The following is a 72089-nucleotide window of genomic DNA, read 5'->3' as shown; positions in this document are numbered from 1 at the left end:
CATTTTTGAAACATCCCTTGGGCTCTCCAGCTCCATTTCCATTTCATCTTTCTTGAATGCCTTCCACCACCATTTGTCTACTGAGATCTTATCATATTCAAATGACTGCTCATCTTATTCATCTTTGATTACATCTTTCCCAATCACCTTGGTCAGAAGCAGTTTCTCTTTTTCAGCATTCAGATAGTTTATTTTGAACCGTGTATATGCTGTTATTCTCATATTGCTTTGGATAGTAATCTGTCTAATCTCTTCTACTATATTTCAATCATCTTGAACATAAGGAATTGTAAGAGTCAGGATAGGTTAGGCTATGGTACGTCACCAACAATGACAAAAATTCAGTGGGTGCAAATGCAAATGTATAATTCTATCAGCTCTGAACTTGGCTTCCACAGCATCATCCTCTGCCATGTGGAAAGCGGCTAGTTACAATAGCAAAGGGAATAGGAAGGTAAGCTGAACACTCGTGTCAAAGCTTCTACCAGAAGTGGCACATAGCACACGTTATATCTGTTCTCAACTTATGTGCAAACAAAGTAATTGGTCAAGGGTAACTTCAAGAAGGGCTTCCTTGGTAGCTCAGCCGGTAAAGAATCCACCTGCAATGCAGGAGAGACCCTGGTTCAATCCCTGGGTCTGGAAGATCCCCTGGAGAAGGCAACTCACTCCAGTATTCTTGCCTGGAGAATTCCATGGATGGAGGAGCCTGGTGGGCTACAGTCCACGGAGTCACAAGAGTCAGACACAACTTAGCAACTAGACGACAACAACAGTAACTTCAAGAGGAGGATGGATGTAGAAGGTACAGGCGCACACAGAGGAGGAAATGAAGTGTGAATTTCATCGCAACATTTTTGATGTTCGAACAATATTTCCTGCGAGATTTCTCCAAGCCAGAAGGATGGATGTACTCTGTTTAAGCTGTGTACTTTGACTTTTCGAACTATGTTTTTGATTTGACTAATGTCCTTCCACTACAGATGACACAAAGAAAGTGCCGGACCGCCAGCAGTGAGAAGCTTCCGGGATCTGTTGGAACCTGGGGGCTGAATGGTGCTCCAAGCCTAAATTATTTGAAGCACAGCTGTCAGGCATGACGGGATGGTCACTGGTGGTAGTATGAACATTACCTAGCTCTCAGCAAAAGACGTTTAATGCAGGGGATGTGGACTACAGCAGGAATCATGGGAAGCAGAGTTTTCTTGCTTTTCTCAGCAGATTAGGGGGAGGGTCTCAAGCATTTTGACCCTAAGAATGCCCTCGAGTGCACCCCCAGTGGTACAGGCTATCACCTGCTTACCTCCACAATTTGCAATGACCCCCAAAGAGCCAATATATTTAGAACTATAGGCGTCAAGGAGAGAAAAGAGGGCTGATCCAAGGAAATATTGATGAAAATCAGACTGTAAAGCACAGTCTTAGGAAAAGGGAATGGTATTTAAGTTATTTAAAATAGCCCATTTGGACAATTCATTTATATGGAAGGTCCAAGAAAATTAAGACATTCCAAAGTTTCTGGATGCAAAATTTCATTCCAGGGAAAATCACATTGTGAGATGTAGGAGGAATGGAACCACTGCTTCTGGCTTAAATTCTGTCCTGCTGGTCTGACAGGAGTAGATGTAGAGGGTCCTGGGGAAGCAGGTTAGAACAAGGAGCTGAGCTGGAAGGTTCCATCTTGCTTTTGCAGTGCTAAGCTCTGCCGCTGCTGCTGCTGCTAACTCGCTTCAGTCGTGTCCAACTCTATGCGACCCCATAGACGGCAGCCCATCAGGCTCCACCGTCCCTGGGATTCTCCAAGCAAGAACACTGGAGTGGGTTGCCATTTCCTTCTCCAATGTACTAAGCTCTATGATATACCAATAGGAGCATGATTTATAGCCCCCAAATCAGGTACTCTGTGGTCGGGTAAATTTTCACTTTCTGATCTAAACCAGTGGCTGCCAGCGTTCGAGTATGGATCCTGCCCCAAGAAAAAGAAGGTGAGCTAGTTATGTAGGATGGGGCTGAGCAGCCCGAGTTTGAAGAAGGCATTGTCTCTTCAGCTCTTCAGAGGTGGGCGTGGAAGGAAGCAGGTTGAACGCTGTTTCCTACTGGTCTTGAGGGCTTCCTCTGTTTCTATTAACAGTCCAGGAGAGCACTTGGTGATGGCAGAAATGCTCTGTATCCGTGCTGCCTGGACAGGAGCCACTAGCCACACACGTGGCTACTGAGCACTTGGTGTGTGGTTAAAGAGACTTAGAACATGAACGTCTGATCTCACTTAATTTTCATTAACTTAAATTTAAATAGCTCCATGTGGCAAGTGGCGACCATACTGGCTAGCACCATTCTACAATCAGAGAGTCTGCTGAGCCTGTCTACTCTTTCAAATACTCAAAAGCCACTCAAATGGCCCCCATTCTATTATACAAACTCACATTCTCAGAGCAAATAACTGAACACCAGCAAGCAAACAGCAGTGTCTTAGCAGCTCTCTAGATTATCAAAAGGGGCGGGGGGGTGGAAATTCTGCTTCTGGGCAGACATCTGACTGTGTAACCATAGCAGAGAGACAATTTAGTTCAGAATTATGTGCCACCCTGACTCTACCTGGCAGGTGCCTTCTGTGCTGGCTTTTCTATCTGCAAACTTGAGAAAGATGACAGGGTTTTAAATGATTAACTCCTCTGGGCCACATTACTTAATTATACAGTACATCCAGGGATAGGCGTGTGGGTCTTTTATGGTAAATGATATGACGGGCTTAAAAACTCATTAATATGTCATTAACCAAGCAGACATTTACTAATTAAACAATTAGCCCCTCTGTTCTTTTCCTTTGTTCCTCCTAGAGATGCTTGGTTACCCAGATCCCCAATTTAGCAGAAGGTCCCCCCTTCTTTTCCCAGAGAAAATCACTCATAAAGCAAACTCTTAAGACTAAATGATTTCACCAGATTTTTTCCCCAAGTTGGCCACAAAAAGAAAATCAAAGCTGATTTCCATAGTATAAATTAAAAGTGAGTATTTGTCTAGCTTAAATAAATCATCCTGATCTGTAAACCAATTTTAGATACACGGGATGTAGCATCTACCAGAGCTGGCACAACAGTGAATCTAATACAACCACACGTCCCAGTTAAACAAATACAACCAGACAAGAAGAGCGGCTTAAAATGTGTTCTTATGAATCATCACGTAACATCAACACCCCAAAAATGTGCAATGTTCTTAACTTTTTCCTCTCTGGAGGTTTTAAACATCCATTACGCTTTCTGATAATTTTAGCTTAATCATATTTGCTGTGCTGAAGCTATGCTAAACTGCAGTACAAGGGGGATTCTCTATTATATGAAAGTAAAATATAGCAAATATCTTCCAAAACAGGATTCTGTGTATTTTTAAAAGTAACTGTAAAGTAGTTTAAAATTCAGTTACCAATATCTAAGACCATTCGAGAGCGTTGTCACACACACATATTGCTTTCAGGTCATTTTAGTTATACGTTTTATGGTTCCATTCTACAGTCTGGATAAGTTTTATAAATATCCTGCTGACCAAAAGTGTTGAACATCAGAAGAGAAGCAAAATCTGGGTCATAATTGGGATGGTCCCGGTGATGACTAAAATAAATACAGAGGAAACGGTAGGGCTCAGATGGGAGAAACCTCTAAAGCTGGAACATTTGCTCAGAGCTTTTTGACTTTGTCTTGCCTTTCTGGTTTTCCTGTTGGCTTCTTTTGATGCCTTCTAAGTACATAATGGAGCTAAGTGAATACTAATGCCGTCCGTATACCACGCAAGTGCTCAGTCGCGTCTGACTCTTTGCAACCCCATGGACCATAGCCCACCAGGCTCCTCTGTCCATGGGATTCTCCAGGCAAGAATACTGGAGTGGCTGCTATTTCCTCCTCCAGGGGATCTTCCAAACCCAGGGACCGAACCTGAGTCTCCTGTGCCTCCTGCATTACAAGCAGATTCTTTACCTGCTGAGCCACTGGGGAAGCTGAGTGAGCACTAACACAATATGCTTTATTATACTAACAGCAGAATTTCTAGATAAAAATCTCACGGGGTCTAGTCTATGGAGGATATAACACTGATTCTGTGCTCCATGAAGGGTTGTGGAATGGGTCTTGAAAGTGAAAGTCATTTAATCGTGTCCAACTCTTTGTGACCCCATGGACTATAGCCCACCAGGCTCCTCTGTCCATGGAATTCTCCAGGCCAGAATACTGGAGAGAGTAGCCGTTTCCCTCTCCAGTGGATCTTCTTGACCCAGGAAACGAACCGAGGTCTCCTGCACTGCAGGCAGATTCTTCACTGTCTGAGCCACCAGGGAAGCCCAGAATGGGTCTCAGTCACCCCTGAGAACTCACCCGGGGCACCGGTAGTATGGAGCCTGGTCTAAGGAGACCACACTGCTTCTCAAACTCTGTCTCAGGCCAGAGGCAGCTTTATAGTGAAGCTGATGAAGATGAAGCTTCAGGTCCACTCACTGACACACATTCTCGTAAGTACTGTGCGTGAATGCTAAGCTGCAGACAGGAGCCATTCTTTACAAATATTTCTCGTGAATTGCCTGAAGTGTCATCAAAACACAGAGGCAGGAATCGCCAATGATTCAGTTACTTCCTGGGATTTCTTCTCCCATTCCACATAAACATTAACTTTCCTAATAATCTGTGCTTGTAATTTTGAATACCTTTAAAAAAAAAAGAAAGAAAGAAAACTTCCTGGGACTTGCCTTGCAGTCCAATGGTTAAAACTTGACCCTCCAAAGCCAGGGCTGTGAGTTCTATCCCTGGTTAGGAAGCTAAGACCCCACATGCCTCATGGCCACAAAACGAGAACAGAAAAACAGAAGCAATACTGTAACAAATCAATAAAGACTTGAAAATGGTCCACATCAAAAATAAATAAACATTTAAAGAAATTAATAAATAAAACTTCCTCAAATGATGTAACCTTCAGGATGCACAAAATCAGAATTTCCTCTTGAGCTCACCAACCTGTTCACTGCTGATATTAAATTCTATTGCTAGAATCTATTTTGGAGAAGGCAATGGCACCCCACTCCAGTACTCTTGCCTGGAAAATCCCATGGACGGAGGAGCCTGGTGGGCTGCAGTCCATGGGGTCGCGAAGAGTCAGACATGACTGAGTGACTTCACTTTTCACTTTTCACTTTCATGCACTGGAGAAGGAAATGGCAACCCACTCCAGTGTTCTTGCCTGGAGAATCCCAGGGACGGGGGAGCTTGGTGGGCTGCCGTCTATGGGGTCGCACAGAGTCGGACACGACTGAAGTGACTTAGCAGCAGCAGCAGAATCGATTTTAAGATGCTATCTGATGTAGCACCCAGTTGTGTAATGTTCATTAAATATGTGAGTGTTTAAAGGTATTCTGCAAAGAACATCGTGATTTTCATGGCTTTCTGCCAACAGAAAAAAAACCAAAAAACTCTGGTTCCGTGTAGGAACTCCTGGGCTGGGGATATGATCTGTTTTCCTCACTTCTTTGTCACCGTAGCTGTGGGGTCTTGGAAAACCCAGAATCTCTAGACCCTACTGTGTTCGTCTGTGAAGAGATGGAGTGGAGGGTGAACTAGAACCTTGGTGCTCAAAGAGCAGCTGGAGCAGGAAAATTAGAGACACTCACTCTCAGGTCTCAGCTCAGACCTCCTGAAATAGGATCCATCTTAACAAGATCACCAGGAAATGCATATTCACATGAAAGCTGAAAAAATACAGCATCAGTATCGTCATCTTTAAAGTGGTTCCCAGGTCTAAAATTTTAGTTTTAAACTAGATAGAAGGGTTGTGCTTTTGCTGTTTAGTCACTAAGTCATGTCCAACTCTTTGCAACCCCATGGACTGTAACCTATCCGGCTCCTCTCTCTGTAGCATTCTCCAGACCAGAATACTGGAGAGGGTAGCTGTTTCCTTCTCCAGGGCATCTTCCTGACCCAGGGATCAAACCTGCATCTCCTGCTTAGCAGGCAAATTCTTTAATGCTATGCCACCAGGGCTTCCCAGATAGAAGGATACATGGAGATAAACTCAAATTTTAATTTTTATGGAAAAAAAAGCAAAATCGTTGTTTAATTTTACCTTCCCATTACTGTCCTCTCATCCCCAGGACTGCCGAATTCCCCATTTATCCTCAAGCCCAATCACATTTTGCTTAATACCAATATTGCTTAACTCCTCTAATTTCTTGAGAAAAAAAATCACTGGTGATTTTCGGTTTTGCTTAACTGTGATGATCTTTTATGGGCACAGTTCAAAGACTTTGAAGACTCAAGAAATAAATCAAATGAAAATTATATACTGTCTTTAGTTCACAGTGATTTTCTCTAAAAACCAAAATATGGATTATAATTCATACACATGTCCTCATATTCTTTAAAACTGCTTCTCCCTCTCTCAATAATAATAATAACAATAGCTCCACACTTTGGTGAGAAATTACATTAAAAGGTTCTCATATTAAACCAAGTAAAGGACTTTGGGACACAGAATGTTTGAAAGTATGATTCAAGTTTTCTGGAAATGGAGATAAAGCTGCCCAGTGACAAGCCTATTTTTAATTCTAATTTCACTCCATAAGGTCACAGGGGTGTATTTGGGTTCAAGAGCTTTGTTAAGCATATGGACTATAAGTTCATGTGAAATTTTTCAAAAGAAAATGTAAGCCTGCAAAAGATTGTATTCCTTGTTTATGCAAATTAACGGGTATTTATCTGCATAGGTCGCTCTTCTTACATTACATGCAAATAGGCTTAGAGATAACTTAAGAGTCCTCATTGGCGTATACTTTGAAAAGCTTTGATCCCTAAGGAGGAAAATGGACTTCATCAATAAACTTGGTTCTGACTTGCACTAGTCATGGATTTAGAGAACGGCAAACTCAGATTCCAGTAAGTACCTGTAAAACAGGAGAAAAGGCATTCGACATTTCAACACTGGAAAACATTTGCGTGAGAAACTTTTTCATAAAGAGAAGATCAATCCTCCCTTCACTGACTGAAGACAAAATTAATTACCACAGTTGGCAGGAGATAAATGGTTCTAATGTACAGAATTGTGTAATTACTGCAGCTGCAGAGCTGGAAACCAGCTCCTAACTTTGAACCTCAACCTCGACTTGACATTTCTCCCCGTATTCTGTTCTACCACCAGCAAGCATGTTGAAAGTTCATTCGTCCTGTCTCCATAATTACATGTTGGGCTTCAGAAGTAATCATTGGCTCCATGGCCTACATGAAATCTTATCATCCTCTGGTTTGCAGAAGGCATGCTGTATCATCTTTTGAAGTGTTGAAATCTCCAGAGAGAAAAAATTTATTAGGGGAAAGTTACTGTTATGGCAACAGCACTAATTCTGTCACAACATGTTAAATTAAGCTCCTTCCTAAGGACTGGAGTCAGAGCCAAGTTCAGAAATGGACACCCATTCTGTATCGATTTCTTAAATGTCACTTCAGGCTTACATAAAGCCAAGGTAAACATCACAATGTATGTCAACACTCTAACACTGACTGCAGAACAACGCTGGCTGGGAAAGAAGAGGTTAAGAACCTAAGAAATACCGTGGGCAAGTCTTTTTTTTCTTCCCCCTCCTTTGTAAACTGCAAAGGAGGTGGGTTGTCAGTTAGGCTGTGTGGAGATTTTGGTTCTGCCTTTGAAGCCAAGAGGAAAGTTTTTAATCTCATCTTTAATTTTAATCCTTTAAAATATGTAAGTGATTTAGAAACATACAAGTCAAATTTGGCAGAAGACCCTACTGGTAGAAGTAAAGCCGTTTCTTTCAACTTTGCAATAAGGGAGTTCAAAGCTGCCCACAACTATCTAGATACCTCAGTCACAGGCTGCAGTCTACTGATTGTAGACGATCCCCTTATCAAGAACGTTTGTCTTTTCTTTGGCCGCAAAATATCGTATATTAATGCGTATATGTGGAATCTAAATGGTATGCCGCTGCTGCTGCTAAGTCGCTTCAGTCATGTCCGACTCTGGGCGACCACATAGACGGCAGCCCACCAGGCTCCCCCGTCCTATAGATGCTTTTATTTGTAAAACAGAAATAAAGACATAGACAGAGAACAAATATATGAACATCAAGGGGGAGAAAAAGGGCTGCAATGCCAGATTAGTGTTTCTTTTGAATGTGATAATGTGTAATTGTAGAAATAGCTCAGCTTTGCAAGATTTAAGGAGAATTTCTCAGTAGTGTGTGAGATGCCATGGTCACCTTCTCTCAGATCTGCAGTACACAAGAAGGGGAACCAATGCACCAAGGGCTGTGAGAATTTTATGACGAGTGGAAAGAAATGGAGAAGCCGCCCCGCACGACTGGATGAGCCAGTTGAGAGCCTAACACTCACAGCGCGGTGTGAGTTCCTTAAGCTGATTCATGTTGATGTATGGCAAAACCAATACAATATTGTAAAGTAATTAGCCTCCAATTAAAATGAATAAATTTAAATTAAAAAAATAAATAAATACAAAAACTTTTAAAACCACAGCAGCAGCCAAATCTCCACTGTTGTTGGATCTGGCATTTGCTGGTGGAATAATACACAGACCTTCATAGCCTAACCTTCTCTTCCCCTAGAAAGGACTGATTTCTCAAGATACTATCAATAGATTTCTGTGACGTGTTGGTTAAAACTGATTTCTAGTTAATAGTGTTTCCAGCAGCAGCAGCAGCAGCAGGGAGTCTGTTACACTTTCTCAGCTTAAGGTTAGAGCCCCGAAAGGCAAAGCCCCACTGGGTGAAGACAAGCAGGTTCTTCACCCTCAGTCAATGACTTACGGACCAACCCAGAGTCTGGAAAACTCTGTGCTTCTTCTAGGTGTCAAGACTGCTCACAAGTAGAGTCAGTATGGGTGCCTATACAACTTCAGAACTCCAGCGATGTGTGGTTGACAGACACAACTCCAGACTGCCCTGGGACTGAGAATGGAGACGCTCACAAACTTTTTTTAGCAAAGAATGAAAATGCTGGATACTATTCAGCATAATGCACATATAAATAGGTTTGAGAATTTCTTATGAAACTGCAAGGGTTTCATGAAACTCCAGAAGTTCTAGATTTCAAGTGAAGAGATGGTGAGTTTAATCATCATGTGGACCAAACAGAAAAATACAAAAACCAGAAGTGGCTCGCTCTGCACTTAGAGAATGTAAAGCCTTGATTAAAAAAAAAAAAAAAAAACCTAACTGAAGACATAAGGCAAATAAACCCTTTTTCACAGAAGAGAAAAATGGGGACCATCATGATAATAAAGAAACAGGCAAGAACCGGACTTCATGTGACAATAAAGTTGCCAGCATAGAAGGGAACTAGTTTGCTTCAACATGGGATCTGGCTGTGGTGAGCCAAAGTAGAAAATATTTAAGTAAGTCCATTGTGTGATACTAACTTTTGCCCCTCATGCTTACACTGATCATTGCCTGAATCACACCTGTTTTGTGACACCCTCACTGTCTGCCTTTAGAGAACTGTTTTGCCTGGACCAGCTCATCTTACATATCACCTTACACATGGTCAACGCTCAGCGTCTAATAAAAAGTAAAAGATAGTCTCCCACATCACATAAACGACCGGAGGCGGAGCTGGAACTCAAAACATGATCGCCTTGAACCAACCTACAGCAACATGTGATAACTCAGTTTAATTTTCTGAAACTCAAACCCTTTTAGAAATTCACTCAGTGTAAAACAGAGCACCTATAGGCCTGGTATGCCTTCTTATGACAGCTTTCTGTAACTGCTCCTGCTTCTCTGTCGTTGACACTGGAGTTTCAAATATTTAACTGCAACAGCCAGATCTTGGGGGTATAAGCACATAACAGTAGGAGGAAGAACTTGCTGTATACATTTCTTTGATGCTGTTTTTCAATATGAAAGTCTTTAGGAAAATTTGGGTCAAGGGATTTGAATAACGGAGCAATAGAAACAAAATACAGGATCAGGATCACAGAGGGTTGAATTCGGCTGATGAAGCTGATGAAGCTGATGATTTATCAGGCAGGCTGCACGCCAACATGCTCAGTCATTCAGTCATGTCTAACTCTTCATGACCCCACAGACCATAGCCCACCAGGCTCCTCTGTCCATGGGATTCCCCAGGCAAAAATATAGGAGTGGGTTGCCATTTTCTCCTCCAGGAGATCTTCCCTACCAAGGGGTCGAACCCATGTCTCCTGCATCTCCTGCATTGGCAGGCAGATTCTGGACTGCTGAGCCGCTTGGGAAGTCCATCAGGCGGCTTGATGGGTGGCAATCAGAATGAAAAGTGGGGTGTTTCTAATTCATTCATCATTCAGCAACTAGTACAATGGAAGAAAGACAGAGAAAGAAGAGAAGGAGGAGGAGGAAAGAGAAAAAGGAAGGAAAGAAGATGAAGGAAAAGAGGAGGAGTCAAGAAATGCAGTGCTTGACGAGTATTTATAAGTTTGTGTAGAGGCTGCACACTGATTTTAGAACTATATCAGGGTGCCCTGAGTGCTTGCAGAGCCCTTTCTCAAGTGTATAATGTAAATGAAGAGATGAGCTTACACTATATAAAGTTATTAGAAAGTAATACAAGGGAGTATAAGGTCAATTGCTAAGAAGTTTTACAAAACATAAAAATAGAGCAACCTAAATTAGGTAGGTTAAAAAAAAAAAGCTATATGGATGAAGTGAAATTTGAACCAAGCTTAGAAGATTAATATCAAGCAGAAAAACCACTTAAACAGGCTTGAGAAACTATATTTAGACTGGTCTGACTAAAGTGGGAGAGTTCTGTTGGAGAGGCAGGGGAACAAGTTACATATGCAGGATGAAGAAAGATTACGGGCAAATTCATTTAAGGTGTACTTCATGTAACATGATGTTAATAACTCGAGTAGGCTTTTGAGCAGAAAAATAAATTACAAAACAGCAGGAGAAGAGTAGTGTGGTTTTAAAAGCACCAAATTCTGAGTCAGGGGACCTGGATGCTGTTTCTAATTCAGTCACTTACTGGTGGTGACTCGGCTGATCCATTTATAAGCTTCACCTTGGCAGTAATGATGATAACAAATATACTTTGCATATCTTACAAAGATTAAACGGCATAAGTAATAAATAAGTTAAGCACGTAAGTTCTATATTTATTTACATAGAAGCTCTATATCGGTTTAAAGAAGTATCCCTTTTTTGTGTTTGCTGGTGGCATTTACATAACATCTTATTACATGTAACTTTTTATTGCAATATAATTGACAAGTGACACTGTGTAAGTTTTATGTTATACAGCGTGTGTTGATTTGTTACACTCACATGCTACAATACGATTACCACCTTAGCATTAGCTAACACCTCCACGTGTATTCTTAACATTCTTGCAGAACTCTTCAAGTCAGTTTTAGCCTGGCAGCAGTAACCAGAATGAACTGGTGGTGTAGGGGAGAGCCTGAAGTCAATTAGCTAAGAAATGAAAGCAGAAATCCAATTATGAGATGCGGGAGCAGCCACGTGAGCAAAATCCAAGGATTGGGCATAGCGGCCTAGAGAGGGATGGGAGCGCTGAGTGAAGAGACGTAGTGTCGAGGAAGAGCAACGAGATGCTATTCGTATCAGGGACCTGATGTTTTCTGTCTTTCTCCTTCAGGTCCTGAGTTGTGGCTTCTGTTCTCCTGCTCATGGCCTTGTGGCTACAACGTCTTCAGGTATTACACCCATTTCTTGGCAGGAGGCAAGAGGAAGGTCAAGGGTGAAGAGGCATGAGCTCAGCCTGTCTTCTTACAGAGGGAGAGACAAAGCTTCTCTGAAAGACTCACCCTTTAAACTTTCACTTATATTTTTATCCAAACCTGTACTGCTGGGCCAACCCTGGCTGGAATGTGACTCGTGAGAAAGAAACTGTGGATAAAAGCTGGGTGAAGCAATCATAGTGTTTGTCCAGAGCCTGTCCTCAGGGACTGCTGAGATATTAAACAAAATGCTTTATCTAAAAGGCTTGTCCTGTGGTCTATAGGACACTATAGTAGCTGCTCAAAAATAATGTCAGGTCCTAATACAATACCGTCACACCAAAATATCTCAGTGCTTACCAAGTAGAAGGCAGCTGCTACATTCTGGAGAGAAACCATTGAACAAAATAAAACTTCTGAAGGATTTCTGCTCTAGACCTGCAAGAGATGGTGGTTTGAAACCCAAGCAGAAATGTGTCAGATGTGACTCAAGAGAGTCAGGGAAGGAAATCATGATTTTATAGTGAAAATCACAGAGTTTAGTGTTGAACTATGAGAGCATTATTATAGAAATAGAAAACTAGGACTGGACTTTAAAAATAGTAAGACAAAAAGGAGTCGCCACAGTTGTGAGGAGCAAACTTTAATGATGTAGTTATGGAAGCCAAGAAAAGAATGAGTTTTAGTGAAGAGTTACAAGCACCAAATTCTACAGAGAAGTCAAGGAGCAGGAGGCTAATGTGGACCTCCGCTAAGATGAGGGCTGACCGTGAAAGCAGAAAGTAAGAGGGTTTCGAACAAAGTCTCAGGTAAAAGCAATAAGGAATCATGGGGAAGAAACAGAAGAACTTCCAAGAAGTAGCAAGTGCCACAGGGTACCTGCAAGCCTGTCCATCAAGGCTGCATCTTCTTAAGTGTGAAAGTGTTTGCTTTTTCAGTCATATCCAACTCTTTGCAACCCCAAGGACTGTAATCTGCCAGGCTCCTCTGTCCATGGGACTTTCTAGGCAAAAATACTGGAGTGTGTTGCCATGCCCTCCTCCAGGGGATATTCCTAACCCAGAAATCAGCCTGGGTCTCCTGCATTCCAGGTGGACTCTTTACCATCTGAGCCACCAAGCTATTGTGTCTTCTTGGGAATAGAATTAAAGCCAGATCCTCTTCTGGAAATCTTTTCTTTTCTTCCCCTAGGAATTTAAAGAGAGGTGTGAATAAAGTCATTTCAGGAGTGACTGTCGATTGGGGATTGAATTGAAGGCTTATTTAAAATTAAAAGACTTTAGGTATCTAGACTGATGGGTAGGACCACGAAAGGGAGAGGTCCAGAGCATTCAGGTGGTAGAAGATGATGCAGTTGAGGAAGTGAGAAGACGGGGCAGAATAGAAGGGGAGTTAGGAGGGTGAGAGGTACCGAGAAGTGGGTCGCATGGAGGAAAAGAGGAGGAGAAATACAGGGGACACAGGCGTGCTTACCAGGAGCCCACCAACTTCAAGAGTTCAGAGATGTGGCTATGCGCAAGGCAGCGATGACGTGCAGCTCTGTAGTGTGACAGGGTGTGTGCAGAGAAAGCGTGGTGCTGAACATGTGACAATTACGGGTTTGTGAGGCTTACTTTACGCGGGTCAGCAGGAATGCCAGGAGAAGGACAGGGAGGATGAGGAGCTCAGTGACTGTAAGCATGAGGTCTAGACTAGACCCAAGTCTGACTCCCAGCTATGCCACTCAACCACTGCTTATCTTTGGGCCAGTTACGTGATCCACATAAGCTTCACTCTCCTCCACTCTAGCACAGAAGCAATAATAGCAGACAACTCTTAAAGTGATGAGACAGTTCAATGAGTAAGGCATGCAAAATACCAAAACAGAGCAGTTAATTGCTCAGAGAATGTTAGGAATTTCCTCAGGAATATAAAAATCAAATGTGGGGAGCCCTACAGGGTGGCAGTGATGCCTCAGAAAGTCAGTACAAAGGCATGTGAGGGATCTTGAAAGATAAGGAATGGGAGGAACCAGGCAGTGTCAGGGAAGGATCTCTGAAAATACTAGGACTCTATTGCAAAGAGCAGAAACACGTATCTGTTAAGGCAGGAAAGCAAAGGAAGAAATGAAAAGGAAAATAGGCCTAAGACAAAGGGAATTTCCCCAGTTTCAATCAGACACTTCTTAAGTCACAAAAACAGGGTGGGAAGAATACAAAGCAGGTGGGGAAATGCACAAGGAGATGAGCATGAAAATTTTAGCTGTCATGGGCCCTGGGAAGGATTAAAAGTTTCTATCTCCTCTCTCCATTAAGACCAATCAAGTGACTCCACTTAAAAGAAAAAAAAGCATCTGTTTCTCAAATACCCAGGGCCTGAGTGTTTGTGTTCTGTCATCCCAAGAAAACATAAAGTCAGAAGCGAAGATCACACAGGACATCACCGCATGTGTGCTCCTCGAGGCCAAATAAGCTTTCACAAGAGACACTGGGCCTTGTAACCAGCAAAACACTACACAGAGCATTTTATGCGGCTCCTTTTTTTCCCCATCATTATTTTTCCATTACCACACTCAGGCCTCAAAATATGTTTAATCAGTCATGGTTCAAAATTAATGAGATATTTGGTCTTGACCTGCTAATGGTATAGATTATGTTTTCCACTCAAAAAATATTGCTTACTGTATTATGCAAGTGGAAGTATTCTGCTGAAATGCAGAACAGGGGAGAATATCCTGCTATGGAGTTTATAAACATATGAAGAATCTATCTTGACTATCCCCTGTACGGACATCCACCCACCTTCGCTGTACACTCACCTGTTTCTATTTTGTTTGAGGGGCTTCCCAGGTGATGCAGTGGTAAAGAACTGGCCTGCCAAGCAAGAGACATGGGTCTGATCTCTGGGTCAGGAAGGTCCCTTGGAGAAGGAAATGACAGCCATCCAGTATTTTTGCCCGGAAAACCCCATGGAGAGAGGAGCCTGGCTGGCTACAGTCCATAGGGTTACAAAGAGCTGGACATGACCTAGTGACTAAGCAACAGCAACGATTTTGTGTGAAGGTCTTCCACCCCACTTTTATCTGCTGCTCCACTTGTAGATTTTCCTGACCTGCAGAACTTTTAGTGTTCTGTTTATTCACTGCCATCCAACAGCAAGAGTTGCCACGAGTTTCATGCTGCCTCATGGTGGTGTCTGTGAGATGACGCTGGAAGATTTGGGGGAGGAAATCTACCTTTAGGCCACATCATTTGCATGAGTACCTAATACCATTGCAGTAAGTGGAAATCACAGCCTTCCAACACAAAAACCAGCTAGTAAAACATTGCCATCAGCAAACTCTTGAGACTTAAACTGACTGCACAAGATAGAAGAGAATGAAAGGGCAAGTCACCGAAACGCTGGGGCTTCCATCTTTTCCGAGATCCTGTATGTTCATGGATCTCTCCATACTTTTCTCTGTTACATTTTATAAAAATCACTTTCAGGTTTATGAAAAATGTGAGCAGTTTTTTAAAAAATGAGTTCCATGGAAGAAAGAACAGCAACTAAGGTTTTTGTGATTAATTTGATTAGACTTCCAGTAGGAAGTATTTAGTTTATCTGCACATAGAAAATGAATATTAAAATATTCATACCCCAAGGCTACCAGAAAAAAAAAAAGTAGCTAACAGCTGTTGGTCTAAAATGTGGTTTTATTATACAGAGATTGGAATAAGCTTGTAATTGTGAGTTAAAGCTAGAGCGGTTTTAAAAAATGTTGACTAGCTTTTCTAACCCCAACATTTAATATCAGTTTTCTGTTAAGAAATAAAGTGTTTACACCATTTCCCTCAATGAGCTTTCAAGTGGTATCAGTAATAGCAGACTTACTCCTGCTCACCTCAAAGGGATATGAGCAGTAGATCTTTCCCGTGAATTCCTTAATGATTTATTTTTCCTAACGCAGGTTCAAAGGTCTTATACCGAATCCATATTCCAAACTATGAAAGCCCCCCCTTTAATATTTCTTTTAGATCAAAAGACACAGTTAATACCAGAAAACAAGGCTTTAAAAAATTATTTTGATTGATAACACAGATGACACATGTTTTACACACATGTATTAAACACAGATGACACATGTTTTACCTACACGCATTGTTTTTTGGATGGGATACAGCTATAATGAAGAAAGTATTTTTTAATAGAGCTACAATATCAGGTTAACAAAATGAGGTATGATAAGTAAAATAATTTCCTTATTTCAAAATTACTGAAATTAGACAAACATTTGTAATTGCTTTCTAATGGGAAAAAATAAGATAATCTCTTTTCCTATTGTTTGGTCAACGATCCACTGAGAGTTGAGACGTTATTATTTGAAGCAGTTTAAGAAATGTAACCCCTATACACACGCACACAGGCACACACACTTAACATATAAGCAAATTATACAGAACAGGAGAGCAAATCATAAAACTGATTCCCCTTCTGGCCCTTCTCTTATCGCTCCTCCATTATAAGCTGTTAAGAAGCTGAAAATATTGTTATGTGAGAAAAAAGAGATAAAATATTATTGAACAAAGTGCATCATGACTGAGAAGTTTTTGCATTAATATGACACATTTTATTAAGAATTCGAAGTATTTTAAAAATATTTTCTGAGATTAAGTGTTATTATCCTTCCTTAAAGACCAAGAAAATGAGACATAAAAATGATGTACTAGATCCAAGATGAACAATAGCTAAGTAGTACAAAAAAACAAACAAAAATGATGAGAAACTCTTTGCCCCTTCTTTGCTGTGATATGAACTTTCCAGTAAAGTGTGTGTATCTTAGTACAATAGGCCACATTCCCAGGCCATTTTTTCCTTTTTCTACACACACTTTTTCTGCCTAAGATGCATCCAGAAAACAAAAGGGAAAGCCACCTCCTGACCTTCCCTTGGCCTCTACCTCGTGGGGCAGACAAGGATGAGAAGGAAGAGCCAGCCACTCAGAGACCCTGCAGCTCTTCCTGGAGCTTCAGCCAGCACTTTTTGATGCCAGCTGTACATGCAATTGAAAGGGAGAATGGAAAAAATTATCTGTGTACTATTTTCTAATAATCGGGATCATGATTTTAAAATCACTTTGACAGTAAAACTGTATTTTTTGAGTATGGTTTTCTCTGAGTATTAGCCCAGTAGTGATAGGATTGCTGAGTCATATGAGTCATATGGGTAGTTCTGTTTTTAAACAAAAAGGAACAAAATTGGGTCATCTGTAGAGATGTGGATGGACCTAAAGAGTGTCACACAGTAAATCAGAAAGAGAAAATAAAGAGTGAAGTAAATCAGAAAGAGAAAAAAAAATCGCATTTAAACACATACATGTGGAATCTAGAAAAGTGGTATAGATGATTCTATTTGCAAAGTGGAAATAGAGAGAAACACAGATGTAGAGAATGAATGTACGGACACCAAGGGGGAGAGGGGAAGTGAGAGGCAGTGGGAGACAGGGATGGACGCATATACACGACTGATGCCATGTGTAAGTAGATAACTCACGGGAACGTGCTATGCGGCACAGGGAGGTCTACTGTGATGACCTGAATGAAAAGGAGGTCCGAAAGAGAGGGGTAAATGTACAGGCACGATCCACTTTGCTCTACAGCAGAAACTCACACAACATTGTAAAGCAAATATACGCCAAAAAAAAATTAATTAAAAAAAATACAGTAGCTGAATTTCAGGAGGAGCAAAAGAGAAGAGGGTCGTCTTCATTACTCTTTTCACGTGACACCTTCTAAAACCGCCCCCTGCAGTGCGCATGCGCTGTTGCCTGAATGGAGCCGTGTCTTCAACAGTGTAGAAGGTCTTAACTCCGCTCAGAATCAGAAGGAGTGAGAAGTCGCACTTCAAACTTCTAAGGGAGTTATCTAAAAGACTCTGATTTATGTTTATCCTCTGAATCTCCCCCACTTGTATTAATCGAACACCTGTCTTTGAAGACAGAGCTCCACTGCACAGACATCCTCCACTCTTTTAATTGAGCCCCTTTGGGGGAAAGTATCGTTTAAATATAACAATATATTCAGTACCCTAAAATAATTTGATCTATAATAAATTCTTAAGCAAGGGAGGAAGACCAGCCTGGGGACCCTGGGAGGGGAAGATTGCCAGGTACTAAGTCAGAGCTTCACAAGAAGTGGTGGAAGCTCCTTCCCGGGAGACTTTTAAAAATAGAATAGACAGCCCTCTGCATACAGCGGTGTAGGAGGCCCCGTTATACTTTGTTATTAAGGAACTTCACTACAGGTTTCCTTAGGCTTGATTTAAAAAAAAAAAAAAAAAGTGGGAGCAGGGAAGCGAACGCCATCAAATGCAAGGAAAATCCAGTTTAATAAAGGTCTTCAATAGAAGACGAAGTCTGTTCCTTCTCATATGAATTCTCAGATTTTCCATATTTAATTTTAAGGATAAAATCTTAAAGGGATTTAAATTCTATTATCTGTTTGATTGCACTGCTTCACATTTTTATCCATTATTTTGTTCAGCGTATCAGGCTGTTTTCAGAGCTTCAATACTACTGGGTCAAGAAGAAATTGAAAGTTGTTTGGATATTTACTTTTTCATCCTCCTTTAACTCCATAATTCCCTATGTAACTGAAGATATATGTATATATATATAGAAGCATACCTATACATAAATGGTTTAATAATAGCTTTTCAAGGAAAGTTAAAAACATTTCAAGTATATATAATTATTTTAATGAATAAACTATGGAACATATTGCTCACAAATTCCACATGACTTTCTTCTTCAATCATGATTCATGACATCATTAATACATCCATTTGAGGCAGATCTTTTTCACATTAATAAATAATAATAAGGGTTTTTTTCCCAACTCTATTACCCACATTTACCCAGGGCGCAGAGAGACAAGTCGCTTATTGTTATCTCCAGCCAGGTCTTGGGCCATTTTTCACCTTTAGATTTGGAAGCATGTATCTGAGACCTTCCAAAGACAACTGAAAGACAATAGGCTTCCCTGGTGGTTCAGTGGTTAAAGCGTCTGCCTGGAATGTGGGAGACCTGGGTTCGATCCCTGGGTCGGGACGATCCCCTGGAGAAGGAAATGGCAACCCACTCTAGTACTCTTACCTGGAGAATCCCATGGATGGAGGAGCCTGGTAGGCTACAGCCCATGGGGTCACAAAGAGTCGGACACGACTGAGCAACTTCACTAAAGACAACTGAGATTTCTTCTGCATTCCTGATTAAAGGAAATGGCAACCCACTCTAGTACTCTTACCTGGAGAATCCCATGGATGGGGAAGCCTGGTAGGCTACAGCCCATGGGGTCACAAAGAGTTGGACACGACTGAGCAACTTCACTAAAGACAACTGAGATTTCTTCTGCATTCCTGATTAAACTCATCAGTTATTTCTTAATTGAATTACATATTAAATAGCATTTAAATAAGCTTTCCTTGAAAGTAAGCTGGGTATTTTGGACAGATGCTGCTGCTAAGTCGCTTCAGTCGTGTCCGACTCTGTGCGACCCCACAGATGGCAGCCTACCAGGCTCCCCTGTCAATGGGATTCTCCAGGCAAGAACACTGGAGTGGGTTGCCATTTCCTTCTCCAATGCATGAAAGTGAAATGTGAAAGTGAAGTCATTCAGTCGTGTCCGACTCTTAGCGACCCCATGGACTGCAGCCTACCAGGCTCCTCTGCCCATGGGAGTTTCCAGGCAAGAGTACTGGAGTGAGGTGCCATTGCCTTCTCCAATTTTGGACAGATAATGTTAGCTAAAAAATAGTACTCACATGATAGATATCCCAATAACTCCTGTATGCGTGTGTTCAGTTCCAAGTCGTGTCCGACTCTTCGCGGTCCCATGGACTGCAGCAGGCCAGGCCTCCCTGTCCCTCACCTTCTCCCGGTGTTTGACCAAGTTTACATCCATTGAATCCATGATGCCATCCCACCATCTCATCCTCTGCCACCCTCTTCTCCTACTGCTTCAATCTTTCCCAACATCAGGATCTTTTCCAGTGAGTCAGCTCTTCCCATCAGGTAGCCAAAGTATCGGAGCTTCAGCTTCAGCATCAGTCCTTCCAATGAGTATTCAGGGTTGATTTCCTTTGGGATGGACTGATCTGATCTCCTTTCTGTCCAGGGGACCCTCAGGAGTCTTCTCCAGCACCACAGTTCAAAAGTATCAATTCTTCAGCGCTTTTCATCCTTCACAGTTCAACTCTCACATCCATACATGACTAATGGAAAGACTACAGCCTTGACCACATGAACCTTTGTTGGCAAAGTGATGTCTTTGCTTTTTAAGACACTGTCTAGGTTTATCATAACTTTTCTTCCAAGGAGCAAGTGTTTTTTGTTTTGTTTTGTTTTTAATTTCATGGCTGTAGTCACCATCTACAGTGATTTTGGAGCTCAAGAAAATAGCATCTGGCACTGTTCCCACTTTTTCCCCTTCTATTTGCCATAAAGTGATGGTATTGGATGCCATCTTCTTGTTTTTCTTTTTTTAATATTAAGCTTTAAGCTGGCTCTTTCACACTTCTCTTTCACCCTCATCAAGAGGCTCTTTAGTTCCTCTTCACTTTCTGCTATTAGACTAGTATCATCTGAATATCTGAGGTTCTTGATATTTGTTGCAGTAATCTTGATTCCAGCTTGCAATTCATCCAGCCTGGATTCCGCATGATGTGCTCTCCATATAAGTTAAATAAACAGGGTGACAATAAACAGCCTTTGTTCAGTTTTGAACCAGTCAGTTGTTCCATCCATATAAGGTCCTAACTATTGTTTCTTGACCCGCATACAGATTTCTCAGGAGACAGGTAAGACAGTCTGGTATTCCCATCTCTTTAAGAGTTTCCCATAGCTCGTTACGATCCACACAGTCAAAGGCTTTAGCATAGACAATGAACAACTTCTACAAAGTTCGATAAACTGTTGTAAAGGATTCAGAAAAGTCACTGTTTTCATAAGTTTCTACACATATAAAGTATTTGTTTTTTAAAATGCAGCTATAGCACTCTGGAATGCAAAAGTAGGAAGTCAAGAGATAAATGGAGTAACAGGCAAATTTGGCCTTGGAGTACAAAACGAAGCAGGTCAAAGGCTAATAGCTTTGCCAAAAGAACGCACTGGTCATAGCAAACACCCTCTTCCAACAACACAAGAGAAGACTCTACACATGGACATCACCAGATGGTCAACACCAAAATCAGATTGATTATATTCTTTGCAGCCAAAGATGGAGAAGCTCTATACAGTCAGCAAAAACAAGACCAGGAGCTGACTGTGGCTCAGATCATGAGCTCCTTATTGCCAAAGAAAGTAGGGAAAACCACTAGACCATTCAGGTATGACCTAAATCAAATCCCTTGTGATTATACAGTGGAAGTGACAAATAGATTCAAGGGACTAGATCTGATAGAGTGCCTGAAGAACTATGGACAGAGGTTTGTGACATTGTACAAGAGGCAGGGATCAAGATCATCCACAAGAAAAAGAAAGGCAAAATGGTTGTCTGAGGAGGCCTTACAAATAGCTGAGAAAAGAAGAGAAGCTAAAGGCAAAGGAGAAAAGGAAAGATATAAGCATCTGAATACAGAGTTCCAAAGAATAGCAAGGAGAGATAAGAAAGCCTTCCTCAGTGATCGATGCAAAGAAATAGCAGAAAACAATAGAACGGGAAAGACTAGAGTTCTCTTCAAGAAACTTAGAGATACCAAGGGAACATTTCATGCAAAGTTGGCACAATAAAGGACAGAAATGGTATGGACCTAACAGAAGCAACAGATATTAAGAAGAGGTGGCAAGAATACACAGAAGAATTATACAAAAAAGATATTCATGACACAGATAACCATGATGGTGTGATCATTCACCTAGAGCCAGACATCCTGGAATGTGAAATCAAGTGGGCCTTAGGAAGCATCACTACAAACTAGTGGAGGAGATGGGATTCCAGTTGAGCTATTTTAAATCCTAAAACATGATGGTGTGGAAGTACTGCACTCAATATGACAGCAAATTTGGAAAACTCAGCAGTGGCCACAGGACTGGAAAAGGTCAGTTTTCATTCTAATCCCAAACAAAGGCAATGCCAAAGAATGTTCAAACTACTGCACAATTGCACTCATCTCATCCGCTAGCAAAATAATGCTCAAAATTCTCCAAGCCAGGCTCAACAGTATGTGAACCATGAACTTCCAGGTGTTCAAGCTGGATATAGAAAAAGCAGAGGAAAGTGAAAGTGATGGTCGCTCAGTCATGTCCAACTCTTTGCAACCCCATGGACCATACATTTCATGGAATTCTCCAGGCCAGAATACTGGAGTGGGTAGCCTTTCCCTTCTCCAGGGGATCTTCCCAACCCAGGAATCAAACCCAGGTCTCCAGGATTCCAGGCAAATTCTTTACCAGCTGAGCCACAGGGAAACCCAAGAATACTAGAGTTGGTAGCCTATCCCTTCTCCAGCAGATCTTCCTGGCCCAGGAATCAAACCAGGGTCTCCTGCATTTCAGGCAGATTCTTTACCAACTGAGCTATGAAGGAAGACCTAAAGGCAGAGGAATCAGAGATCAAATTGCCAACATACGCTGGATGATCAAAAAAGCAAGAGAGTTCCAGAAAAACATCTACTTTTGGGTTATTGACCACGCCAAAGCCGTTGACTCTGTGGATCACAATAAACTGTGGAAAATTCTTATAGAGGTGGGAATACCAGACCACCTGACCTGCCTCCTGAGAATTCTGTATGCAGGTCAAGAAGCAACAGTTAGAACTGGACATGGAGCAACAGACTGGTTCCAAATTTGGAAAGCAGTATGTCAAGGCTGTATATTGTCACCCTGCTTATTTAACTTATATGCAGAGGACATCATGAGAAATGTTGGGCTAGAAGAAGCACAAGCTGGAATCAAGATTGCTGGGGAAATATCAATAACCTCAGATATGTAGATGGCACCACCCTTATGGCAAAAAGTGAATAACTAAAGAGCATCTTGATGAAAGTAAAATAGGAGAGTGAAAAACTTGGCTTAAAGCTCAACATTCAAGAAATTAAGATCATGCCATCTGGTCCCATCATTTTATGGCAAATAGATGGGGAAACAGTGTCAGACTTTATTTTTGGGGGCTCCAAAATCACTGCAGACAGTGACTGCAGCCATGAAATTAAGAGTTTTGCTCCTTGCAAGAGAAGTTATGACCAACCTAGATAGCATATTAAAAAACAGAGACATTACTTTGCCGACAAAGGCCCATCTAGTCAAGGCCATGGTTTTTCCAATAGTCATGTATGGATGTGAGAGTTAGACTATAAAGCTGAGCACCGAAGAATTGATGCTTTTGAACTGTGGTGTTGGAGAAGATGCTTGAGAGTCCCTTGGACTTCAAGGAGATCCGACCAGTCCATCCTAAAGGAAATCAGTCCCAAATATTTATTGGAAGGACTGATGCTGAAGCTGAAACTCCAATACTTTGGCCACCTGATGCAAAGAACTGACTCATTGGTAAAGACCCTGATGCTGGTAAAGATTAAAGGAGGGAGGAGAAGGGGACAACAGAGGATGAGATGGTTGGATGGCATTAACAACTCGATGGACATGAGTTTGAATAAGCTCTGGGAGTTGGTGATAGACAGGGAAGCCTGGTGTCCTTCAGTCCGTGGGGTCGCAAAGAGTCAGACACGACTGAGCAACTGAACTGAACTCACAGCACTATAGGTATACCAAGTGGTCCACTGGTAAAGAATCTACCTGCCAGTGCAGGAGACACAATAGATTGGGTTTGATCCCTGGGTCAGGAAGACCCCCTGGAGGAGGAAAATGCAGCCCATTCCAGTATTCTTGCCTAGAGAATCCCATGGAGAGAAAACCCTGGCTGGCTACAGTCCATACAGTCATAAAGAGCCAGACACAACTGAAGTGACTTAGCACATACAAATGGCACCATAGAATAAACCTTTTGAAGATATTTCACAATTCAATTAGGGATCTAAATTTTAGTTAATATTTATTATAGGACAATCAATGAAAATAACTAATATGTCTATGAGCTGCATAGATACTGTCTATGTTGGCTAAATTTGAATATGGGAGAAATATCAATAACCTCAGATATGCAGATGACATCACCCTTATGGCAGAAAGTGAAGAGGAACTAAAAAGCCTCCTGATGAAAGAGAAAGAGGAGAGTGAAAAACTTGGCTTAAAGCTCAACATTCAGAAAACGAAGATCATGGCATGTGGTCCCATCACTTCATGGGAAATAGATGGGGAAAACAGTGGAAACAGTGTCAGACTTTATTTTTCTTGGCTCCAAAATCACTGTAGATGGTGATTGCAGCCATGAAATTAAAAGACGCTTACTCCTTGGGAGAAAAGTTAAGACCAACCTAGATAGCATATTGAAAAGCAGAAACATTACTTTGCCAACAAAGGTCCGTCTAGTCAAGGCTATGGTTTTTCCCGTGGTGATGTATGGATGTGAAAGTTGGACTGTGAAGAAAGCTGAGCACCGAAGAATGGATGCTTTTGAACTGTGGTGTTGGAGAAGACTCTTGAGAGTCCCTTGGACTGCAAGGAGATCCAACCAGTCCATTCTAAAGGAGATCAGCCCTGGGTGTTCTTTGGAGGAAATAATGCTAAAGCTGAAGCTCCAGTACTTTGGCCACCTCATGCAAAGAGTTGACTCATTGGAAAAGACCCTGATGCTGGGAGGGATTGGGGGCAGGAGGAGAAGGGGATGACAGAGGATGAGACGGCTGGATGGCATCACTGACTTGATGGACATGAGTTTGAGTGAACTCCGGGAGTTGGCGATGGACAGGAAGGCCTGGTATGCTGCAATTCATGGGGTTGCAAAGAGTTGGACACGACTGAGTGACTGAACTGTACTATGACAAGTATATGGGGCTTCTCTATAGCTCAGACAGTAAAGAATCTGCCTGCAATGCAGGAGACCCAGGTTCAATCCCTGGGTTGGGAAGATCCTCTGGAGAAGTGGATGGCAACCCATTCCAGTATTCTAGCCTGGAGAATCCCATGGACAGAAGAGCCTGGCAGGCTACAGTCCTTGGGGTCACAAAGAGTTGGACACAACTGAGCAATTAACACTACACTATACATGACATATACATAACTACATAATTTTCTAGCAGTTGATGACATTTTTTACCCTAGTTGTGAACTCATCTATATCTTTAAGAAATGTCAAACAATAACATAGAATATTCCACATTAACATGTAGAATAATAATAAGAAAAATTAGTAATACTAAAAAGGAGCTTTAAATAATACCATTCTAAGCTTTTCAAAGCACCACATGGGGCTGAGATGTCCCCATATTAGTTTTGTAGTATTGCAGTAATAAATTACCATAAAGTCAACACCTTAAAACAATGCATATTTATTATCTTAGAGTTCTGGAGGCCAAAAATCTGGCATCAGTTTCAGTGGACTAAAAAATCTAGTTGCTGTAGGGCTGTCAATCCTTTTTGAAGGCTCTAGGGAAGAAGCCTTGTCCACTTTTCCAAGGTCCCCCATTGGTGGACTCCTGACCCCTTCCTGCATCTTCAGAACCAACAATGGCAAGTTGAGTCCTTCTGGGACCTGAAATCGCTTCCCTCTGGCCTCATCTTCTGCCTCCCTCTTTCCCTATTGGAATTCCTTCTAATTACATCAAAACCACCTGGATAATATGGGGTAATCTCTCTATTTTAAGGTCCGGTAATTATCAACGGTAATCCCATCCACAACTTTAATTCCTCTTTGCAACATATTCACAGGCTCCAAAGATTAGGATGTGGACTTCTAGGGGAGGTAATCCTTCCGTCTACCACATATCCCTTCAAATTTAAAGTACAGCTTTACTGTAAACTCCCCTATCCTAGTAAACTGCAGGTAGTTCAACTATCACTGAAAAACATACATATTTGGATTGTATAAGCAATGCCCCGAACTAATTTCCCACCAATTTAGATGTGGATTACCTTTAGGTTTCTTCATTCACATATATTAAGTGATTTTCAAAATCCTTTACAAAAATGTATGGACATAAAATGAATGACACGTCTTGTTTGAGTTGGATCCTGTACTCTAATGCGTGACAGAGGACTGAGACTAATGGCATCTCTATATCTGGGAAACAGAAGCCCCTGTCCTGAGCCTGGGTTTCAGAAATCCTTTTCTACACCTCTGTTTGTGACCCTCCTGCGGGCGAGAAGCCTGGAGGGCAAAAAGGGACTCGGTGGGACTTCCTTGGTGGTCCAGAGGTTAAGAGTCTCCCTGTCTTTGCAGGGGCTTGATATCCAGTTCAGGGGGATCCCACATGCCATAGGGCAACTAGGCACGTGAACCACAACTGCTGAAGCCCTGGCATTCCAGGCTACTCCATGGTCTGCAACGAGAGAAGCATCATGAGAAACCTAGAGAAAGCCCATGTACAGCACAAAGACTCAGCAAAGCAAAAATAAACAGTTAAAAAAAAAAAATAGGGTCTTGGATACGAGTCCTCACCCACCTCCAGGCCACACTCCAGGCACCTGTTATACCGGAAGTCCCTGCTCCTGTGGCCCAGAGCTCACATTCCAGACTCCTGATCTCTTCCCACCCAAGGTCACCTCGTCATGAGCCCACACACCTTGAGGTCTGTGTGTGTGTAGGTGTGTGTGTGTGTGTGTGTGTGTGTAGGTGTGTGCTGTGTGCTCAGTCATGTCCGACTCTCTGCAATCCCATGGACAGCAGCACACCAGGCTCCTCTGCCCATGGAATTTTTGAGGTAAGAATACTGGACTGGGTTGTTGCTTCCTCCTCCAGGGGATCTTTCCAAGCCAGGGATCAAACTCGCGTCTCTTGCGCCTCCTGCACCGGCAGGTGGATTCTTTACCACTGAGCCGCCTGGGAAAGCTAAAGGGTTAGTAAGTGCTTGAGGTGTGAGTGGAATTGGATACAGGCTGGCATCTGCACCCCTGTGCCTGTGGGGCTTTGCAGTGCGAACCAGCAGAGACGGGGAGGAGACGGTGGGTATAGGCCAGAAGTTCGTGTGCATTCCCCCTGGGCATCAGGCTACCACACGGAGCTCCTCGGGTTTCCAGAATTCAGACTCAAATTTGGACTGCTAGGGTGTTATAACTTGTATTTGTCAAAATGAGACAGTAGAACATATTTATTTGAGAGTTTGTTAGCTTGATTTATGACTTTTAAATATTTAAACACAGGCTATGTGGACTTCTCTTTGTATATTCCTGCCTGGGGCCCTGGAAATATTAGAGGTCAGTCCATCTTAGATATTCTTATTCTGACATTTTTAAAATTCAAATTAAATTTGCATATCGACATGCTGTGTGCTTAGTCGCTCAGATGTGCCCCACTCTTTGTGACCCCAGGAACTGCAGCCCGCCAGGCTCCTCTGTCCATGGGATTCTCCAGGCAAGAATACTGGAGTGGGCTATCATGCCCTCCTTCAGGGGATTTCCCAACCCAGGGATCGAACCCAGGTCTCCTGCATTGCAGGTGGATTCTTTATCATCTGAGCCACCAGGGAAGCCCATTGCATATCAGTAAAACAGGTTAATCTCTCTCTAAAAAAAAAAAAACAAGCTTTCAAGCTTTCAGACATATACTAGAATGGATCAAATTTCTCTCCTTAATTCAAAGTATTCTCTGAGATGATAAAAATTTGTTAATTTTTATTGTTTCAAGGACCTGGATGATTCTAGCTTCATTTACTTATCACTACAAAAGGAAGCTATTATTATTCATGTAAGGAAACTGAGTGAGTTTATTTTAGTGGAAGCCTGCAAGGAGATCAAACCAGTCAATTCTAAAGGAAATCAACCCTGAATATTCACTGGGAGGACTGATGCTGAAGCTGATGCTCCAATACTTTAGCCACCTGACAAAGAGACAACTCATTGGAAAAGACCCTGATGCTGGGAAAGATTGAAGGCAAAAGGAGAAGAGGGCAGCAGATGATAACATGGTTAGATAGCATCACTGACTCAACGGACATGAGTTTGAGCAAACTCCAGGACATAGTGAAGGACGGGGGAGCCTGGCATGCCGCAGTTCATGGGGTTGCAAAAAATCAGACTGAATAACAACAAAGAGAAACTATGAGAATTCTGGGGATGCAGGATGAGCTGAGCATAAAGTTTCTCCAGAGAGAAGCTAAGGGCAGGAAAAATGAATGAGGTCACCCCAGATAATGTAGTTCTCTACATACAAATGAGTTCTGTTCCAATAGTGTCTTCCTAAGTCCAATTGTTCTTAAGTCCAACAAAGCTGGCCAATGTACCCAACTAACACAATCAGCTATATAATACATACCGTGATAGGTTTATAATACTTCTTATGCAAATAATATGCAAATAAAAAACAAAGAAAACATTTTTAATCTTAAAGTACAGTACTTTGAAAAGTACCAAAGTAGAGTAAGTACAACAGCTGCCATACAGGGACTGACACACACGTTCACTTCTTTGAAAGTACGGATCTTGAAGGTTCGTATGCAGGGGACTTACTGTAATAGATTTCAACCTTGTCTCACCAGAAGAATTATGAAATAAAATCTGGTGAATCCAGGAAACTCTAATTTTGTGTTCATGCTTACTCATTTGATCAATAAATACAACTTTTATTTTGCAAAAAAAAAATTTCCAGAAATGCAAAATTCAAGGTCTTATTTAAAAACTATGAATCTGAGAAATTACAGAGGCTTGCTAGGATATAACGCCCAAGAGCAAATCTATCTATGTCTGGTCTTCTGAACAAACTCCATCCCTGATAAATGAATTAAATTCAAATTAAAGGTCAATCTCATTTTTAATATATGCCTCAGTGTAATTACATTTTTAGCTATTTGTGGGTTTGAAAACAAAGAAAATAATTCTTATATCCAACCTCTCTTTGACGAAGAACTCTGGAAAGAACAAACATTTCTAATTTCTTATTGATTATGACTTCTACTGGCTGTGAATTACAATTATATAAATTTGACAAGGCTCATCCCTTTTAGTTTGAGCCATTAAAAAATCAATTAGTCTTTGTTTTGTAGAACAATTATATATATAGTATTGGATTGTTCTTTCTTATGCAATTGTTGGATTATGACTTCTACAGAAGAATGCTGTGAATTTAATTACCTCCAAAAAAATGACTAAATCTTAGCAAGTATTTTACAAAATGTCATTCTTTACTTAATAAAGGGCCAGCCCCATATTTCACGCATTTCCATTCATCTGAAAAGAGCCATGGTGTTTGTAATTGTGTCTATACAGCCATCAGTCTTCTAGAACCATCTTTAGCTTAGCAAGCCCCAAAGCATGGTCCATTCTGCTCAGATCTGATCAGCATCTTTATCGCTTATCAGCCTTGGGGTTCAATTTTGTTTTGGATGCTTTTATAAATGAGCACAATCACTGGTGAATCTGTTCTTCCAGATTGCAAAGAGAAAAATCGAGAGAGGAACTTTGGTAGATTACAGTGTCATTGAGAATAAAGTACAAACACAAAAGCACCTAACACAGTCTCGCAGATGATGTTGTGGATGTACATCTTCAGTTTTATTTCCGTAAAATTAGATGATCGTCTTAGTTATTATCATTTCTGAAGTTATACTCTAACCCCAGGCTAGGAGTATGATCAATGTGCTAACAAACCAATTTGTTCCAAGACACCTCTTTTTTTCTTAAAAGGAAGGAAAGATACAAGAGAAGAGGAGTAGCAATAGATAGAAAGTGCAAGAATTATGTTAGACGTTTCTTCTTTTGGACAGGTGACTGATGCATTTTATACTTTTTAGGAGCTAGCTTCAATAGTATGGTTGTTCTCAGGATTCAAAATAGCTTCAGAAATATCAGAAGTTGAGAGGAAATTTTAATCATTTTAACAGCTTTTGTACTTGTAAAATTTCTCCAGAAAAGAGTTTACGACAATATTCACCTCAATGAGTGGCTTTTTAAGTCAGCAGAATAACTGAAGCACTTTCATTAAGAAGTTTTACTTCTTACATATGTTTATGAAAATCTTTTGCTGCATTAAATGTAAATCAAATAAAATGTATTATTTAACATTCTAATAGAAAAAATAAAATTTGAAAAGACTATGATATCAAATACTCAAGAATATGTTTTTCACAAACTGAGTTTCAGAAAGAATATGATGTTGTCAAAGAAATTCAGGTAGCTGTCCAAGGATAATTTTCCTCTGTTATTAGAAATTCAGAGGGACAACTGCAATGTCAAAAATCCAGGTCCTAGTCATGGAAACTTACTTCTAGGCCATTACAAACTGTAACTACACCCTGGAGATTATTCTCTGCACTGGCAAAACCAATACAATATTGTAAAATAATTAGCCTCGAACCAAAATAAATAAATTTAAATTAAGAAAGAACAAACACTGACATGAATTGAGCCTCAGAGAATACATAGTCCACACGTTCTATCTACCCATTCTGTTGGGGGTTTCATAGTGTATGTTATCTTTCTTAAAAATATCTACAACACTGTTATGCACTGAATGTGTCCCTCTAAATGTCATCTATTGCAATTCTACCGTCCAGTGTAATAGTATTAGAAACTGGGGCCTTGGGACACAATTAAGTTTAAATCAGGTCATGAGGGTGGCGCGCCCATGAATAGGATTAGTGCCCTCATAGGAGCAGCAAGGGAGATGGGTTCTCCACCACATCCGGGTGTGATGAGAAGTCTGCAGTCTGCAACTCAGAAGAGGGGTCTCAGCAGATCATGACTATGCTGGCACCCTGACCTTAGACTTCCAGCCTTCAGAACTGTGACAAATAAATTCTATTGTTTATAAGCTCCTTATCAGCACAACAAATGCCAGAAAATAATAAAATAGTATCTTCAAATGCTGATGGAAAATAACTGTAGTGACAGGTTTTATATATAAGCCTGATTCAAGAGTGAGCCCAAATAAGTCCTTCGGAATACAACAAGATAGCTAACACATGGACCCTTATTACTAATGGGTGTGTGTGTGTGTGTGCGCGCGCGCACGTGCGTGTGTGCGCATGTGCTCAGTCATGTCCTACTCTTTGCAACACCATGGACTGTGGCCCACCAGGTTCCTCTGCCTGTGGATTTTCCAGGCAAGAATACTGGAGTGGGTAGCTGTTTCATACTCCAGGGGATCTTCTCCACCCAGAGATTGAACCCAAGGCTGTTGCACCACCTTCAATGGTGGATGGATTCTTTACCACTGAGCCACCTGGGAAGCCTCTTCTGATGGATACTCCAGAGCAAAGTTCATACAGAAGAAAAAAATGGACATAAGAAACAAAGATGAGGCTAGATATCAATACAATAAGCTGGTAAGTTGAATTAATAATATACTTTAATAAGGGCTTCCCTGGTTGCTCAGACAGTGAAAGAATCTGCCTGCAATGCAGGAGACCTGGGTTCGATCTCTGGGTCAGAAAGATCCCCTGGAGAAGGGAATGGCTACCCACTCCAGTATTCTTGCCAGGAGAACCCCATGAACATAGGAGTCTGGTGGGCTACAGTACCCGGGTCACAAAGAGTTGGACACGACTGAACATCTAACACAAAAACAATACTTGAATAAATAATCATGATACTTGCTTATAATTTTTAATTAAAATAGAAGACTCTATACAGTCGTACAAAATGGAAGTGGTTGCTTAATGGAGATTCAAAAAATAATGAAGTCCTTTGTTGTGTTTGAGAGGTAATTAGAGCTATTGACTAATTTTGGAATTTGTTAAGATTTTACAGTTAAGTGCATGTGTTAAAAATTAAGGATAAACAGCAGACATAAAAAAATTTTAAAAGTAAAAAACAATACAGATGCAACTAATAGCTTTAAACTACTACAAGATGGGGAACAAGAGAGTGTAGAAGATTTTAACAAACCAACACAAATCAGAAAGAGGAGAGGAAAAGAGGCAAAGAACATAAAATGGTAGGAATCCAAATACATCAGTAATCAGGATTAATGTAAAAAAAGGCAATCCACTTATTAAAAGATTATCAAACTGGATTGAATATTTAAAACTGAAACTAAAATCAAAAAGAAAGACTGCAAATATAAGGAATGGAAAAAGATTTAACAGGCAAATCCTAATTAGTTTTATATAACTATTTATTAATGCTAATTTATTTTGTCACTATATTATAAAATCATTGACATATAACTTAGTGTTAAGAAAACATTAATGGAAAATGAATAATACTATAAGTGTTACACAGTGAACAATATGACTTGGAAAAACATAAAGCAAAAAACAGAATTATGAGGGCGAAAAGATCACGACACAGTCACGGGGGAAATTTTAACTCTTTTCTCAGAAGCAGAGAAAAATATTAAAGATACAGAGGATCTGCACAATAAAATTGTGAATATTGATAATATAATTTATCTGTGATAAACTTGCATATACAATTTATATGTAAATAAATTCTGAACTAACTATAAACATATGCATTTTTATCAAGCCCACATGGAACATTTCCAGAACACATGAGCCATACAATAGATCATAAATTAAAACATAAATTTAGAAAACATCACAAAGATCATATTCTCTGACAAGGAAACATAAAACAGAATTCAGTAACGAAAAAACAAAGTTCCCCACATATTTGGAAATTTAAACAGAATTTTAAATAACTCATTAGCTTAAAAAGGAGACAACAGTGGAAATTATAAAATATTTCAAACTTGAAATAAATAAAACCAAACAATGAAGGTAATTTAAAAATATGTTATAAAATGCAGTTAAAGTAATAACTTATAAAAAGAATTTATTTTAAAAAGAAATAAGAATAATAACTTCAGGAAAAGAGTAACAAAATTTTCAATCGAAAAAGCTAGAGAAAAGAATAATAAGATGAAGCTGAAAAACCTAGGAACAAAATAATAAACACATGAGTCAAAATGAAATAACATAGAACTAGTAAATAAGAATTCACCCACAAAAGCGTTAGCTCCTTAATACGAACTCGATATCAAATTAGACAAGGATAGTCTGAAAACGAACACACAAACGGAAACGTAAACATTACAAATAAAATGTTAGTCTATCAATTTCAGCAGCACACAATATACACAGCATATATCTACACACATGCATACATGAGGGCAGGGAGAAAATTGGTTCTGAGACCAGAAAGGACTGAATCTGAGTCCTGGACTACTTATAAACTGAGTCCCCTGATGTGTGGTACTTAGTCACTCAGCTGTATCCGACTCTTTGCGACCCCACCAGGGTCTGGTGGGGACTGTAGCCCACCAGGCTCCTCTGCCCATGGGGATTCTCCAGGCAAGAATACTTGAGTGGGCTGCCATGCCCTCCTCCAGGAGATCTTCCCAACCCAGGGATCAAACCTAGGTTTCCCACATTCCAGGCAGACTCTTTACTATCTGAGCCACCAGTCCCATGATATTTAGGGCTTGTTTTGTTAACGTGATTTCAGTAGAAAGCACTGACATAGCCACAACCCAGATGGTTCTTAATTTACTCAAAAGATGGAAACCAAAACTTTCATAGAAATATTTTAATTTAAAATCTTCATCTTTGAAGCTGTTTACTTGCCCTTAAAATTTTTCAGTTCAGTTCAGTTCAGTTCAGTCACTCAGTCGTGTCCGACTCTTTGCAACCCCATGAATCGCAGCACGCCAGGCCTCCCTGTCCATCACCAACTCCCAGAGTTCACTCAAACTCATGTCCATCAAGTCAGTGATGCCATCCACCCATCTCATCCTCTGTCATCCCCTTCTCCTCCTGCCCCCAATCCCTCCCAGCATCAGGGTCTTTTCCAATGAGTCAACTCTTCACATGAGGTGGCCAAAGTACTGGAGTTTCAGCTTTAGCATCATTCCTTCCAAAGAAATCCCAGGGCTGATCTCCTTCACAATGGACTGGTTGGATCTCCTTGCAGTCCAAGGTACTCTCCAGAGTCTTCTCCAATACCACAGTTCAAAACCATCAATTCTTCGGTGCTCAGCTTTCTTCACAGTCCAACTCTCACATCCATACATGACCACTGGAAAAACCATAGCCTTGACTAGATGGACCTTTGTTGGCAAAGTAATGTTTCTGCTTTTGAATATGCTGTCTAGGTTGGTCATAACTTTCCTTTAAGGAGTAAGCGTCTTTTAATTTCATGGCTGAATTCACCACATGCAGTGATTTTGGAGCCCAGAAAAATAAAGTCTGACACTGTTTCCACTGTTTTCCCATCTATTTCCCATGAAGTGATGGGACCAGATGCCATGATCTTCGTTTTCTGAATGTTGAGCTTTAAGCCAACTTTTTCACTCTCCTCTTTCACTTTCATCAAGAGGCTTTTCAGTTCCTCTTCACTTTCTGCCATAAAGGTGGTGTCATCTGCATATCTGAGGTTATTGATATTTCTCCCGGCAATCTTGATTCCAGCTTGTGTTTCTTCCAGTCCAGCATTTCTCATGATGTACTCTGCATGTAAGCTAAATAAGCAGGGTGACAATATACAGCCTTGACGTACTCCTTTTCCTATTTGGAACCAGTCTGTTGTTCCATGTCCAGTTCTAACTGTTGCTTCCTGACCTGCATACAGGTTTCTCAAGAGGCAGGTCAGGTGGTCTGGTATTCCCATCTCTTGAAGAACTTTCCACAGTTTATTGTGATCCACACAGTCAAAGGCTTTGGCATAGTCAATGAAGCAGAAATAGATGTTTTTATGGAACTCTCTTGCTTTTTCGATGATCCAGCGGATGTTGGCAATTTGATCTCTGGTTCCTCTGCCTTTTCTAAAACCAGCTTGAACATCTGGAAGTTCATGGTTCACGTACTGCTGAAGCCTGGCTTGGAGAATTTTAAGCATTACTTTACTAGCGTGTGAGATGAGTGCAATTGTGTGGTAGTTTAAGCATTCTTTGGCATTGCCTTTCTTTGGGATCGGAATGAAAACTGACCTTTTCCAGTCCTGTGGCCAATGCTGAGTTTTCCAAATTTGTTGCCATATTGAGTGCAGCACTTTCACAGCATCATCTTTCAGGATTTGAAATAGCTCAACTGGAATTCCATCACCTCCACTAGCTTTGTTTGTAGTGATGCTTTCTAAAGCCCACTTGACTTCACATTCCAGGACGTCTGGCTCTAGGTCAGTGATCACACTATCGTGATTATCTTGGTTGTGAAGATCTTTTTTGTACAGTTCTTCTGTGTATTCCTGCTACCTCTTCTTAATATCTACTGCTTCTCTTAGGTCCATACCATTTCTGTCAACACCCTAATATTCTTGTTGGCTAAAAGTAAGTATTAACCAAAATAGTTTTTAAAGTATAAACACATCCCAAGGTTGGCAACTGAATGCTGCTTTTTGTTTTGTTTTTACAGCTAAAAACAATGTTTTCCTGGTGGTTTTCTCTGTGTAAGTTAAACATGAAAATAATTTTCATTTCTTGGCATCTCACATCATGACCTCTCATGGTCTTCCTGGTGGATGGTCAGATTCAAGCGCAGTGTACAAACCCACCAGTTCTACCAAATGGTACATCTATCAGAACGGTACATCCTTTGGGGATGGTCAGTGGCTGCTCCAGACGCCTGAATTCCCACAGCAGCCCTGTTCCTGTAACATGAAAGCCAGTGCGGGAGAGATACTGTCAGCCCCAAAATGCAGCCCCCCGCCCCTCTCCGCATTGTAATCAGTGCCACCAGTCTCAGCAGACAGCTTGGTGATCACAACCAATCGTCTTGGGAATTTGAAAACCGCAAACTTAGTGACCTGAGTGCCAAAGAAAATGGATATTAACAAACATGTCCATTGGGATTTGCCCTCTGGCTCAGTGGCAAAGAATCTGCCTGCCAATGCAGGAGATGCAGAAGACGTGAGTTTGATCCCTGGGTCAGGAAGATCCCCTGGAGAAGGAAATGGCAACCCACTCCAGTATTCTCGCTGAAAAAATCCCATGGACAGAGGAGCCTGGTGGGCTACAGTACATGGTGTTTCAAAAGAGTTGGATGCAGCTGAGCACACACACAAACATGTCAATAAAAGGTTGATTTCCAGCCAGCTGCCAAATGTCAGCATGTTGACCCCAGGCCTGCAAGCCCACCCTCGCTGCAGGATCCCTCCACCTGCTGGTGGAAAATCCACTACTTACAATTACCAAATCAAATGTGCTGCAGCTTGCCTCTTGGAGCAACTTTTTATACCTACAATTCACTCTGTTAAAACATGGCCTCCTTGGAGGACCTTGGGACTCTGAAGAAAGTTGGCAATCGTTTCCTAGGGAATTTGAGAGTTACAGCCCGGAACACCCCCTGATCTGTTCCTTTCAGGTATTCTCCTTCCACCAAAGATGTCCTTGCACTTTTCTTATTTGTGTGGGAGGACCAGACCATTTCTCAGACACCTGAATACATGTGGGGTTGGAGGGAAAGCAGGAGATTCTCCTTCAGAATAGTAGCCTTTCTAGCGTCACTCTCTTTCAAGCCAAGAGATGTGCTGAACTCTCACATCTCCTTGGAACATGCTCAGTAATTAATAAAGTGGGCCTGACTGTCATCTAATGACAAAAGTCAGACTTGTCATCATTGGTACAGAATGCATTTAGGGATCAACAGTAGGAAGTCAAGAAACACCTGGAGTAACAGGCAAATTCGGCCTTGGAGTACGAAATGAAGCAGAGCAAAGGCTAATAGAGTTTTGCCAAGAGAATGCACTGGTCATAGCAAACGCCTTCTTCCAACAACACAAGAGAAGACTCTACACATGGACATCACCAGATGGTCAACACCAAAATCAGATCGATCATATTCTTTGCAGCCAAAGATGGAGAAGCTCTATACAGTCAGCAAAAATAAGACCGGGAGCTGACTGTGGCTCAGATCATGAACTCCTTATTCCCAAATTCAGACTTAAATTGAAGAAAGTGGGGAAAACCACTAGACCATTCTGGTATGACCTAAATCAAATCCCTTATGATTATACAGTGGAAGTGAGAAATAGATTTAAGGGCCTAGATCTGATAGATAAAGTGCCTGATGAACTATGGAATGAGGTTCATGACATTGTACAGGAGACAGGGATCAAGACCATCCCTATGGAAAAGAAATGCAAAAAAGCAAAATGGCTGTCTGAGGAGGCCTTACAAATAGCTGTGAAAAAAAGAGAATCAAAAAGCAAAGGAGAAAAGGAAAGATATAAGCATCTGAATGCAGAGTTTCAAAGAATAGCAAGGAGAGATAAGAAAGCCTTCCTCAGCGATCAATGCAAAGAAATAGAGGGAAACAACAGAATGGGAAAAGACTAGAGATCTCTTCAAGAAAATTAGAGATACCAAGGGGACATTTCATGCAAAGATGGGCTCGATAAAGGACAGAAATGGTATGGACCTAACAGAAGCAGAAGATATTAAGAAGAGGTGGCAGGAATACACAGAAGTACTGTACAAAAAAGATCTTCATGACCCAGATAATCACGATGGTGTGATCACTGACCTAGAGCCAGACATCCTGGAATGTGAAGTCAAGTGGGCTTTAGAAAGCATCACCATGAACAAAGCTAGTGGAGGTGATGGAATTCCAGTGGAGCTGTTTCAAATCCTGAAAGATGATGCTGTGAAAGTGCTGCACTCAATATGCCAGCAAATTTGGAAAACTCAGCATTGGCCACAGGACTGGAAAAAGTCAGTTTTCATTTCAATCCCAAAGAAAGGCAATGCCAAAGAATGCTCAAATATTTGCACAATTGCATTCATCTCACATGCTAGTAAAGTAATGCTCAAAATTCTCCAAGCCAGGCTTAAGCAGTATGTGAACCGTGAACTTCCAAATGTTCAAGCTGGTTTTACAAAAGGCAGAGGAACCAGAGATCAAATCACCAACATCCTCTGGATCATGGAAAAAGCAAGAGAGTTCCAGGAAAACATCTATTTCTGCTTTATTGACTATGCCAAAGCCTTTAACTGTGTGGATCACAATAAACTGTGGAAAGTTCTTCAAGAGATGGGAATACCAGATCACCTGACCTGCCTCTTGAGAAACCTGTATGCAGGTCAGGAAGCAACAGTTAGAACTGGACATGGAACAACAGACTGGTTCCAAATAGGAAAAGGAGTATGTCAAGGCTGTATATTGTCACCCTGCTTATTTAACTTCTATGCAGAGTACATCATGAGAAATGCTGAGCTGGAAGAAGCACAAGCTGGAATCAAGATTGCTGGGAGAAATATCAATAACCTCAGATATGCAGATGACAGCACCCTTATGGCAGAAAGTGAAGAGGAACTAAAAAGCCTCCTGATGAAAGTGAAAGAGGAGAGTGAAAAAGTTGGCTTAAAGCTCAACATTCAGAAAACGAAGATCATGGCATCTGGTCCCATCATTTAATGGGAAATAGATGGGGAAACAGTGGAAACAGTGTCAGAGTTTATTTTTGGCGGCTCCAAAACCACTGCAGATGGTGACTGCAGCCATGAAATTAAAAGACTCCTTGGAAGGAAAGTTATGACCAACCTAGATAGCATATTGAAAAGCAGAGACATTACTTTGTCAACAAAGGTCCATCTAGTCAAGGCTATGGCTTTTCCAGTGGTCATGTATGGATGTGAGAGTTGGACTGTGAAGAAAGCTGCTTGCCGAAGAACTGGAGAAGACTCTTGAGAGTCCTTTGGACTGCAAGGAGATCCAACCAGTCCATTCTAAAGGAGATCAGTCCTGGGTGTTCATTGGAAGGACTGATGCTGAAGCTGAAACTCCAGAACTTTGGCCACCTCATGTGAAGAGTTGACTCATTGGAAAAGACTCTGACGCTGGGAGGGATTGGGGGCAGGAGGAGAAGGGGACGACAGAGGATGAGATGGCTGGATGGCATCACCAACTCGATGGACATGAGTGGGTAAACTCCAGGAGCTGGTGATGGACAGGGAGGCCTGGCGTGCTGGGATTCATGGGGTCACAAAGACTCAGACATGACTGAGTGACTGAACTGAACTGAACTGATGATTCTATTAAAAGCTGGAAGGAGTAAGTCAAGTATAATCGAAAGATAATCATAGGGGCTTCCCAGGCAGTCCAGTGGCTGAGACTTTACCTTCCAATGCTGGGGGTGCGGGTTTGATCCCTGCCCGGGTGGTAAGGTCCCACATGCCTCATGGCCAATATACCAAACCATAAAACAGAAGCAATATTCTAAAAAATTCAATAAAGACTTTAAATATGGCCCACATCAAAAAAAATTTTTTTAAATATAATCACATTCTCTTCTCTACATTTTTTGCTTTATCTTCAGTAGCATTTATTTATTTATTTTCCCCACAAGGACCCTCAGTTGAATAGAATCCAAACATTAGAAGCTGCAACATTCTACAAGAAAGGAAGTTTTTGTTTCTTAAGATTTTCTTATTGTGGTGGAGTGACTCTGGTTTAAATATTTTTAGTAGCCTGGAGAGAAAGAAGAGATAAAATAAATGACATGGTTGGGGCTTTTTAAATAAAATTAATATTATCAATGTCATTAAAGTCATGACCATATTTTGAGAGGGCGATTTCTCACTAATTTTTACAATATGGGTCTATAGTTTTGTCCAGAGGCGTTCACTACATTGTACTTAACTTAAAAAAAAAAATGTTTAACTTCTACCTTTCCAAAAGAAATGTCTTATAATCAGATACAATGTTAAAATGCCAAATTGGAAAGCAAAAAATTTCACCTCCTTGTCTCACCAGAGAGGTGAGTTTTATTTGACTTTTTAATTACCCTCAGGGAGGAAATTCCTTTGTAAAATCTAATCGGCTCCCAATATATAAACTTCCTAACAAAGATATATGAAGGTAAAATTTAAAGACAGATCCAGAAACTGAGACCCTGAAAGGGACTAACCCTGCCACAGCCACCCGGAGACCCTTCCTCAACGTAGTCCATGGTCTCAGGAGGAGTGCTGGAGTAAGCATGTCAGAGCGAAACGTACTAGTGTTATGCGTGTGTGTGTGAGTGCTTAAGCAAAGATGAAAAGGTACATTCTAATTACTATACTGCAGTAAGTAAAAGAAGGCTTCAAAGAAATACTGAAGGATGCTGGCAGACAGCCAGAAATATTTAACGGTTAGCAAGGCGAGTGGAGTCTTGCTGCCTTTTTCTTAATGATGGCTTAAAGAACTCTGCTGTCTTTTCAATCACTGAGACCCCTCCCTGCATACACACCATTTCTCTTTCCATACATAGAACACCAGGCAACCATCACCCACGCCTGGGCCCTGTCCTGATGGAGGGGAACTCAGGAAATGCAACAGCAACCGAGGGCTTCCTTTTTAATTGGTCACGGTCACGCTACTCCAATAGGAAGAAATCTGCAACCCATTAGACATCTTCCTCCGGCATTAATAATCAGAAATATTAATTATATTTTCTAGCCATTCCTATTATTGTTTTTTCTGGTTGGGAAATGTTCTCAAAGGCTTGTGTCTGGAAAGCAGCATATAGAGTCAATTAGATTGTGGGGAAAAGCCTATAACTCTCAAGAAGTGCTGTGCATTTGCAACCTATCTTTGGAGAGAGAGGATGGTGGCAACAGAAAGGGAGTCGTGGCATTTGGGATCCTTGGGACCAAGAAGTAGCTCTTGCCAGAATTGGCCAGTTCAATAATGTGAAATCCCAAATAACCATCCATGTGCTTCTGAAATTGGCCAAGATGCATTACTTATAGTAATCCTGTCCTGCTCTTGAATTGTATTCCTACTGGACAGAAAAGCTGAATCAAACTTCCTGACCAAGATCATACGTGTGATCTTGGAAATCTGGGAATTTAAACCTTTAAAAAGAGATATCCACACGATTACCCTGGTTTTCCCCAGAACACTTTGGACAGAATCAAGTAGCGGTCATATTAGATGCAAGGACTCATTTGGGGAAAAGAAAAAGTGCCGCTGCCCTTGGCAGTTTAACTAGTTCACGTCCAAAATACGTGGGGTTTAATTTTTCTAATTGGAGTATAATTGCTTTACAAGGCTGTGTTAGTTTCAGCTGTACAACAAAGTGAATCAGCTATGCTGCTGCTGCTGCTAAGTCGCTCCAGTCGTGTCCGACTCTGTGCAACCCCATAGACAGCAGCCCACCAGGCTCCGCCGTCCCTGGGATTCTCCAGGCAAGAACACTGGAGTGGGCTGCCATTTCCTTCTCCAATGCATGAAAGAGAAAAGTGAAAGTGAAGTCGCTATATGTATACGTATATCTGCTCCAGAAATACATGATATTTTATAATTTGGCATTTTCAAAGCTTGCACATATTATAAAATTTCAGGGATGGAGGCAGCTTTACATAGCATTAATTAAATTTCTTCAATTTCCAGATTAGGAAATAAGGCCCAAGGAGTTTTAGTGATTTAATCCAAGGTGACAGCTATCTAGTGACAGAGTAGGGATTGGGACACACTTTTTCCCTGGCTAAGCCTCTGTACTCCCAATGCAGGGGGCCAGGGTTCAATCCCTGGTCGAGGTACTAGATCACACAAGCAACGAAAAATCCTGTGTGCCACACCTAAGACACCTGTGCAACCAAATAAATTAAAAAATTTTTTCTTTATAAAAATACTGGTAACAGGAAATCAAGCAAAATATATTTCCTTCCACAGCTGACTCCATATTCTATTTTCCAAATTTAACATGCTTGAAATAGGTGATGGTCAACAATAAATTTTCTATATTCATTTTCTATATTTATGTATCATATTTATGCATGTATTTCACATACTTTTTTAACAGTAAATTGCAAGGTATCAAGTAGTTCTATGTTCTAAGATTCATTATTGCCTCTTTTAAAATTATGTTTCAACACTATTGTAACACAGAATAACCATCCTTTCATTTCAAATATGGGACTATATTTTCTGTAAGTTATCAGATAATCATGAAAGAGGCATAATTTTTTGATTACTTGAATTTTTACAGTGCCGCACAAAAAATAATAAAAGAGAAGCCACTAAAAACCATTTTTATATATGTAGCTCTCATATGTATAACCCTTTATGATCTTCAAAGTATTTTTAATTTTGTTGCAACTGATATTCCAAGTAATAACACTGAAGCTTGGATTCTGAAGTTTTGTTTCCTGGTGGGTTTTTTTTTTCCTTAAATTTAACAATAGAAATGTGAAGATGATCAATTTATGGGAAAATTGTTTTTTTTTTTTTCTATGCATTTTACAAACACAGTGGGCATGTCTTGATTTTGACTTCCTTCTGTTAACAGGAACTGGATTTTCCTCTCTCAGCTCAAGTGGTTCTGGGCATAAACCCCCTTTTCCCAGCCTCCACCACTACAGGCATGTTCCCACCAGCCACAAGGAATCACGACCCAGCCCTAACCAACAGATTCCATGCCATTGTCAACAGTAATTGGTCTGGAGACAGGCACTGCTGCTGCTGCTGCTAAGTCGCTTCAGTCGTGTCCGACTCTGTTCGACCCCATAGACGGCAGCCCACCAGGCTCCCCCGTCCCTGGGATTCTCCAGGCAAGAACACTGGAGTGGGTTGCCATTTCCTTCTCCAATGCATGAAAGTGAAAAGTGAAAGTGAAGTCGTATCCAACTCTTCACGACCCCATGGACGGCAGCCCACCAGGCTCCTCCGTCCGTGGGATTTTCCAGGCAAGAGTACTGGAGTTGGGTGGGAGACAGGCACAGGCTGAAGTTATTTAGTAAGACAAAGCCCTAGAGTTTTCACTAGGACTATCATGAAAGAAGTTCCTTTTCTGCCACCGATTACTAAGTTAGAGGACGTGGGTAGAGAGAAGCCATTTTGCCAGTTTATAAGCAAAGCCTGCCTAGAAACACACACACCCAGGAAAGTAGAGTGGAGACAAAAGCTCTTCTGCTTTTGCTATTCCCCTCAGTTTTAGATCCAATCACACATGCATACAGAGTACCACTGGCATTGTGGCAACATATGCCAACAAGTACCCCACAACCCCGATTTCGCTTATTTTTACTTAAGTCAGTGAGTTGGGGTTTAACCCTTACAGTTGAAAGGATCTTTTAACTAATATCAAACGGCAGAGGCTTCAACTAGAAAGTGGCAAGAATCTTTAACTTCATCTCTTGTGCTATTTTTACCCATTTAAATAGAGGCAGCAAGCATTGTCCTTCCACAAAAGGGTTATATGTGCACGTTTTTATGCATGAATTTAATTCCCTCAACAAATATTCATTGAGTATTTCTGATATATAAGGTGCTATACTAGACGCTGTGAGAAATACAGAGAAATAGTCTCTTCCCCTGAGTGATTTATAATCTAACTGGGGACAGGGAGACAAATTAAACTGTTATGTAGTATATTGTTGTTGTTTAGTCGCTAAGTCGTGTCTGACTCTTTGCAACCCCATGGACTATAGGTCACCAGGTTCTTCTACCCATGGGATTTCCCAGGCAAGAATACTGGAGTGGGTAGCCATTCCCTTTTCCAGGGATCTTCCCAAAGCAGAGATCAAACCTGCATCTCTTGCACTGGCAGGTAGATTCTTTACCACTGAGCCACCAGGGTATCAGCCTTACAAAGTCTATATCCCAAGCAAATATCTGCTGATACAGTCTGCCCTGTTCCCAGATGATCTAGTAGTTAGAATCTTCTCAGCAGGACAGAACACCCTGAATCTGGAGTGGAGAGGGGGAAACTGGAAGGGATCCATAACCTTCTTGTTATTGACTCGACTGGCTTAACTGCTAGACATGTCTCTGTCTTTAGTTGGAGATGATTATGTAAAGTATGCTGCTGCTGCTGCTGCTGCTAAGTTGCTTCAGTCGTGTCCGACTCTGTGCGACCCCATAGACGGAAGCCCACCAGGCTCCCCCGTCCCTGGGATTCTCCAGGCAAGAACACTGGAGTGGGTTGCCATTTCCTTCTCCCATGCATGAAAGTGAAAAGTGAAAGTGAAGTCGCTCAGTTGTGTCGGACTCTTCGTGACCCCATGGACTGCAGCCTTCCAGGCTCCTCCATCCATGGGATTTTCCAGGCAAGAGTACTGGAGTGGGGTGCCATTGCCTTCTCCGATGTAAAGTCTAAGTTAGAACAAAAAAACATTTTTAAAAAATGTTTGTGCCTTGCAGTAACTTTTCTTAAAATAGGAAAAAAACAAAATCAGCCAGCAGAGAAACCCTAGAGGTTTATTCATAATGCCCAAAGGTAGGTCATGCCTAGAAAATGAAGTCCATAAAAAAAGAACATAAAGAGATTTTTCTAAGAAACCAAATCCAGTCGACACATTTCTACCAAATCCCTACTATGTGTGAGACCAAGATATCATTTCAAAATAAGTCCTTTTAAGAAGCAAATACTGATGGGCAGAGCCTGGATTCCGTTTGGATTTCCCTTCTGACAGCTGACATTACCCCAAATTGATTCTTGCCATATACATATACAGCCTCCGGTCCGATGTCCTGTTTCATCTCATCATCTCTGAGAACACCACTAGCGATTTAATCAACTCTTCTCCAGATAAGACAAGCCATGCTCCATGCCAGGTTAATGAAATTTTTGTGGTCATCGCCTTCGCGTGCATCTTTTTCCTGAAGAATGCACAGGTTTTAGACAATTGCATAAACCTCCGTTCCTTAAACAACCATGGTAAAATTCTTAAATTATTTCTGGTAACTACTTTATCTGTGCAATCCCTTCTAGTTTCTTTGCCATTTCTATAGTCGCAATCAATTATCTCAGTCAAGCACAGGACCCGGCCAACTTTCCAAAATTCCTAGCACAGTTTTAACTACCAGCTTGGGGTTGTATTCAGTATGAGCATAAAAGTTATTATATTCTAATTGCTTGTGATTGTTACTACATTGAGATTTATTTTTGTTGGTTATTTCAAGAGACTGTTAAAATGAGTTTAGTGACTTCATTCTGGTTTCCCTGATTGATTCTATTATTAGGACTGTGGAAGCCTCGGGCCTTTTGGCCTTACTGAACATCTTGAACAATTTTTTAAACAGTTTGGGTTTGGCAAAACCTATTTTGCCAAGAACATTATCCTTTAATTTTTAAAAACCACGTGCATTTTAAGGAAAATGTAACCCATATGCTCCTAATTCGTCTGTACTAAACACATGAAAATGTTTTGTAAGAACTGCTGGATTTCCAAGAAGTCTTATGAGCCTTCCTTATAAGACCTTTTAAGCTGGTTTTTTTTCAAACAGGAAGTTTCTTCTGCCAAGAATAAAGTTATTTAGACACCAACTGTTTCAAGAAACTCACGGACTAACTAGACATAGTTTATGTTACTCTAGGATATACTTACTGAATAAAATGGTGGCCAAGAAAACAAAAACAATAACTGACCTTTGAGAGAACCAAATCAAAATTTTTGCAAAAATCTTTGCAAAAATTTTAGAAGACAGGTACCTTTTCTGATTCTTCATACACTGAAATACTTAGAGTTACTTTTTATTTTGAGAACTTCTTCAGTACTTCAGTACTTCTTCACACAGATTGTGTCCAACAAAATAGAAGGAAGAAAAGGAGGGAGGGAGGGATGGAAGGAGGAAGGTGGGGAGAATCAAAAGAAAGGAAAAAATCCTTTTTTTAATAATTCAAACAACTTGAATTATAGTTATACTTTTAAAATAGATTCAAATGGTTAATATATAATTATTAAAAATAAATTTAAAAAATATCCATTTTTAATCGATTTTTAAATACATTAAAAATTATAGCTATATTTTTAAAAAATTTTAATCCTTTTTAATAATTCAAACAACTTGAATTATAGCTATACTTTTAAAATAGAATCATTAATCTAATCAGTTTGCTGCTGCTGCTGCTGCTAAGTCGCTTCAGTCGTGTCCGACTCTGTGCAACCCCATAGACGGCAGCCCACCAGGCTTCCCCTTCCCTGGGATTCTTCAGGCAAGAACATTGGAGTGGGTTGCCATTTCCTTCTCCAATGCATGAAAGTGAAAAGTGAAAGTGAAGTTGCTCAGTCGTGTCCAACTCTTAGTGACCCCATGGACTGCAGCCCACCAGGCTCCTCCATCCATGGGATTTTCCAGGCAAGAGTACTGGAGTGGGGTGCCATTGCCTTCTCCACTAATCAGTTTAGACTACAGTAATTAGAAAATTTTGTTTGAAAAACAGAAAAGAAAATAAAGAACACCCTATAGAATTCTCACTGTTTAAACTCCATTCTGACTTTTCATAAATCTAAGTCTTGACTGCTGCTAATTCGCTTCAGTCGTGTCCAACTCTGTGCGACCCCATAGACGGCAGCCCACCAGGCTCCCCTGTCCCTGGGATTCTCCAGGCAAGAACACTGGAGTGGCTTGCCATTTCCTTCTCCAATAGATAATAAATCATAAATCTAGGTCTTGACAGGTCTCTTTTAAAAGTTACTTTCACATAGCAATAATTTACCTTGAAATTTGACCCCTGGAGGAATTAAAGGTCAATGAGGAAGGTAATGAGATACAGGTGAAAAAGAATATACTTTTGGTGAATATACGTGGCACAAGTGCAAATTTTTCTGCTAACACTCCCTGTGTTTTTAAAACTCAGAAACATTTACCTATAAACTAGGAAATGGGCCACTTCATTTTTGAACCATTCAGGGACTACTAGTTTCCCATCCTTAGGGAAGTATTCAGAGTTGCCACAGTTAAATACACTTACTTAGCTGTAAATCCAACATGTTTGGCCAACCTTTTCTTCCTTTGCATTAAGCTGTGCTGAAACAACACCCACTTGAGTAACAAACTACCACCAGCTCATTCCAATCTTCAGGGACGTCTGCCTCAATCTGTGATAATAGTAATAACACAAAACAGGGCTTACTCATTTCATGAATCATGAATAAACAACAGAATTCATGAAGAAGCCAGTTGTTTACCCACACGAGGTGGATGAGTTTTCCCAGAAGAGCAGAATTCAGTGCCCTCAAGAAGACAATTTATTAAATGAAGCCAGAAATGTGTGTTCATTTCACTGGTCTGAAGAGAGCAAAGGACCATCATTAAACAATTTAGGGCACTCAGATTTCTGTATCAGGTATTATATAAACCTCATTTGTACATACGTCTAGAATTCCTAAGCAGTAAGAGCAACATAACACTACCTATTTAGGCCATCCTGTAATGTAATCACTTATTAAAACCTGGACTGGAACAAAGCCCTCCGTGAAAGTTAGGACATCTTATTTTGTGAGACCTACTAGAGGAAAGACACATCAACCCAGTTCACTCATCTGTAAACATGGAAGTTAAACAAAACCATCTCTAAAATCCCTTTCAATCCCAAAATATGATGATTGAATGAGACACTCTCTTCTCAGTGTGTTAACTTATGTCAAGTTGTATTAAAACATTTTTCTTTCAATAATGTTTTGTCCCTACCAACCCAAATATACACATAACTACCTCAAATAAAACAAAATTTTAAGTGCACTGTTCTCTTTCAAAACATAAGGAAAGAGACTATGTTTTCTCCATTGTATATTCTTGCTTTGTCATAGATTAGGCAATCATGGGTGCATGGGTTTATCTCTGGGCTTTTGGTCCTGTTCCATTGATCTATATTTCTTTTTTCGTACTGGTACATGTTATCTTGATTACTGTAGCTTTGTAGTATAGCCTGAAGGCAGGGAACCAGATTCCTTCAGCTTCATTTTTCTTTCTCAAGATTGTTTTGGCTATTTGGGGTCATTTGTGTTTCCATAAAATTGTAAAATTTTTTGTTCTAATTCTGTGAAAATTGCCCTTGGTAATTTGATAGGGATTGCGTTGACAATATTGATTCTTCCAATCCAAGAACATGGTATATCTCTCCATCTTTCTGTCTCATCTTTGATTTCCTTCATCAGTATCTTACAGTCTTTCACCTCCTTTGGTAGGTTTATTCCTGGATATTTTATTCTTTTTGTTGCAGTGGTAAATGGAATTGTTTCCTTAATTTATCTTTCTGAGAAATTACACTATTATGTATAAAATACAGAGCATACATGCATAATTATGTATAAAATAGATAATGAATGGAAACCTACTGTATGGCACAGGGAACTCTGCTCAGTGCTCTGCAGTAACCTAAATGGGAAGGAAGTCCAAAAAAAGCAGATATATATATATACATGTAGCTGACTCACTTTGCTGTACAACAGAAACTAACACACCATTGCAAGCAACTATACTCCAATAAAAATTAATTTTAAAAAAATTAACACGGAAAAGCCAAGAAAATGCAAAGGTTATTTTTGATTGTGGCAAAAATCACTTACCAAATAATTTCCTTACTCCAATGACATGGGTTTAAGCCAGCCAACTCATTTCTCACCTCCTCTATTTTCATCCCTAGAATAGATGGTGGCTTGCTCATTTCATAAAGTAGATGTTAAAAGGCTTCTTGGACATCAGAAAAAAAGACAAAACAGAAGAGCTAAGCTATCTTTTTGTTGTTGTTTAGTTGCTAAATCATGACCAACTCTTTGTGACACCATGGATTGTAGCCCGCCAGGCTCCTCAAGCCATGGAGTTTCCCTACAATACTGCAGTGGGTTGCCATTTCCCTTCTCCAGGGGATCTTCCCAACCCAGGGACTGAACCTGTGTCTCTTAAGTCTCCTGCATTGGCAGGTGGGTTCTTTACCACTAGCGCCACCTGGGAAGCCTTAAAAATGTGTCAACCTACTTTGGGAACTTGATTGGCTCAGCCATCAGATATTCTTAAAAGAAATGAGTGAAGAGGAAGATTCTGGGTCTAAAATTCAAGCCAGATGATGTAAGAGAAATTCTAAGCTATTGGTGGGGAAATGGAGGAGTAAAACACAAGGAAACAGATGGAAATCCCGAGCCCGGGGCCGCAACCCCAGGCGGCCTGGCAGCAAAGCCTTGTGCTGCTCTCCATTTCAGCTAACTTTCCCTCAAACTCTTTGCTTTAACCACAAGCTGGCCAACTCAGGTATGACTTAGCTATTGCAGAACAGTAAAGAAGAAAATGCGTTTCTGCTTCAGGCCTGGCCAACAGCTTCCTACCAGATCTCCAAATCAGTTTGTCCCATGGGTAGATTGTTTTGTTATGTTTCACCAAAATGTTTGTAAAAGCTTTTCTGTTAGAAGGAAAGTCTGTCTGAGAGGATATGAATGTTCAACTGTAGGCGTTCCGTATCCGAGAGTTCCGTATCCGAGGACACAGAGGCCTTACTGGATACCGTAGCATTTTACATAGGGGACTTGAGAATCTTCAGATAGGAGTATCCCTTGGAGGGCCTGGGAAACAATGCACTTCAGATACAGAGGAAAGACTGTACATCGATAGGAAAGAATCACATAAAACACCCGCGAAGTGTCCTAGGCACCCTCTAAGCCAGCCAGGGCGAACCGTGGAGAGATGAGATGGACCGGGAGAAAGGCAGGACAACTGGCCAGCCCTCCAACTGAATTATATCCTCAAAACTCACGTTCTCAAGCCAGAGCCCTAATCACTGGGGGTCAGCGGACAAGGACCCTGCTGTCTTCCTGCATGCCCCGCACACATCCTGACACAGGTCACCGTGCAGCCCAGGACCCTTCCTCAGGTTGCTGTGGGGTCGATGGAGGGCATCGTAGTGACCAAGCCCTTTCAGACTGTGACTCGCGGGTCCTGGGCCCACCCTGTCCCACCTCTCAACAACCTGTGTGGGGAGAAGTTGAAGAATCAAGTTGGGTCTCACAGGATGACCTGCCAAACAGGACGTGACCAGCAGTGGCCCCAGCCTTTGACCAGAGTTCCATCTTCTTATAGAATGTTCTTCCCACTCTTGTTATCACAAGTGAGGCCTGATCCGTACTGGCTGTCCATCCTCCCAAAGGTTAGTTAATGTATCATGTCACCTTGGCTCACCAACCCCAAAGGTGGCTGCATCTGGGAATTACGTGACCTTTGCTCAAATTCTTCTTTATTCATGATATAGCAGCATGAGGTTAACCTAGAACCTAACATGTGCCTTCTCAAAAATGGTACTCACAGAATATAAACATTCTTATTACTTAAGCTGTTTTCTTCCACTTCCAAGAGGAGATGATCATAAATGAAATATGACAAACCCTCAACAATTGGCTAAGCTCAAGCTTTATATTTATACTGACCATGTATACACACACTGGACTTCCTTGGTACCTCAGATGGTAAAGCATCTGCCTACAATGCGGGAGACCGAGGTTCAATCCCTGGGTCGGGAAGATCTCCTGGAGAAGGAAATGGCAACCCACTCCAGTATTCTTGCCTGGAGAATCCCATGGACAGAGGAGCCTGGTAAGTCCATGGGGTCACAAAGAGTCAGACACGACTGAGCGACTTCACTTTCACTTTTCATGCACACACATGTAACAAATGTTATACCCATATTTTTCATAAATATATAATTAAAATATTTTCCAAGGATTATACAAACTGTTCTACATAAATTACCCCACAACAAACCTAGGAGGCTCAGAGAGGTGAACATACGCAAAGCTGAGTATTTAAACAAGCTTTATAAAAACACATAGCACAAAGCTCAACATTCAGAAAATGAAGATTATGGCATCTGGTCCCATCACTTCATGGGAAATAGATGGGAAACAGTGGAAACAGTGTCAGACTTTATTTTGGGGGGCTCCAAAATCACTGCAGATGGTGACTGCAGCCATGAAATTAAAAGATGCAAAAAAATAAAAATAAAAATAAAAGATGCTTACTCCTTGGAAGGAAAGTTATGACCAACCTAGATAGCATATTGAAAAGCAGAGACATTACTTTGCCAACAAAGTTCCATCTAGTCAAGGCTATGGTTTTCCCAGTGGTCACGTATGGATGTGAGAGTTGGACTGTGAAGAAAGCTGAGTGCAGAAGAATTGATGCTTTTGGACAGGGAGGCCCAGCATGCTTCGATTCATGGGGTCGCAAAGAGTCGGACACGACTGAGCGACTGAACTGAACTGAACTGAAATAGATTACTCCCAAATCAATGGAGCCAAATTCATTACATGCTCTAAGGTACCAAGAATTTGTCATTTAAATCACCGTTCTAGCCTTTATACATTGATCTATATTGGTGAAGGACAGGGAAGCCTGGCGTGCTGCAGTCCATGGGGTCACAAAGCATCGGACACGACTGAGCGACTGAACAACAACAATATTGATAGTCACTGCATGTATGTGTCTTGTCATACTGTCAAAAATCGTTAGCTCTAATTTAAGATTGCAGCATCTGATGGAAGCTATGAGCGATGTCCCCAGGAAAAAGAAAACCATATATCCAGCAGAGTTATCCCCACGAATTGGGAGAGTTGGAAGGCCTTCTGTAGCCTGCCTGTAGGAGTGGGGATTCACTGCTCTAGAGACCATGAGTGACAGGCTCGGAACACCTCACTCACCTCCTTACTCCTCTCCCGTCTTCCCCAGGCCTGTGTCTTGCACACATTTCGTTCTCCAGAAACATGCTAACTTCCAAAGAGAAAACATTTGCTGCAGACTTTGAAAAGCTTACAGTCCATGAAGCTATAAATACGGTTTACCGGAGAGTTTGTTTTTCTTTTTTATTATCATACTCTTGAAAACATAAAACCTGGGAAAGAAATAACTGTAACTTGTGCTCTCTGAGCCTTGGCTTTGGCAAGCACTGTGGGAACAGGTTCCTCTTTATTGGACTGCTTTCTCTGACATTAAAAGCACCGATGCCTCTGGGAGATCCAGATGAGCCTACATCAATTGTTTTGTGTTGTAGATATTTAGGGAGGTGTGAGCATGGACATTCACACTCTTTTTGGAAGGAAAAGGCTCTTCTTACTCTTCTTTTTTTTAATATTATTAACATTTTAAAATAACTCGGCAGGCCAAAAATTGAGGTTTAGTCAAAACATGCCCCCTTGGGAAAAGCTGAAATTCAACTTAAAGATTTTTAAGTCTCAGCATATGAAATTCATGTACCATTATTTCAGTTGATGCTTCCTCCTAAAACTTCTTTTCTTTTTAAAATTTGAAGTTATTTATTTTTAATTGGAGGATAATTGCTTTACTACACTGTGTTGGTTTCTGCCATATGAATCAGCTGCAGGGGTACACATGTCCCCTCCCTCTGGAGCCTCCCTCCCACCTCCCACCCTATCTAACCCCTCTAGGTTGTCACAGAGCACCTGATTTGAGCTCCCTGCATCAAACAGCAAATTTCCACTGGTTATCTAATTTTACAGAGCCTATTATACAGAGTGAAGTAAGTCAGAAAGAGGAAAACAAATATTGTATATCCGCGCATATTATGGAATCTAGAAAGATGATGCTGGTGAACCTATTTGTGGGGCAGCAGTGAAGAGGCAGACATGGAGAAAAGACTCGTGGACACAGTGCGGGAGGGAGAGGGCGGGATGAGCTGAGAGCATTGATACACATACGTGTCCTAAAACCTTTTAACGTCTAAACATTCTCTTTATCGTGTGATCTAGAACAGAAATGCCCTAACTCCAGTCCTCTTTCCATCCCTCATGGATGTTCTGGGCTTTCTAATCTCTTGCCTGGGTTTTTAGAAAAAGTTTCTGTCTCAGAATTCCTGACCAAGATAGCAGCTATTTAAGCTGGTATCGGCAGACGCTAGCTATTTTTCTAATATCATGTCACTCACTTCCTTTAAACTCTCTCTTGGCTCCTACTGCTTATGGAATTAGACCCCAATTTTTTTATGTTAGTTTTGAAAGCCCTTCCAATCTAGTTCTAGCTTAGTGCATCTTTGCTAATGCTACCTAAACTTGTCCACTTATTCCAAGTGACCACATTCCAGCCTCTAAATTCCAGTTATGCTAAAGTCTCCACTATTTTCTAAGCACATTAAGTCTGCCATAATAATAATCATGATCTTTCTTCTGAAATGTCCTTTCTCACCTTCACCAAGTGGAAACACCTACTTCTCCTTTAAGACTCAGTTCAAATGTCATCTCTTCTAAGATGGCTTTTGTGAATCCTTCACATAGTTATTTTATCTTTTTAACTTCAAGTCTACTTTCTTTATAACTCTAATAAAGCTCATGTCATTGAAAGTTTTATGTGTGACGTCTGTCTCTCCATCAAGATTGTGAGTTCCTCATGGACAAAACATATTTATTATCTTTACAGACCCAGCATCAAGCCAATGATTGGTATAGCTTATTAGGTCAGAAATTATTTGATAATCAATGAACAATGTAGTGAAGTGAATGTGAATGTATAATTTTATTCTTTTACAATCAATGTGTAATCTGGAAGTAAATGAATCTGCATTGGAAGTGTCAGACATTTCTAAATTAATATTGCTATTTAAAAGGCTTTCCTTGTGGCTCAGATGGTAAATAATCTGCCTGCAATGTGGGAGACCCACGTTCAATCCCTGAGTTGGGAAGATCCCCTGGAGAAGAGAATGGCAATCCACTCCAGTATGCTTGCCTAGAGAATTCCACGGACAGAGGAGCTTGGTGGGCTATAGTCCATGAGGTCGCAAAGAGTTGGACACGACTAAGCGACAACATTTTCACTTAGATATTTAAATACCTAAGTAAAAATAAAGGGAAAAATTCAATCCTTGTAATCTCTAGACAAGGATGAAATATCACATCCTGAATTTCTAGAATTGCTTTCTTATTCAAGGAGGAAAAAGGCATTTCAGAAATAGTAACTTGAGCTTTTGAAATAAAACATTCCAAAATCAAAATATTCAAAAGGTAAGAGACAAACTATGATAGCATTTCATAAATAGTGAAAAGAATAGGACTTCCCTTAAACCATGAAGTTTAAGCACTAGCTATAATCAGATCTTACAGATTTGTCCTTCCTGTTACGAGATTCATTCCTGGAAATGGATATTTACCATGCCTATTTTTTCCAAAAGAAAACAAATCTTGCAAAAGTTATGTTGAATCTGCTTGTGACTACCCACCTTCTATTTGCCTCTAAAACAAGCCCCTTAAATCGACGCTCTGTGTCCAGCTTACACTTCTTCCCACCACGTTACCTGTGTCATAGTCAGGCTGGTAAGTCTCTTGGATCGTAATTTTTATGATATAGGTGATTTACAACATTTTACACTGAAACTGAAAATCGAGATGTGTACTTTTCATAACAATCTGGAGCATGAAAAAAACTCTATATTTTCATCACATTGTAGAAAAAAACTAAGTACTGTGGAAGTTAAAGAGGATAAAATATTAGGGGAAAAAAGTTTTTTGTTTCTACTGTTTCACCTTAATAAATCTTCAACCTCCACTGCCTTGTTAATACTGTGCATCAACAATAGGAAACAAAAGAGAGAGAGCCTTAGAGCTCAAATACTAGAAAACCTAGCGTGACCCACTTCTGTCCTCCACACAAGAATTTCTTCTTTAAAGTACAGAAAACTCCAACTTGCTTCAATAGGAGCGACAGAAAAGAATCGGGACCACTCCCATTTAAATAAAGAACTAAAAAAAGTAACAATAAATAAACACATAAATATATATATACATTTATGTATATTATGAAGGCACAACAGAAAAATATGTCCATAAAGCAATCGTTGTTCAGTGACTAAGAGAGACAAGCATAAAAGACAAAGAAGACATAACAGAAGTAAAACTGGAATCTCTGATAAAGAAAATCAGAACAATGGAATACACAAATGCTAAAAACTAAAATGCAAGAAAAACTAGAATGAGAAATTTGAATCTACATACATACTGAAATGCTACCATATGTACTAAAAATCGAAGAGTCATATTTTACTACAAAATACGATGTTGGAATTTCCTATTAAATTAAAAGATTTAATTATGATAACCAACGCAGTAAGAGAATGGGGAAGGAAGTCAATAAAAGTCGCCACTTGCCACTCCTTGGCCCTAGGAAATGTCAGACATCCCCTAGAACGGGCACCTTACTGCTCTCCCATCCACGGATGAGCGCCCTCCTCCGGGTCTAGGACTCAGGGCCGCTCCTTGGGGGCGGTATTCCCCAGCTCTGAGGCTGCTGCACGCCCAGGTAGGGCAGGCTCCACTGGCCACAGGAAGCCTGTCTGCAAAGGGAAACCATTCCCAGCAGGTGGAAGTCAAACCGGACAATACAGAACCGGTGAGGACCAAGGCAGTGGTCACTTCCCCTACACTAAGGAAAAACTTGTTCTGTTCTGAGTGGTTTCATAAGCTGGATACTGAGTCTCTTCTGCACAGAAAGCATGACACCTGTTTGCTATTAATAATACTATGATGGTGAGAAATAATCCTTTCATCTGAACCCTTAAAGGCAAAGATTGCTGGGAATAAATCCCGCATAGGTTAACCAGTATTATTTCCCAAATAACCACCAGGAAGGCTGATGGAAAAGTAGTTTCAGATATTTTAAGCTTGGCTGCTTATGTGTTCTTCTCCCAACAAATCCCATAGTGAGGAGAGCCAATGCTGAACATTAGCCTGAATGAGAAGCCTGTGGGGTTTTAAGCCACCAAGTGTGGGGAATTTCTGGTCCTTGCAGCAGGACACTAACACATATCTTTTATTCTCTGCCTCCTCCAACCCCCGAGATATACCCTCCACCCTCCGCTGCTGCAGGAAACCTGATTATAGAGCATTTCAACGAGCTCTCTTGCCTCCTGGCTTCTGCTCCAACCATCAGAGAGACCTGGTAGGAGATGAGAGGGAGCAGCGAGAGGGAACAGTCTTTAGGAGCCCTCAATCACTCTCTGTGGGGTCACTTTAGTTTCCCCTAAGAGGATGAAGGCTCCTCTCGAGGTGGCCCCTCACAAGGCACTTTCTCCTTCCAGTTAACTCACCCCTTCGAACCAAGGGGTGAAGTGGTCTAGTGTTCTTAGACTTGGGGTATCTCTCCTTGATGGTCCCCCTGAAGCCCACGGACATCTCCGTATTTACTCCCTTTTTTCGGTGTCCCTTGCATTATCTTGTTGGGGTGAGCCATCTGTTTCCTGCTGGGACACTGACGGACGTTATTTTTGCCTATAGAGTCTGGTTTAGCTTTTCTATCAATAAAACGTTGCATTGTTAACGTAGAATTCTTCCTGAACCACTGTGGTTTCCACCACACTCGCCCTTGCCAGCATCAGGGAAGAGTCTGGGAGATCTAAATTCCACTACCATCTCAACATTATTTACACAATAAAACCCTGTCCCCAGACAGTCATGCCTTTATATCTGAGAAAGCAATACTACCTCCAAATGACAAATCTGTTGCTCCTCTGCCCAGCTCCAGACTATTTTAAAAATGTAGAACTGATCCTTTAGTACTTTAGAAGTTTTCTAAAGCAAGATATTTGATACTATTTCTCCTTCCCCACATTATCTCCCTCAGCTCTACCCAAGATTGAGTTTATTTTTGCTTAATGTGTTGAAAGAACATCTCCATAAAAAGAATGTTTATTGAGAATTGATTAGTGATTTCAAATGCTGGATCTTGGTAAGAGAGGAGTAGAGACTGTTCCTAGTATGTTAATAAATCCATTCAGTCAAGGTAAGAGGTGAACAGATTACTTACCTACTTGGAACCAGAGAGAACTTGTTTAATCCTGTACTGAGTGTTCAATGATATCACTGAAGGAAAATTATGAAAGGATCTCAAATATATACTTTAAAATTTCAAGCAGGGAGAGAAACTAGTAAACTCCAGATTATTATCTATGGAATATGTTCAAAAGCACTATTTAACAAGCCTATATTTAAACTTATTATGAACAAAAGTAATTTTGCCATTATAGGTAATTTATGTTTTATATAAATTTGACTTACCAAATCACCTTATAGAATGCCAAAGTTTGTTAGAGACAAATTCACATTTTCCTCCCTCTGGAAATTACTGTTCTGTTTCTCCCTCCCAAGCATTGCTTTCTTATCCTTGAACCCTAACATCCATACAGCATGCATAATTTAAAATTCTTTTCCCATAGAGTGGTAGTTCTTAGCCTTTTGAGAACCTGTCCTTTGAGAATCTGATGACAATAATAAAACACTCTTCCTTGAGTTATGTACCTAGACCTATACCTATGCTGCTGCTGCTGCTGCTGCTAAGTCACTTCAGTCGTGTCCGACTGTGTGTGACCCCATAGACGGCAGCCCACCAGGCTCCCCCGTCCCTGGGATTCTCCAGGCAAGAACACTGGAGTGGGTTGCCATTTCCTTCTCCAATGCATGAAAGTGAAAAGTGAAAGTGAAGTCATTCAGTCATGTCTGACTCCTAGCGACCCCATCGACTGCAGCCCACCAGGCCCCTGCGTCCATGGGATTTTCCAGGCAAGAGTACTGGAGGGGGGTGCCATTGCCTTCTCCGATACCTATGCTACTGCATTCAATTTTGGAGGGGTCATTGATACCCTAAAAGCTATCCAAGGGTGAGTAACTCCTGTAATAGTAAGTTCATTCTCATGACACCTATACGAGACAGAAATTGTTATTCCTGGGTTTTCAGTCGAAAAAATTAAGCCACAAAGTAATTGAACCAAGTCAGGCAGCAGAATCTGGTGTTAAACCCAGGCCTTTTGGCACTGCATCCAACACTCTGACTCTGTCCCGTGACTGCCTCCTACTTTTCTTACTGTGAATCTTTACCTCTATCCCACTATAAAATAATTCAGGTAATAAAGGTAGGGTTGAAACGTTTTGAATAAGAGTCCCAGGATTCCTGAATTTTTCCATTATGTTTTGAGGTTCAGTTGAATCTCTGCTCTATGAAAATCATTCACTCTGAAGAATTTCTAGCTTACCCCATGGTGTTTTACAAAATGAAGAGCAAATATCTGTGCCCAAAATGTAGATGAAGTTCATTATTTAAACAACTTTTCCTTCCCTCTGGTTTCATCTCAGCAGCTAAAGCCAGCCCACCACCCTGGACTCTGGACCCTGTGTTTTGACTGGTTGATACCCAAGTCTTGGTGTGAGGAAGAGAATGACAAGGCCTCCTGATTACTCATAAGAAGACCTGGTTTTAATCCATTTTGCCAGTTAGCACATAAATGACCTTGCTCAGACAGTAAAGAATCTGCCCTCAGTGCAGGAGACCCAGGTTTGATGCCTGGGTCAGGAAGATCCCCTGGAGAAGGGCATGGCAATCCACTCCAGTATCCTTGCCTGGGAAATCCCACGGACAGAGGAGCCTGGCAGGCTACAGTCAATGGGGTCACAAAGAGTTGAACATGATGGAATGACTAACACTGGCCAGTGCAGGAGACATAAAAGACACAGGTTCAATCCCTGGGTTGATAAGATCCCCTGGAGGAGGGCATGGCAATCCACTCCAGTATCCTTGCCTGGGAAATCCCATGGACAGAGGAGCCTGGCAGGCTACGGTGCATAGGATCACGAAGAGTCACACCTTTGCTTGAAGGTTACATGGAGCAACTTAGCACACGTGCATACAGGCACGCAAACCACTTACATTCCCTGAGTAACAATTTCTTCACCTGGAAATGAGGGTGGCATGGTCCACATCCACGCTGTAGATTTATAGCAAGGACCTAAAAATACTACTACCTGAAAAGAATGCTTCAGAAAGTTGTCAACCGTCACAAACATTTAAAGTACTGTGATCAGAATCAGCAAAGACACCTCCATCACCAAAACCACCATTAGTTTTTTTTTTTAAAGTAAGAACAATGAGATTATACATTCACACACTTACTTACTGCAAATGTCCAGCCGTAACTGTCATCTCCCACAAGTTGGCGTTGCTTTGTCACACGGTGGTGACCACACTGAGATGCCTCGTCTGGTCAACTCCACAGAAGAGCTGATGTCCTGGATGTTCCTTGAACGAAAGCCAACCAGTGAGTCAGTCAATAAAGTCAGTGGCCTTGCCTGGTGCAAGTTATCTACCTACTGAAACTGAATGACAGATTTACTGTAGGGTATTAAATTATGACTTCATTATAAATAACACCAACCCAATGGTCTTAAAAAAAATAACCTTTAGCGGCCACTTTAAATAAAGCGAGGTCAATTGATCATAAACAGCGCATGTGGTATTTTAAAAAATACCACTGTATAAATGGTTTGGTAGATTTTTCAGAATCATTTTTAATTCAGTAGGGCTTATTTTTACCAACTTTCTCGCATTCTAATGGTTGGGCGACTAATAGCACAGTATATCTTTCAACACGTGGATCAAGCTTTTCAGAAAATGAGGCCAATAGAATTATATCATTTGAGTACAAAACGTGCAAGGCAAATATAAACTATGAGCAAAAATCAAATGGAGACAGGGAAGACCCTTGAGCAACTGTTCTCCAGGACTATAAAATCCAGCTGGGGAAATTGGCTCAGAAGAAGCCTAAAAAATCATAAAATTCCTGGTATTTGATGGACCTTTTTAAAGAAGAAATTTAGCTAAAAAGCAACTGCTCAAAAAGTTTAGTTTTATGGTGGTTTGTCACCTACCCTATGACTCTAAAACAAACAATAACTGAAGCCATTTCAGTGACCTTTTTAAACATTTCAGGGTCAGGTTCTCTTTGGAGGCAAAGCTACAGCTATTAAAATATCTTGGAATAAAATAACTGAGGATATAAATATCAGGCCTCAAATATGGGCATACCAAAAAAAATGCTACTTCATCTTTTTTTTCTTTTAGCAATTAACTTCTATCTCGAGCTCCCATTCAGTCCAGTGGTCAAATTCTGGGTTAACGGATCAGTGCATCGTTTTTTCAGACTATCACTAGCCTGGAAGCCTTTCTGTATCCACTCATTATCCCAGAGCTGCATCTCAGGCTCAGGAGGTCTACTCAGTGCCACAGCATCAGTGGAGACGGGAGGATGCCTGGCTCTCACCGTCCATCTTCAGATGATAAGACATTCCACTTTGTTTCTGGCCAGCAGTATCTAACCACACTGCAATATGCCCAATCCCACCGGATCTTAGATCATGAACCCACTTTGTATTCTCAAAGCCTCTGCCAAGAGGCTTCTTCAGGTCCAGCAGCTGGCTCTCCTCTACCTTTGTGCCCCTCTTAAGAGGGAGTGGAGATGAAGCATATTGTATAGAATGTATGTTGGTATATAGAGTGTGGAAAGAACGTCTCCCTAAAGATTCTGGCAATCCAAAGAGATCACTAACTTAATATTTCTCTCTCTGTTTTGCTTCACCCATTTGGATTCAAATCATCTGGGTCAAGCCAAGCTCCACCACTTAGAAAAGTTCTTATGTTTATCTTGAATACTTCATCTACACAACCAGTCGAACCATATCTTACTCACAGGGTTGTTGCAAAGATTAAAGGAGACAAAAGATGTAAAAACAATTAGAACACTGTCTGATGCATAATCGTCTCTAAACAAATGACACCCATTATCATCTTTATTACAGTTATTTCTCCTCCCCACTCCCTCCTCCAACTTCTTCTGCTCATAGAAAAGTGTCGATATATATGCCTCCAGGCAAAGACAGCAGGCTAACACAGAGCTAAATAAGAATGGAACACCGGGCTGGTCAGCAGAAAACATTTATATAAGATCTCACATGTTGTTCTCAACCCTGTCGTTTTCCTATGGATGTGCAGCATTCCTTATTGCTCTGCAAAAAATTCCCCCAAGTGACTAGAAGATATGCTTTTAATGTGGACATGCGTGCGTGGTCAGTCACTTCAGTCATGTCTGATTCTTTGCGACCCTGTGGACTGCAGCCCGCCAGGCTCCTCTGTCCACAGGATTCTCCAGGCAAGAATACTGAGTGGGTTGCCATTTCCTCCTCCAGGGGATCTTCCTGACCCAGGGATCAAACACACATCTCCTGTGTCTCCTCGCACTGGCAGGCAGATTTTTTACTACCGAGCCACCAGGGAAACCCATTCATGTGCGAGGCTAATATTTGGATCCAGCCATTAATACCTATTTAATTTCATAACCACAGGTCAGGGTTGCATTTTTAAATAAGAAGGGAGATAAGGATGAATTTCGTCAGCTTTTGTCTGTTTCCTTTCCTGAAAGGGTCCGATTTGAAATCCAAATATCTAGTTCTTCCAAAGTATTAGAGAGAAAGAAAGAGTCCAAAGATTAAACCAGTCCAGAATCACCTCATGGGTAACTAGTGCAGTAAGTTAATTACAGGATTCTTTGTTGCTCTTTTGTATTGTGGGTAAGAGTTCTTGATGCAATATTTTTGGTTAATTGAAGATTTTCTTTAAAACTATTCAAGACAGCCAGCAAATAGTGCATTTATATATGTAATAGAAATGGTTGTAATATATCATTAGGGCACTCCAGGGCATGTTTTATTGGTTCATTAATACAGTACATGCCTTAGGTGTGTTCAGCCACTCGGGGCCTATATTAATGGACCAATAAAACGTACCCGGGAGTGCCTTAATGCTACCCTAATATGGCTAAGTTTAAATTAATTTTTTCAGGCTTATCTTTTTAAAAACTCATTTTTCCTACTTGGGAAGATAGATTCCTTTGCAGAGAGAGAAAGTTCATAGTGACAGAATAAGAAGAAGCAGGATAATGAAAATCTTTGGCTTCACCGGCTTTCTAAAGTGTTTCATCCTTTTCAGATCTTTGTTTCATCCTTTCAGTGTCTAATCTTCTGCGTTCCACTTTCAGCACTTTCCCACTCTCATGGAAATCAGTAATCTTGCGACTAGGAACGGGAAAACAAGGATGATTTATTTTTGGAAGTAACAGGTCAGTGTAGCAGCAAACGTCGTATCTATCTATAAATCTTTCAATAGTCCACCTGGTCAGAGTAAGTGCTCATTTGGCTTTAAGGACAGCCTCTTTCAGCTCCCTCTTGTCACCTGCCCCCAAAAGGAAGCTGGTCCTCTGTTCACACTCATTATACTTCCCTCTCAGCTGTTCAGAAGCTCTTGAATTCTACTGTGGACCATTAGGGAATCTTGTTATTAGAAATTTGCAGAAGAAAGAGAAAAGTGTTTAATCCAGCCCCAGACTGAATACATATGGGGCTTTCCTGGTGGATCAGTGGTAAAGAATCTGCTTGCCATTGCAAATTCAATCCCTGGGTCAGGAAGATCCCCTAGAGAAGGAAACGGCACCCCACTTCTGTATTCTTGCCTGGAAAAGCCCATGGACAGAGGAGCCTGCTGGGCTATAGTCCCTGGGGTTGCAAGAGTGGAGGACATGACTTAGCGACTAAAGGACAACAAAACTGAATTACAATCTTGGCCTTACTATTTACTTGTGTTATGATATTCATCTAAAAGCTTCCAGTCTCTCTTCTACAAAATGGATACAATAATGTGCAACTCACAGGAACAGCATTAAGTTAAATGAGATAACTCATACAAAACACTTGGCCTCATGCCTGGCACAGACTTCCCATTGGATAAGTGATAGCTTTAGTTATTAACCTCCAAAATGCTACTGAAGACACCAAGATGAATGGCTACTGTTGAATGGCATGACCTTCCCCAAGAAAGGCAGACAGACTGAGTATCCAGAGTAGGAAAAGCAGGTATCCCTCTTCAGCCTCTTCTTTTTCACTTGTTTTATTACCATACCACTGAGACACGTGACCTTTAAAGGATACCTAAGAAACAAACTTCAGCAGACAGTGAAGGACAGGAAGCCTGGGTGAGGCAACCCATGGGGTTGCAAAGAGTCAGACATGACTTAGCAACTGAACAACAAAAGCAAGAAGCAAACAGACTGTAGTCCTGGACTTTATCTTGATAGCTTAATTTTTCTAAAGAGCATACTCATCAAGGAATGTTTATCATCCCCATCATAAATGTCATTAGTTAGCCCAATTATGTGGGCAAACACTGTCCTTGACCTTCAGGGGCAGGGGAATAGAAAACCAGCTTTGTGATCAACAATAGTGTAACTCTAGACATGTGAAGATTCAACAAGAGGGAACATTCTCCTGGAACACAACTAGGAGACAGGTGTCCAGAGATTTTTGACCATTAAGACCTAGTCCAGCAATAGCTCATCGAGAGGCCTGCGAGCAAAATCTTCTCGAGCTAGGAATGAGCCTTCCCAGCGATGTGGAACGGAATGGTCGTGAAATGCTTGCCAAAGTATGGTCGAATTTATTACCATGAGGGGACCCTGTCAACTACAAATTGGCACTTGCCAAGAGCATCTGCCATCTGCCTCGGGGGAGGCTGAATCCCATGCTACTGCAGCTGTTGACCTTTGACCTGCCCTGAAGGGAGCTCAGGCTGGAGAGTGAGACACTCTGTTCTCCAGGGAAACAGGTGCAACGGTCTTCAGACAGTTAGATATTTTCGGGAACTGATTTTGTGATCCTAATCCTTGCATCTCCTCATATCTAGAAAAGCACTAAGTCCCTTTATGGTGACATCAGCTCCTCGTGACCAGCACAAAGCCTTTCATAAAAAAGCACTTGACTGCACTGAACACTCCCTTCTCCAAAATCTTACATATTGACCTTCCCCCACTATTTGTTTGGAACTGTTCCTCAGAGCTATCTGAGGTGCTATCCCAGACCACAATTCCCATTTTGCCCCAAATAAAACAACTCAAAAAAAAAAAGAAAGAAAATCTGCTTTGTCTTCAAAGAGGTTCTCTTTTAACTGCGACAGCCACATACTGGCATACCTTGTTTTATTGCACTTCGGTTTACTGTGCTTCAGAGATGTTGCATTTTCACAAGATGAAGGTTTGTGCCAAGTCCACCTGCGTCCAGCAAGTCATCAGCACCATTTGTCCAACGAGGTTTGCTCACTTCGTGCCGCATTTTAGTAAATCTCACGATATTCAAACTTATTCACTAGTATTATATTTATTGTGATGATCTGTGATCATCACACAGGCCTCTCTTTGACGTTGCTGCTGCTGCTGCTAAGTCGCTTTAGTCGTGTCCGACTCTGTGCGACCCCATAGACAGCAGCCCACCAGGCTCCCCCGTCCCTGGGATTCTCCAGGCAAGAACACTGGAGTGGGTTGCCATTTCCTTCTCTACTCTTTGATGTTATTATAGCAAAAAGATTATGATTCACTTGAAGGTTCACAAGATGGTTAGCTTCTTTTAGCAATAAAGGATTTTTTAACTAAGGTACGTACATTTTTTAAGACATAATATCATGGTATACATAATAGACTACAATATTGACATTATTTTATGTGTACTGAAATCCAAAAAAAAAAAAAAACTGTATTACTCACTTTATTGAAATATTTCCTTTACTGCAATAGTCAGGAATGAAACCCACAGTATCACTGAGGTCTGCTTGTAAATGCTTGTATAATACAAGCTAGACTGTAAGTGCCATGTGAGTTTGAAGTCCATTTGGAACATAATGGAAGAAAGTTCTCTGAACAAAACTGATCATCCAGGTTGTAGGATCTACGCTGAGACTTTTTGCTTAGTGAAGAAGGAAGCAAACATTGAAAGTGACCACGATGAATTCAAAAGGGGGTCGCAGCAGAAGGCTTCAAGCTGGGGAGGGAACCAACAGAAGACGAGCTTTTTTTTTTCCCCCTTTTCATTTATTTATTTGGCTGCCCTGAGTCTTAGTTGCAGCATGTGAAATCTAGTTCCCTGACCAGGGATGGAACTCAGGCCTCCTGCATGGGGAGTGTGGAGTCTTAGCCACTAGACCACCAGGGAAGTCCCTCTACCAGTCATGAGCTTGTCATGAACAACGTTTGAGTGACAGGGCCATTGGAAAGCGTTTAGCGGGAGATGCAGTTGGGTGGCACTGTGGAGAGCATCTTCCAGGTGACAGAAACCAACACAGGAATTTTGATCACAGAAATGAAATGAAAGTTATTTTTAAACTATTTCAATGACTGTGACATCTATGACCTGGAGTAGAGAGAGAGGGTCTCAGAGACCAGTTGAGAGAAGGCCATCATATTCCATGTTTGAATCACAGAGACTTGAGGAGCCAAAAGGAAAACAAGAACAATTGGGAAGGAAAATCCAACAAAAGTCAATAATTGTTTTATGGCAGCAGAAAGGGAGAAAAAGACTACAAAAAATAACCAAAAGGCTGGAAAATGGGAGGATTAGGTAACTATTTGCTCCATTCAATTTGCTTAGTACAGAGACAACTTTTCAGGGTTTCATCTCTGAGTCTCACGTGTTCCTGAGTAAGAATAAAACAGGTTGAGGCAGAAAGGAGCCATCAGCATTATTAGAAACTACAGTTAAAATGCACACCTCCCAAAAGAGGTGGGTCAGTTGAGTGCATTAATTTTATGTCTGAAGGAAAATACATGTTGTCAATTACCAGAGCACAAAGGTTGGCAAAACTGTGAAAGCGTCATTAAAATTTTCTCCGTGTCATATGTTTCCTTTATTTTGCCAAAATGGTTCCCTTCAGCCGAACCCTGCTTTCTCCTTCCCACTTACCTAAACATTATTTACTCTTCAAGGCCTATTTTCTCCAAGAAACTTTCCCTAACTACTCAAACATACAATGAGCAGCCCCCCTTCCTAAACTCCGAGAGCCCCTGCTGCATTAGCCACTTGTCTTAGCACTTGATTATGTATGTCAGCAGCACACAAGTCCACACGCTTAGGAGGGAAAAGGGACAAGAGGAAGAACATATCCACTCACATTTCACATTTACCAGGTCTAAATCTCAGTTCTCCAAAAAGAGAAATGCTGAAAGCATTCAGAAAAAAAAAAAAAAACACACACACACACACACAGATACATCTTTCCAGTGAGTATACCCACTGTCAAGATGATTATGTTGTAACATACTGTATCCCATTTATTAATTCAACTAAAACATCAATCCATTACTTCAAAGGTACACCTCACTCTAACTATCAATTTTAAGTGTCGAGAACATAGGAGGGTGTCTTTCATTAACTTTTTTTTTTTTTTTGCCAAAATTGCACAAAAAGAAATCATGCTAAATAGCTAAGGATGTACCGGGTAATTTAAACAAGTACGTGAACAGTTTAAGAAAATACATATTTTGTTCAAATATGAGCCCCAGCCCAAGAATGCGATGACCAGGGCTGTCCCAGCAATGTTTCCAGGGACGTGCCCATTTCCAAGCAGCCACGTGGGGTGAGAGGAAGGAGAGGCTGCAGAATCTGCCCGTCTAATGCTGCACAGGGTAAGAACACCAAAACGCCCACAGACGCCAAAATCATTAGGAAGAGCAATGAGCAAAAGCTAGAGAGGACAAAATTTGAATGTGGAAGCCAAAGAGCCGGAGGCAGATCAAAGCTGGCGTACACTGCCAAGAGTCAGAAGTGGAATTAGTGAGAAACCCAGTGATAGCATATCAGCCCTAGTGTTGAAAATTTAAAGCAATTCTTAAAAATAGCTTGGAGCATCTGAGGTTAGACTTAATCATGCTAAGCACAAAGATACTTTTCTAATTTTTCTTGATACCTTTTAATCTCCTTTTGCATTTATTTCTCTCATGCTTTGTATTTTTAGATATGGCCTCAAAGAGGGTTAATTGTTCATTTCAATAATTTGCCCCAAATTCAAATTAACAGAGTTTCTATAAATATATGTCTTTAGTGTATAAGTTAAACTTTTTGCTACCTGTACAAAACGTTCAAAATTACAGATGGTCTACGAATTTCAAAGCTTGACAACATATTTTAGTGATCACTGCACAAGGATATCACGGGGGGAATGTCATTCTTAACTAAAAACAATTAGATAAGAAGACATGAATTTTATAGATTTCCAGGCACACGCTTCAAACTTAATTATCAAATACAAACCTTCAAGTAGATTTCAGTCTCACAAATATCTATTTAAACTGTATCACAGAAACTGAAAATTTCCCCCAGTCATCTGTGTAACTTAGGTTCAAAAAGTATATTTCCCACAGATGGTCTTTTACACTATCCTGAAAATAACTGCTCGAATCTTTCTGGAAGGCGATTTGGCAATTCATGTGAAAAGCTCGCAAATGGCTTTTCCTTTGACAGAGCAATCCCTTTGGACTGTTTGTGAATTTTTCCTTAAAAAACAGTCATGAATGTGCGCAGATATTTATCTATGATAATGCTTATCACATCAGTGTTAACAAGAGCTAAAAACAATTAAAAATGCAGAAGGACAAAACAGGAGTGCAGCTAAGTAAATAATGGAAAAGTTCATATAATGAAATTAATTAGCAGTACTTAAAAAAATACATTGTGGGGGAACATTTAATATAGAATGATGGGTTATAAAGTGAGAAAATCATGTTTACAAGCAGTGATAAGGTTTGATCCTCTAAAAAAGGTTGAACAAGAAAGAGCAAGAGAGATTAAGCCGATTCAAAATACTAATATTCTTTGTCTCTGGTTGTTCTCAGAATAGAACCCAAGTTCCTTAATATGATGTGAAAGACCCCATGTGCTCTTGTTTCCATCTGCAGTTCCAGCTTCCTCTCTGCCTCTTCTCTTTCCATTCACCACCCACCACTCATTGGTTCTGTTCCAGGAATATGTGATGGCCTTCCAGACTCAGGACCAGGTCATCTGCAGATCCTTCCATCTAGAATTTGCCACACTCATACCACCGCCTCATTTATTGCCTTCCCCTGACTCTCCTTCGGCCACAGATTAAAAACCTGCCCCCAGCATCCCACCCCTGCCCCTCCTCTGGAAGAGGTCTCCCTTTTTTGCATCTTCAGAGGACCCTGCACTCTGTTTTCACAGCATCTAAGACCATTGTTGTCATATAGTTATTTTTGTAACCATCAGCATAATATCTATTATCTCTGCTACTGCTGCTAAGTCGCTTCAGTCATGTCCGACTCTGTGCGACCCCAGAGACGGCAACCCACCAGGCTCCCCCGTCCCTGGGATTCTCCAGGCAAGAACACCAGAGTGGGTTGCCATTTCCTTCTCCAATGCATGAAAGTGAAAGGTGAAAGTGAAGTCGCTCAGTCGTGTCTGACTCTTAGCGACCCCATGGACTGCAGCCTACCAGGCTCCTCCGTCTATTATCTCTAATAGACCACAAACTCCATAAAGGCACAAGATACATATTGCACATATCAGGAGCTCAATAAATTGGTACTAAATGTACCTGATAAATGGACAGGTCTATGGACATACATTTATTTTCTTCTCTCTTGTCTTGTGTCTACAGAAAGCATGTATAAATTCTGTGATAGGAAATAAAAAGCTTGGTTATTTAAAAAAAAAAAAAAAAAGCCTATTTAAAGATCATCAGATTTGAGAAAGTCCTTGAGTTTTTCAGGTTATATCAACACTCCATTTCCCTGCCTAGTATAAACTAGATCAAGACTTTAAAATCAGGATCTAATTACATTTTTTAAACCTGAATTTGACTTCATTTTTTCATTGTCATCGTTAGAAACCCCTCAAAGGAAGAACATAAACACCACGCAGGAAGTCTCTCTGTGGATGGTGAAAGGAATTTTGCCTTAAGTTAAGAAGCTACTTCTCAGATAATAAGTACTAAAATAGGAATTTTGTGGGTCAGATAAAAAGAAAAGTTACCTCTTAAATTGTGGAATGGTTCAATGGTATGTGTGAACTGATAACATCTTCCCCTCCTCCTTTCTTTCAGCCTTGACCTATGTAACAAAGAATTTCGTTTCCACTGGTCAGCCAACTTGAAAATGAATTGCCAGCCTAGTACATGATGCAGTCTTAGTTCATGATTCTTTTTTGATGAGAACAGATCCTTATGTTTGTACTTGTTTTAGAGGGTTTTTTTTTTCCCCTTGAGTTGCTTCTCTGTTTTTAAGCACATAAAATGTATTTCAACACTTAACACCACAAGAAGTATAATCAAGGGCTACATAATGTTCCAGCTAAGTTTCTCTTTTGAAGTGATAACCCAGCATTGCTACACAGAACGGACTGCACGGCAGCGTAATGGTATGTTATAAAAAACCCTTTTCAAGATTAAACAGGAAAGTAAACCTGCCAAATTTACTTCAAAATACAAAATTAATTTCCTGCCACAGTCTCATTGCCAAAATAATTCCATTCTATTTGAAGGTTTATAAGTTGAATCTCTTTCTAAAAATTGGAAGTTAAATGCTACGTTCCTAATTAAGCCTCCAGTTATTATTTCTACATGAGAAAAAAAGAACCAATACACTACTTCCTCTTCAAGTGGTCTGATTTGTTCAAAATGTGTGAAAGGTTCTTGACAATATTTTGAGTTTATTATTATTAATCTGGCAGAAAACACTGTTTCATAATCAAGTACAATTTTAATCAAATCAAATATAACTAAATTATTATAAGTGCCTCATCCTGACTTTCTTTAACTCTATCCAAATCCAGCATTTCTGGTGGAAATACTTGAGTTCATATTAGATTTATCTCACCCTATAAAAGCACAATTCATTAAACAGACTAGTCTATTTAAACCAAGGCAATTTTATCACAGTCAATTCAATTATTTAACACTGCTTTTTTAACTCACTACTTAAAGCTTTCTTTTGACAAGTATTCCTTTAAATAAATGAGCTGTAATTTAAAGAATGAAAAAAGATCAAGTCCCCTTACAATATAGGCAATTAGCCTATAGGGAAATGTTTTTTCTGATACAAAAGTAAGTTTTATTTGAAAGACTGAATCTCAAGTACCAGAAGCCACTGAGGTTATTTTTCAGCAAAAATAAATAAAGGGAACATTCTATGTGCAATTTACTTTCTTGCATTGGTTGTATTTTCATTTAAGGAAGTAACTTTTGGGTCAAGACACATAATTAAAGAATCCGACAGATTATCTGAATAATCTATCTCAAAGATACTATAACCAGAAAGAATCAACTTTCTCAAAGGATGATCTGGTTGGTGAGTTTATAAAGATTAAAATGTAGTGGAATGAAAAGTTTAATAACTGCCTAGCCCAGTACTAAAAAACACAAGTTAAGCTGATGTGGGGAGTTCTTTTCAAAAGTTTTTTGTTTAAAATTTTTGAATTTCACTTAGGATTTTGGACATGACTGCAGATTAAATGAACTAAATAAGGAATGCAAAAGGAAAAGGAAGTTAAGTGTATTTAGGCACAGGCTGTTCATCAAGCAGTGTTTTTATAAAGGCAATATCATTAACTTTTCACGTGAGTTGTCCTAGAAAAATAACACGAAAAGATTCAAATGAACATGGCACACACTGTCTGTCATTGCCCAAAAGAATAACTTTGATTTTGACATGTGATTGTGAGATGAATCTCATGACTTTTAGTTGGATTTCAAGCAGTGTTGTTTCTAAATAGAGATACTGAAAATACATTATTGTCATTGACTTATTTTAGATAAAGAGAATTTTGGGGTATAACCTTTCAAATTTTTGTTTTACTTCTTCTTTTCCTGTTGAGAAACAGCTTTGAATAGCTTTTGTTTCTGCCATTACCACTTACTATATTTTAACAAACAACCCATTAGATCAAATGACTTCCTCCAGTATAGATGGTGAGTTAAAAACTTTTATCAAAAACAACTGAATAATTATCCAGGATGAAATTCTTCATTGTAGTGGAGTCACCAAGAAATTAAATGCTGCATAATAAGATTCACCAAAATCATTTATCTATTACATGAAAAATAGTACTAAGTTTAAGTGATAGCTATGTATGCCCTGGACTTACTTTGCACATTCTATATCCAAAAAGCAAAAAAAGAGAGAAACAGGCAATTGTCAATGAAGTATTACAATATTTTCCTAGGACCTAAGGGTCAAATTTAACCAGTCACAAGTTATAAAATCTAAGAGTCAAGTTGGATGTTACCCTGAATGCCTCATCTGGATGTATGTTCATGTGGATTAATTACTTAATTCAGGACTGCACGGGGAAGCCAAGCCACACCTGGAGGGAAATGAAAACTAAAAAGTATAGACAAAAATTGTACAACAAAATGCAGTAGTTGTGTGTGTGTGTTCTTAAAGACCTATTTCACTCTGCCTTTCACTTTCCCTAGATGTTCCTCACGGCCCAGCCGTGTCCATCTCCAGTCTAAGCACGTACGCTGGCCCCAACACACATCACCAATGACGAACAGCTGCCAAGATGGAGACCACCCCAGTAAGTGGTAGGGTCCTTGGAGCAACAAAGCTGGTGCCAGTAGATGGAAGTGATGGAATCAGCGGTCATTAAACGTGCCTCCACTAAGACCACTTCAATTCTTCATCCTATTATACCATAAAGAATAAGGATGTATCTCTTTGAGAAACTTCCAAAGTCCATTTCTATACCATCATTTCACGTTGCCAATTGCTAAGATTTCCTTTTATAATTTTCAGGTATTTCATAAACGGGATCTATGGGTTTTTATCACCACCTACTTAATGTTGGATTATATTAATTTCATCAGTCAACACTAAACATTGAAAGTCTTAGAATGAAAGAGGTCAGGTCCAGACTGAGGGTATGTAGGCAGATTAAAAAGGACATTCTGTGCACCCAGAGAAGAGACATCTCCCAAGATGCAAGATCTCCCATTCTCAAGAATTTTCCCACCTTGTGGGTTTTATATTCTTTATAATTTTCTGTCCTCATATATTCTTTATAGTTTTCTATACTTCTAAAATTCATCAAGAGAAAAAATAAGGCATAAAAGTAGTGTGTTTGATGGATTCAATCTATAAGAAATATAAACCCCTCTCATAATCTAAAAATAAAAAATAGAAACAATAGTACACAATAAAATTTCCCCTAATATTTGAATCTCATCTTTTCCTCATAACTGTTCATCTTTCCTTTTTTTGCTTTCACTGAAGAAAAACTTCCATAGCCACAAATTGAATTTCTACTAGAACTCTAAAATATTTCAGATGGCATATGGACTTGGAATGACTAGGCTGATAGATACTTCTTTAAAAACAGCTCTATGGTCAGGTCACGTTGAAGGTAAAACATGTACTGTCTGACCCTGGAGATGCAGAGCACGGTTTTTGTATATGAGAGGTACTGAGAAATACCTCAGGAAAAAAATTATAATAATAATCAACAGTCTCTATTTTTTTCCAAGTTTATTTTATCGCAGAATCATTCTTATCATGGAATACTGGCTCACATTGTACAGAATGAGCGTCCAGTACATGCAATTTAGGAAATACTATAAAATGTTGCATTTATAGACAAGGGCTCTGAGGCACAGGTGGTCTTAACTGCCTCACCCTGACCAATCTGCCATTTATTAGCAAGACTCCCAGTGAAACCCCAGGGCTCCTGACTCCCAGTCAAGGGTTTTTTTTTTTCCTCACTAGAAAACATGAACAATTTTACCAAAAATAGATACAGTTGCTTCTTCTAATATGCTTACACATAAATTGCTAACATTATCTGTAAACTATTTAATGCCAAAACATAGCCAGTAACAACTGAAAACTAGGACCCTTGAGCCACGGCATTAGACAACACACATCCTTTCAAAAGGTTTTTTGAACACATTTCATATTTAAAATATTACAGTAGTGAATGGATTCTTATTCATAAAAGAATAGATTCTTCAAGAGATGGGAATACCAGACCACCTTACCTGCCTCCTAAGAAATCCACATGCAGGTCAAGAAGCAAAAGTTGGAACTGGACATGGAACAA

Source organism: Bos mutus, chromosome 23 (assembly GCF_027580195.1).
Source record: "Bos mutus isolate GX-2022 chromosome 23, NWIPB_WYAK_1.1, whole genome shotgun sequence".
In the NCBI taxonomy this organism is placed as follows: Eukaryota; Metazoa; Chordata; class Mammalia; order Artiodactyla; family Bovidae; genus Bos; species Bos mutus.
Note: the sequence above shows the minus strand (reverse complement) of the source record.